This window comes from Falco rusticolus, chromosome Z (genome assembly GCF_015220075.1).
Source record: "Falco rusticolus isolate bFalRus1 chromosome Z, bFalRus1.pri, whole genome shotgun sequence".
In the NCBI taxonomy this organism is placed as follows: Eukaryota; Metazoa; Chordata; class Aves; order Falconiformes; family Falconidae; genus Falco; species Falco rusticolus.
Window position 1 is genome coordinate 41,047,677 of NC_051210.1, and position 60,948 is coordinate 41,108,624.

The window sequence follows — 60,948 nt, forward strand, 5'->3', positions numbered from 1 at the left end:
GGGCCCACCTGCCCTATCAGTAAATCATAGATAACACCTCCTCCAAGAACACATTGGATGTGTTTGTTAGTGGTAGTAATTCAGCTTGATCTCAGGCTGAGGGTGCTACCCAGATACAGCATGGCATCACAGTATTCCTTCATTGGCAATGATGCCAAACCGCCACATCACTACTCACTAGCATTAGATTTTCAGAACAGATTTACAGAACAAGGAGTTGTCACTGCAGTGAAATAGTCCCTGGCTGTGCCCCTCACCCTCCTTGTGGAAATTACTTTTGTAAACAGGAAAACAGAAAACATAGCTATTATTTACATTGACTAAAATTGTGTATATGGGCACCACAAGTCAGCCCTGTGCACATAACCCTGCCTCTTGTCTCCTGACCACAGTGTAAGACAGAGAAGGGTAGCAGTCCCAAAGGAGAAGGCATCTGAGATCACTTTTCAGGACTTCTTAATGAGGCAACTGACGCAGCCTAAATCGAGGTAGTGGTGCTCTTTCCAGGCCAAACCAGCCCATACCAAACATGTTTTTCATGCCACAGAAGAGGTACCCTGGTTGCACATGCGGTGCACAGCTATTGAAGGAACAGGGAGTTACTACTCATAATACAGTGTGTCTCAGTTGTATTATAGTTATGGAACAACTTCACTTTTAATAAGGTTTTCCTCTTATTTATGGAACTGTCTTATCACATCAGCAGTTTTCTGCTCGCCTGAATGTTCAAAAATACTAATAAAACAAAAATTCCAGATGTTTATTTTCTTTAATATTTTTCTTTTATGTACCCACACAGTATAATACATGAGTGCAGATGCTTTCCTCCTAATGTCTTCATATAATTTATGACTATCAGTCTAGATGCCACGCAGCCTTTCTAAGTGCACTAGGCAGCCATGACAAAGTTGTTTTAAAATCACCTGTCACCTAAAGCAGCCTTTTTTGTAACAGCCTTTCTCAGACTTTCCCTCAGAAAGCTTACAGGTTAGTCGTAGTAAAAGTCCTGAAAACGAAAACTAAAACAAAACAAGCTACTTTCTGAAAGCCCAAGTCGGATCCTTCGAGTTCACAGGGGCTACCAGAAACCAGTGCGTGTCTTTGGGTCCCTCGTGTGGTCTGGAAGGAACAAGCTGCTGTCATCAGCACATCCTTGCATTATCCCAAACACACCAACACACGGGAACACATGTATGTTCCCAGAGAGATACAGCCAGACCTGGCACAGACAAAGGATGGGCAAAGATGCTGGTAATCTGTGTGACAACTAGTCCAAGCCCATTCTCATTGTTACTACAACTACTGAAATTCCAGGGAAATACTGAGTAGAGCTGGATAGTGCTACTCCATTTTCATGTTGAAACATGTTTAATTCCACAGTATCAAACTTAATGAAACTACTGCAGGTTACAATCCAACATGCATAAAGTGTATCAAGGTATGACTGTGTTTCACATAACTTCCAGAAATATATGCAAGATTGTACATTCAAGACTTTTAATAGATGTATACTCAGGATGTCGTATATTCAAAATTTGTATATATTGTATATTTGTATATTCAAGATTGTGAAGGCACTCTTCTAAAGCATAGCCTTTGGGATTACTACAAAGTAAAGTTTGTTTGGGTCATTATAAATTTGGGTTTGGTGGGAACCTGGTTAATAATTGAAATACGATAAACAACCTTATCCACTCCCTCTGAGCTTCAGCTTGTTCACAAGCTAACAACCTCAGGAACAACTTCAGCCAAGTAGGCAGTAGCTTGATGTTGCAAATTTGGGGAAGAGAAGAGGAAGGTGAAAGAGTGAGAAAATATTCTTTAAAATGGGTGGTCTTGGCCAAAACAGCAACCTTCTTTTGGCACCTGTCTCCATCCAAGCACCAAGAGATGACACAAGAAAGGCATGTGCCATCAAGTCTTGTGGGCAAGGTGTTTCAGAGGAGCGTAAGCAGTGTTGTGTCCTCCTTCCAGCTGCTCCCACTACTACTGCAGATTCTCGGCAGGCACGAAAGGGTCAGAAAGCTATGAAGCAACAGGTGAGCAAAGAGACCACTGCAACATCTGAAGACATAAAGAACATGCAGGTTTGGAGGAGCATGTGGTAATGAGGGAGGCTCGCCCCAGACGAAAAGGCTGCTTGTTGCAGCCCTGCCTTCACCATCACCCAGCTGCCTGCACTGCCCACGACCATGCTCACCTTTGCTAACAACTTAATATCCTTCCTACCGCCTGAGTACCTGTCACTGCCGGCCTCCCAGATCCCCTACTTCTCCCAGACATAACTCTGGGCAGCTTTGGCCATATTCCTCAAAAAATTTTCCTGAAATGCTATTCCTCCCTCCTTCCCCCTCCAACAGGTCCCTGAAACTGCAAACCATACTTTCCTGCCCTCAAGGAACTACCTTGCTCTCACCCACAGGGAAGTAAAATTCAATTCTTCCTATGCTACACAGAAGCCTTAAACCACTCTGAGCTTACTGGTAATGTTGGCTCACTGCTACGTGTCACAAAGGAACTGTTTAAGGCAGAACTGATTTGCTCCAGACTAAGGGCAAATGTACTAGTACAAATATCAAACAAACTGTCAGTGTTGTGCGTAACAACTTGCATCTCCAATTTTGGCAACCAAACTGCCTACACACTTTCTTGGAAATTAGAAATAATTATATATATCAATATGTCCAGGCAAAACCTCACTGTTTCTTTCCAAATACCCCCCTAATCCACATATCTAATGACCCAACAACAGAAAGACAATCTTAAAGCTTTTGGCTTACGAGTGTCCGCTTTCCTAGTTTTCCCATTTCAGAAATATTTACGTCTTCCTACATTCCTCATATAAGCAAGGGGCTTGTTAAACTTGCCTAAATACAATAACTTGATGCATGTGAAAATATAATGCAACACATTTCTAATACTGGATGTTCTGTGAAGTATATTTTGATATGAATATAAAAAACACAGTGGAATTTGTTTGTCTTTTATGTATAATTGCTGTCCTGCTTCCTTTAGGAGGAAGGTAAATCTTTTCCACATAGAGATAATGTGTCTCCACTGCTTGGAAAAACACTCCATAACAACACTAACAATTTCCTAAATGCCAGCACTGTGTCGTTAAAGTTCACTGGAGCTAAAGCCGCATTTCCTCATGTCAGGTGCCCTCTTAAGAACACATAGACTTGCAAGGGAAAACTAGTCCAAAAAAAGTTACCTTATTCAGTAGTCCTCTTTATTCCTTTTTGTTACCTACAAACAGAGCTGTTCCTTGATTTTTTCAGCAATGTCCTCTTTTCCAGCCTGAAATCTTTTCTGGGGAGATTTTGAGGACTTGGAACATCTACATTAGATTTTCAGGTATCTGACAGCCTCAGCAGAGACACAGTACTTCTTCCCAATGGACACCTGAAAATCCCCCACATGCCCCTCAGGCACACAAAGGGCATCCAGCATCCAACCTCAAACATGCTTACAGCAGAAAGCCTGTCCTTTGTCCTTCCCTGTCTATCCAGAGCTGCTAGGGGCAGAAGCTGCTGCAGGGGCACAGAGGACGCGCTGTCTGTCCTGCCACAGTGTCTGGTGCCACAGGACAAAAGGCAGGTCCTCGTGTGAGCCCACAGGGACCACTTCCAACACAGTTCTGTTCACCTGTACCTAAGCTGTGCTGCTACGTGGTGCTGTTCACAGATGAATAATTTTCTGGGTCTTGTCCTGCTTTGTGTTTTTTTGAGCGAGAACATGGGAAACTCCCACCAAAATGAGCAATATTACAAAGCCTTATTCCTCTTCATCTGCCTGTAGCTTCTTACAACAACCCATAGTACAAAACCACAGCCATAACAAAATTTTACTTTAAACTGTAAGCAAACATTTTCATTTTAAACACCTAAGAGTAACACATGGATCTTACACAGCCAGCCTGATTTTTAGAGATACTAAGCACCACCACTGAATTCAGGAGGAACTGAACTGGAGGAAGATCAGTACTTCTGACTACACAGAGTAAACAACACTGAATTTTACAGGCCAGTTGTTACAGGCAATCATCTTGAGAAAATCTTGGTGTAAAAGGACCTTTGGTACATACTGTTTCCTGAATTGTGGTTATTTTCTATTTTTGAAGTCAATAGACATATGTCAGTTCAAATGAACTGAGTATCTGACCCCTCATATTTGCATAATCACATATGCACACATAAATGTACATCTACTTGTGCATACATAGGCTGTATTAAATGGAAGTATTTAATTTAATTCTTTTTACAAAGTAATGCTTCTTATAAACAGTAAATTAGGGAAGTCAATACTATCTATATACTTTTTACAACAAGAAATTCTTACAATGAGCAACTTGTCATGTTCTTTACCTCTAATTTATTATAATGTTCAAAAAATCCGTTAACCTGGGAACTCAAAAACATGTGGGGGTTGTAAAACTATCCACCACAATAAAAGACTTACAACATTTTTAGCTAGCTGAGGAACTGGGAATTAGGTTGATGGAAGGGATTATTGCTTAATATTTTCCGTAACATCAGCAATCTTGCCAAAATCCCTTGGTTGCTCTGAGAGTAGGAGACATCTGTTTTATGGGGTGAGCACATATCCTGGAATGTCTGCCATGAGGCAGCGTCACAACCAGGCTTCATTACCCCTTCACACAGTAAGCCTCGTTTACACTTCACAGTGCCATGGAAAAATCACATATTCTGCTTATGCCAGCAGAAGCCTTGTTATAAACATAGTCCTACAGGTTAGAAATTCCCTTTGTCAGTCATTTAGTTCACGTGGGGAACGTCTGCAGGCTGTACTAGCACGTGACCCATTTCGCCATCCACATTGCACCACAGGTTGGCCATGGAAGCTTCTGCTAGGCGGATTTGCCTGCATAGCTGGCTCTCACCTTCTAGCTTTCAGGTTGTGATCAGTAGCACAAAGTTCAGTTGGAGGCCAGGTCCTAGTGATGTGCCCCAAGGGCTGATACTGGGGCTGCTGCTGTTCAACATCTTCATGAATGACCTGGACACAGTGTCCAGTGTCCACAGAACACAGTGTCACAAAGTCTGCAGACAGTACCAAACTGGGAGGAGAGACTGATATGCTAGAAGACATATCGTGGACAGGCTGGAAAACTTGTCCCAGAGGAACCTCATGAAGTTCAACAAATGGAAATGCCAAGTCCTACCCCTGGGGAGGAACAAAGACAGGCACAATTACACACTGGGTGCTGAACTGGCTGAAAAGCAGCTCTGCAGAGATGGGACGTGGGGTCTGTGCACACCGAATTGACCATGAGCCAGCAGTGTGCCCTTGCAGCAAAGAAAGGCAGCAGCATTCTGGGAAGACCACTGGCAGCAGGTTAAGGGAGGTGGTCGTTCCCCTCTACTCAGCACTGGTGAGACATATCTGTCATGCTAAGCCCAGTTCTGAGCTTCCCAAAACAAAACAGACACGGGCATACTGGAGCAAGTCCTACAAAGAGTCACAAAGGTGATGAGGGGACTGCAGCATCTTTTATACAAGAAAAGGGTGAGCAATCTGGGACTGTTCAGCTGCAGAAGAGAAGGCTCCAGGCTTCATCGCATTAGCATGTATAAGTACATGAGCTTCTAGTCTCTGGATGGGTTCACCATCCCATTTTCCCATGTCCTCCCCCTGGTGATGCAGGAAGAACCACAGGGTTGCAAGTGCTGTAGGCCACCAGTACCCTCTCCCTTGGACAGAAAATGTCTGGCTTAATAGCTGAGACACTGGTTGGTGTGGGTGAGGAAGACCTATTCTTATCAGACTGCTGGGACAACTTTTGGGTCGGTTCCTTCACAGCTGAGATGCAGGCCCACAGGGAGGAAACAAGATTATCTTTGTATTCTTGGAGTTATCTGGCCAATGCATTCGTAGCTGGTGCCTCCATATCTGTCCAGATCGTCATTGTCAGGGTGCCGACATATGACATAGGTGCACCTTGTATCAAATTTTGCCACATGCACGGGGTGCACCAGATTTCATCTGGGTCTTTGGACGCCTGATTGTTACCCAGGTTGTTATAGATCTCCTCCGCCACAGCTAATTCTCTCAGATACTGGATACTTCCCTCAACAGTGGTCCATTTGCTTTGGGAATCTGCAGGTTCTTCCTTGAAGGGATACTGGTCCTTCACGCTTGACAGGAGTCACCGCCAAAGACTGAGGACTCCTGCCCTTTTTCCAATCCCTTTGTCAATGGCCTTATCTTTAGGAAGGGATCCCAGCTGCCAGGCTTCCTTACCCTCTAATTCCTGACTGTTGGCCTTGATATCCCAGCATTGGAGTCACTAGCTGAGAATTTGTTTGCCTTGTTGACTGCTAAAATCTTTTCGTGTATCTCACAGGTCACTTAGGGATAGGAATTGGGCGCTTTCTGTCTCATTTATGATCTCAGACTCTTGCTTCCTCTGTTCTGTGACTGCTCTGTGGCAGAACAGTCTACCCCTTCTGGTTCTTTCTCCTGTTCCCTGTTAGGAGAAGCGTCTTCATCCCTTACTAAATGAGTTGACTTCTGATTCCGTAGGTTTTTTTAATTGTAGGGGTGACTGGTACAGTTTCTGGTTTAGCCACAGTGTCTGTTGGTATGTTTTCAGATCCAGAGACCCTCTTTTCTTCTTGAGGGCACTGCATAATATCGAGTAGAGTTTGGTAGGTGCTGGCCAGGCCCCAGCACGCTGCAGTAAGTTGTACCTCCTTGAAATAACCAGGGATTTATTGCCCCCCCGACCCCCCCCCCCCCCTCCCCCAAGTATGCTATCACTTCATCAGAATCCTGCACTTGTTTGGGAGTGAAGTTCCAGACCACCAGAGGTGAGAAAACCAGAAGTTTTCTCGATATCTGCCCATATTTTCCCACATGCCTTGCCACCCATGACCACCCTGCCGCAGGGCCTGGGTCATATTCTCAAATAGCTTGTTAATCTTAGAAAAAGCCAGAACAGTATTCCTAAGAAGTACCAGTAGAAGTATTTTAACTGCCTAAGGATGTTCAAAATACTGATAAGCTATTGTAACGAAGGAGAAAACATCAAAGAAGAAGGTGGTGAAGGTGCCATTCTGTATTTGCTCCCCAAAAATCCCCTCAGAGCAAGAAGTGCTGTTGTTAATTGTCTCCATCAGATGGTACCTGAAGTAATGTACAGTACAGTAATGGCTTCAGCACAGTCCAAATAACCAGGCTGATCTTGAGGCCAGTGTTTTGATAATAGATCTCCCATGCAAAACACCACTAAGCACTACAGAGCACAGCAAAATGCAAAAAGCCAACACCAATCTGCAACATGGACAGCAAAAAAAAAGACCATGGCACAGATCAGATAAACTAATATAGGGAACAGATGAATCGGTATCATGATCCACAGCTGTTAACAGATATAAATCTCTTCTAACACACTCTGGTCAAATTTCTGTTATTATCTCAAACCCTTTGTGTCCCACGTTGGGTACCGAAAAGGACTGTTGTGATTTAACCCCAGCCAGCACCTAAGCACCACGCAGCTGCTCACTCACTCCTTGCCCCCAGTGGGATGGGGAGAGAATCAGAAGGGTAGAAGTGAGAAAAATCATGGGTTGAGATAAAAACAGGTTAATAATTAGAAATAAATAATGATAGTAATAGTAAGGAAAAGAGGGACAGGGACAAGGGGAATAAAGCAAGCGAGAGAAAAATAGAACCCAAGAAAAGACAAGCGATGCAAATGAAAACTGCTCACCACCAATCCACCAATGTTCAGCCCATCCCTAAGGAACGCCCCCCCCGCCCCAGTAACCTTCAGTTTTATTGCTGAGCATGACGTCACATGGTACGGAATATCCCTTTGCTCAGCTGGGGTCAGCTGTCCTGGCTGTGTCCCCTGCCAACTGCTTGTGCTCCCCCAGCCTGCTGGCTGGTGGGGAGGGGTGAGGAGCAGAACAGCCCTGGCTCTGTGTAAGCGCTGCTCAGCGACAATGGAAACGTCCCTGCGTTACTAACACTGTTCCTAGCACAAATGCAAAACATAGCCCCACACTAGCTACTATGAAGAAATTTAACTCTATTCCAGCCAAAACCAGTACACCCAGTCAAAATCCTGGATGTTCACAATTCTTTGACCGAGCTGCTCAAACATGGATTTATTAGTGGGGAGCCACCTAATGAAAATTTCCAGATGTTAAAAATGAAGTGATTCAGAACTAGCCAGAGAGGGCATAATTCGAAGGAGGCCTTATATCGGTTATACCTTTACGTCTGGGAGCCTACTGGGGAAATGCACGCAAAGCCTACCAGAAGCTGCACCTTGACACGGAGGAAGAGCAGGACGAAATCCTAAGTGTTTCAGAAGATCGAAACCCACGGTTGCTGCAAAGCTTATACATTTCAGCTTGATTTCTGCTCACTAGATGGCAGCAGATTCAAAAGAATTGTTGGAAAATCGCAACCTGCCCGTGAAAAGAGCGTTTAAAGACATGGTCATGCAGTGAAGTAAAGGTGTGATTGTAAAACGTGACACAAAATTTAGTCTGGGTAAGGAAAACCCCGGGGGGTGGGGGGCAGGGGGGCAGTACAGGCTCCAGCCTGGTCGGACAAGTAGAGTCTTCTGCCACAATTTCCACAGAGCTTGTGCTTTGCTTGCCCTCCCAGGCTGGGGGTTCTGTCGTTCCGCAGGCTCACCAGGTTAAAGCTAGCGTGCCTCCCTGTGCCACATCCGAGCGCTCATTCTCTGTGTCAGTAGCATCCAAGAGAATATGTTAGAATTAAGTTCCCACTCTGTGAAAGACTTTCTTGTTGTAACGTACTTTCACCTGAATACTTTCTTTGCCCTGAAGCACAGGGGCTGTAAAGGAGAGGCAAGTAAAATATATTTAGCTAACCATCATAATTACCTTAAAAAACTCTAGATGACCACCATACTTGATCTTTTCCTGAGGATGGATTAAATTGTCTCAGGTATGCAACATGCCTAACCTGTTACGAAATTGGTAACTTGAGAAATAAAGGGGAAAATTTCATAAATGGAAACGGTAACACCTTCTGCTGGCATGGATGGAGTTGGAAGAGATGTCTGTCCAGGGATGTGGATCTGTAAACTTCATTACAGTTCCCAAAGGTCTGTCAAAACCATTGTCACAAGAATCACAGAATGGCTGAGGCTGGGAAGGACCTCTTGAGATCACCTAGTCTCCACACCTCTCTCAAGCATGATCACCTGCAGCAAGTATCCTTGAGTATCCTGAAGGATGGAGATGCTGTAGCCTCCCAAAACAAAACAGACATGGGCATACTGGAGCAAGTCCTACAAAGAGTCACAAAGGTGATGAGGGGACTGCAGCGTCTTTCATACAAGAAAAGGGTGAGCAAGCTGGGACTGTTCAGCTGCAGAAGAGAAGGCTCCAGGCTTCATCGCATTAGCATGTATAAGTACCTCATGGGAGAGTGTAAAGAAGAGAGAGTCAGGCTCTTTTCAGTGGTGCCCACTGACAGGACAAGTGACAGTGAGCACAAATTAAAACATATTAGATTCTATCTGATCACAGAAAACACTTTTTTACTGTGAAGGTGGTCAAAGTCTGGCACAGGTGGCCCAGAGAGGCTACAGCATCTCCATCCTTCAGGATACTCAAAATCCAACTGCACTTGCTGCAGGTGATCATGCTTGAGAGAGGTGTGGAGACTAGGTGATCTCAAGAGGTCCTTCCCAGCCTCAGCCATTCTGTGATTCTTGTGACAATGGTTTTGACAGACCTTTGGGAACTGTAATGAAGTTTACAGATCCACATCCCTGGACAGACATCTCTTCCAACTCCATCCATGCCAGCAGAAGGTGTTACCGTTTCCATTTATGAAATTTTCCCCTTTATTTCTCAAGTTACCAATTTCGTAACAGGTTAGGCATGTTGCATACCTGAGACAATTTAATCCATCCTCAGGAAAAGATCAAGTATGGTGGTCATCTAGAGTTTTTTAAGGTAATTATGATGGTTAGCTAAATATATTTTACTTGCCTCTCCTTTACAGCCCCTGTGCTTCAGGGCAAAGAAAGTATTCAGGTGAAAGTACGTTACAACAAGAAAGTCTTTCACAGAGTGGGAACTTAATTCTAACATATTCTCTTAGATGCTACTGACACAGAGAATGAGCGCTCGGATGTGGCACAGGGAGGCACGCTAGCTTTAACCTGGTGAGCCTGCGGAACGACAGAACCCCCAGCCTGGGAGGGCAAGCAAAGCACAAGCTCTGTGGAAATTGTGGCAGAAGACTCTACTTGTCCGACCAGGCTGGAGCCTGTACTGCCCCCCTGCCCCCCACCCCCCGGGGTTTTCCTTACCCAGACTAAATTTTGTGTCACGTTTTACAATCACACCTTTACTTCACTGCATGACCATGTCTTTAAACGCTCTTTTCACGGGCAGGTTGCGATTTTCCAACAATTCTTTTGAATCTGCTGCCATCTAGTGAGCAGAAATCAAGCTGAAATGTATAAGCTTTGCAGCAACCGTGGGTTTCGATCTTCTGAAACACTTAGGATTTCGTCCTGCTCTTCCTCCGTGTCAAGGTGCAGCTTCTGGTAGGCTTTGCGTGCATTTCCCCAGTAGGCTCCCAGACGTAAAGGTATAACCGATATAAGGCCTCCTTCGAATTATGCCCTCTCTGGCTAGTTCTGAATCACTTCATTTTTAACATCTGGAAATTTTCATTAGGTGGCTCCCCACTAATAAATCCATGTTTGAGCAGCTCGGTCAAAGAATTGTGAACATCCAGGATTTTGACTGGGTGTACTGGTTTTGGCTGGAATAGAGTTAAATTTCTTCATAGTAGCTAGTGTGGGGCTATGTTTTGCATTTGTGCTAGGAACAGTGTTAGTAACGCAGGGACGTTTCCATTGTCGCTGAGCAGCGCTTACACAGAGCCAGGGCTGTTCTGCTCCTCACCCCTCCCCACCAGCCAGCAGGCTGGGGGAGCACAAGCAGTTGGCAGGGGACACAGCCAGGACAGCTGACCCCAGCTGAGCAAAGGGATATTCCGTACCATGTGACGTCATGCTCAGCAATAAAACTGAAGGTTACTGGGGCGGGGGGGGCGTTCCTTAGGGATGGGCTGAACATTGGTGGATTGGTGGTGAGCAGTTTTCATTTGCATCGCTTGTCTTTTCTTGGGTTCTATTTTTCTCTCGCTTGCTTTATTCCCCTTGTCCCTGTCCCTCTTTTCCTTACTATTACTATCATTATTTATTTCTAATTATTAACCTGTTTTTATCTCAACCCATGATTTTTCTCACTTCTACCCTTCTGATTCTCTCCCCATCCCACTGGGGGCAAGGAGTGAGTGAGCAGCTGCGTGGTGCTTAGGTGCTGGCTGGGGTTAAATCACAACAGTCCTTTTCGGTACCCAACGTGGGACACAAAGGGTTTGAGATAATAACAGAAATTTGACCAGAGTGTGTTAGAAGAGATTTATATCTGTTAACAGCTGTGGATCATGATACCGATTCATCTGTTCCCTATATTAGTTTATCTGATCTGTGCCATGGTCTTTTTTTTTGCTGTCCATGTTGCAGATTGGTGTTGGCTTTTTGCATTTTGCTGTGCTCTGTAGTGCTTAGTGGTGTTTTGCATGGGAGATCTATTATCAAAACACTGGCCTCAAGATCAGCCTGGTTATTTGGACTGTGCTGAAGCCATTACTGTACTGTACATTACTTCAGGTACCATCTGATGGAGACAATTAACAACAGCACTTCTTGCTCTGAGGGGATTTTTGGGGAGCAAATACAGAATGGCACCTTCACCACCTTCTTCTTTGATGTTTTCTCCTTCGTTACAATAGCTTATCAGTATTTTGAACATCCTTAGGCAGTTAAAATACTTCTACTGGTACTTCTTAGGAATACTGTTCTGGCTTTTTCTAAGATTAACAAGCTATTTGAGAATATGACCCAGGCCCTGCGGCAGGGTGGTCATGGGTGGCAAGGCATGTGGGAAAATATGGGCAGATATCGAGAAAACTTCTGGTTTTCTCACCTCTGGTGGTCTGGAACTTCACTCCCAAACAAGTGCAGGATTCTGATGAAGTGATAGCATACTTGGGGGAGGGGGGGGGGGGGGGTCGGGGGGGCAATAAATCCCTGGTTATTTCAAGGAGGTACAACTTACTGCAGCGTGCTGGGGCCTGGCCAGCACCTACCAAACTCTACTCGATATTATGCAGTGCCCCCAAGAAGAAAAGAGGGTCTCTGGATCTGAAAACATACCAACAGACACTGTGGCTAAACCAGAAACTGTACCAGTCACCCCTACAATTAAAAAAACCTACGGAATCAGAAGTCAACTCATTTAGTAAGGGATGAAGACGCTTCTCCTAACAGGGAACAGGAGAAAGAACCAGAAGGGGTAGACTGTTCTGCCACAGAGCAGTCACAGAACAGAGGAAGCAAGAGTCTGAGATCATAAATGAGACAGAAAGCGCCCAATTCCTATCCCTAAGTGACCTGTGAGATACACGAAAAGATTTTAGCAGTCAACAAGGCAAACAAATTCTCAGCTAGTGACTCCAATGCTGGGATATCAAGGCCAACAGTCAGGAATTAGAGGGTAAGGAAGCCTGGCAGCTGGGATCCCTTCCTAAAGATAAGGCCATTGACAAAGGGATTGGAAAAAGGGCAGGAGTCCTCAGTCTTTGGCGGTGACTCCTGTCAAGCGTGAAGGACCAGTATCCCTTCAAGGAAGAACCTGCAAATTCCCAAAGCAAATGGACCACTGTTGAGGGAAGTATCCAGTATCTGAGAGAATTAGCTGTGGCGGAGGAGATCTATAACAACCTGGGTAACAATCAGGCGTCCAAAGACCCAGATGAAATCTGGTGCACCCCGTGCATGTGGCAAAATTTGATACAAGGTGCACCTATGTCATATGTCGGCACCCTGACAATGACGATCTGGACAGATATGGAGGCACCAGCTACGAATGCATTGGCCAGATAACTCCAAGAATACAAAGATAATCTTGTTTCCTTCCTGTGGGCCTGCATCTCAGCTGTGAAGGAACTGACCCAAAAGTTGTCCCAGCAGTCTGATAAGAATAGGTCTTCCTCACCCACACCAACCAGTGTCTCAGCTATTAAGCCAGACATTTTCTGTCCAAGGGAGAGGGTACTGGTGGCCTACAGCACTTGCAACCCTGTGGTTCTTCCTGCATCACCAGGGGGAGGACATGGGAAAATGGGATGGTGAACCCATCCAGAGACTAGAAGCTCATGTACAGATTCTGCGAGGAAAAACAACGGCCAAAAGGCATCCAGGAAAATTACTGCTACAGTGTCTGTTGGGCAAAGCAGAAGGGCTGATCATACTTTTGACCCTGATGAAGGGACTTCTGTTTTTCAGTTACAAAAATCAAGTAATGAAGACTCCAGCCACAAATAGTAGGGCCCTGCCTTCAGCCAGGTGGAGGAAAGGGACAGCTGAGTTTTCTGGGCTGTCTGGGTTCGATGGCCTGGAACATCAGCCCCACAGGAGTATAAAGCTCCAGTGGACACTGGTGCACAGTTTACTCTAATACCATCAGATTACGAAGGGGCAGAATACACCTGCATTTCTGGAGTGATGGGGGGATTCCAAGAACTCTCTGTGTTGGAGGCTGAGGTAACCCTAACTGGGAATGAGTGGCAAAAGCATCCTCTTGTGACTGGTCTGAAGGCTCCATGTATCCTTGGCATAGGCTACCTCAGCAGAGTGTACTTCAAGGACCCAAAAAGATACCGGTGAGCTTTTGGTATAGCCAGCTTGAGTATGGAGAAGATTAAACAGCTGTCTATCTTGCCTGGTCTCTCAGAGGATCCATTTGTTGTGGGGCTGCTGCAAGTTAAAGAACAGCAAGTAGATATTGCTACCATGAGAGTGCACCAGTGACAATACCATACCAGTGGAGACTCCCTGGTTCCCATCCATAAGCTGATCAAACAACTGGAGAGCCAAGGAGTGACCAGTAAGACTCATTCGCCCTTTAATAGTCCCATATATCAGTGCAAAAATCTAACAGAGAGTGGAAGCTAACAGTGGACTACTGTGGCCTGAACAAAGCCACATTGCCACTGAGTGCTGCCATGCAAGACATGCAAGAACTCCCATATGAACTGGAGTCAAAGGCCATCAAACAGTATGCAGCCAGTGGTACCACTAATGGATTTTTCTTGACCCCTTTGACAGCAGAGTGCAGGCCATGGTTTGCTTTCACGTGGAGGGGCATCCAGTACACCTGGAATCGACTGCCCCAGGGGTAGAAACACAGCCCTACCATCTGCCGTGGACTGCTACAGACTGCACTGGAACAGGGTGGTGCTTGCCAACACCTATAGTACATTGGTGAGATCACTTGTGGGGCAATACCATGCAGAAAGCATTTGAGAAGGAGAGAAGAATAATCCAGATTCTTTTGAAAGGTGGTGTTGCTATAAAGCAAAGCAAGGTCAAAGGACATGCACAGGTGATCCAGTTTTTAGAAATAAGATGGCAAGATGGGCATCATCATCTCCCAGCAGATGTGATCAATAAAATAACTATATCTCTACTAAGACAAAGAAACATAAGCTTTCTTAGATGTGTGGTTTTGGAGAAGGTATATTCCAGGTTATAGTCTGATCATAAGCCTTCTTTATTGAGTGACCTGGAAGAAGAAGGACTTTGAATGGGTCCCTGAGCCTTTGAACAAACTAAACAGGAGACAGTTAATGCAGCATTTGGGCTAGTCCACACAGGACAAGATGTGAAAAATGTGCTTTACATCTCAGCCAGGGATAACAGCCCCACCTGGAGCCTCTGGCAGAAAGCACCTGGAGAGACTCAAAGTCAACCTCTAGGGCTTTGGAGCTGGAGATCTGAATTCCATTATCCTCCAACTGAAAAAGAAGCATTAGCAGCACATGGAGGAATTTGAGCCACTTCAGAAATAGTTGGTACTGAAGCACAATTCCTTTTGGCCCCTCAGTTGCCTGTGCTGGGGTGGATGTTCAAAGAGGGTCCCCTCTACTCATCGTGCAACTGATGCTACATGTAGTAAATGGGCTGCCCTGATAATGCAACAAGTTCAAACAGGAAACCTTGACTGTCCAGGAATCCTGCAAATGGTCATGGACCAGGCAGAGGGCTGAAACTTCAGTGTTGTCAAAGAAGGTAACACATGTTGAAGAAGCCCCACTGTAAAATAAATTACGAAAACCACAAAGCAGTATGCCCTGTTTGCAGATGGATCCTGTCATACTGTGGGAAAATGCCAAGGGTAGAAAGCTGCTGTACGGAGTCCTACAAAACAAGTTGCAGAAACTGCTGAAGGAAAACTTAAATTGAGTCAGCTTGCAGAAGTGAAAGCCATCCAGTTGGCTTTAGATACTGCTGAAGAGAAAAATGGCCAGTATTTTATCTCTAAACTGACTCACAGGTGGTGAAAAACGCTCTGGGGCAGGGGCTACAGTGACAGAAGAAGCCAGCTGGCAGAGTAGAGGCAAAACCATCTGGGCTGCTGAACTGGGGCAAGGTATTGCTGGACCAAGCTCTTTTCCAGTGTAAATGGGTCAGCTCCACTGCATTCAGGAAAATCTCACCTTAAAGTATCTGGCAGACAGGTTTTGTGACTTAGCTGCAAAGGGATGCTGTCTTCCACAGACGCAAACAGGCAGCAACATTTTCAATACTTAGCTTTTCAAGTTGTAAAGTGTTGCAACAGTGAAATGCTGAGGTGTCAAAGTCAATAGGTATGGGGTGGGGCTCCAAGAGATGGCTGAGTCATAGCAAAAACAGGCACTCCACCTCTGCTTCCTACCACGCCTATGCCTGGCAATCCCAAACCCATTAGCACCAGTATGACAGGTTTCTGTCCCCAGATTGGGCCAGTTTATCTCACAGAAAACTTCAGTCTTTTTTTTTTCTTGATGGGCAAGCTTTCCTAAAAGAAAGCAGTGTGTGTTATACAGCACACAAACCCCCACCCACCCACCCCACCCCCCAAAAAAAACCCCACCTATATAAAAGATGTACTAAATACTTGTTTGAGCTAAATAAAAGTAGCTACAGAGAAACTGGAAATGTAACAACTTGCTTTAAGATGGAGCAAGAAGTCTGGCAGATTCAAGATCCACACTCAAGACATTCCAAAGAATGCATGTCTTCAGAAATAAAATAAGATTCTGTGATTTGTTCATTAAGGTCAGCCTTATAATTTATATGGTCTCATGTTATTTGGTCTAGCGAGTTGTATTTCTTTAATATTTTTCAATTTCTCTCATTTTCTTTTTTTCACGGCAAATTTAGCAAGATCTGCTAATTCTCTTTCCCCTTTCAGTAGATTTGTATTTGGTCTGCTAAGTTTACTTTTCCTCACAAAAGCTAATCGGGTCATCATGCTAACCATTTAGAAAAAATCTCAGCTAATCAAAGTTTGGCTCTTCCAAGTATCATGGTATTTAGGACATATGACCCTTTTAGCTCACTTCCTCTTGTATTTGTCTGATCATAGAAATTGCTAGTCTTTGAGCATACAATTATCCACCTAGTTGAAATCCGAGAGTTTCACAAAAACAACAGGAATTTTAGTTTCATAAAAATAACAGGAGGCAGTCTTGCATGGGTGTGCTGGTGAGGAACTTCCATAAAACCAAACATTGTTTGACCCACCACAGTCAATACGACACGAAATGTGCAGAGCCTGCAGCCACTCAAACAGTTTTACGGAAGAAGGAGGAAGGACAGGGCTCAGAAACTTTCTGTGTTTGGCACCCAGCCACATCTGCTCACAGCAGTCGTTTTGGTAAGTTAAGCTATCCTTCCATGACAGGCCCTTGCCAGAGAGTATCTTGCCAGGAGGCTTTTCTTATTTTGAAGGGGTCACGTAGGGGAAAGCAAAAGTAATTTTGAAGTGCTCATGCTAAGCACCAGGCTACAAAACTGTAACGCCCTGTCTCTGAGAGGTAACGTAAGTAATTTTGGGAAGTCTCTGCTATTTACCTCCCTTCAAAATCCATATATTTTCACACATTTTGCTGAGGAGGTCTGGATTGGGGTGGGGAGATGAATTCTTACGAGGACCATCTCATGCAGTGGTTTAAAAGCGCCTCTTTCCCATAGTGATGGAAGCAAAGCAGCAGTAGGAAGAGACTTTCCTGAGCTGGGCAGAAATTAAGTAACTAAGAGGGCAAACAGGAACATGAGGAAGCTGTAAGTGGAAGAGGCTGAGCAGGTGCAAGCAGTATTCACAAAATACACTGGTTACTTAATCCAATAGTAAGGGGAGTACAAGCTTTTCCTCTAGAGGAAGCCAGGTCTGTGTCTGCTTCCCCACCTGCCCCGCCTTTTCCCACTTGCTGTAATTCGTGTGCTTGTCTATGGTGAATCAATTGCTCTGAACGTTAGTTAGCCGCTTCCACCGGGGCGGCTGGTGTGACACGGGGCTGGGCCCGGCACCCAGCGGCGCCCCGGCGGGCGGGGCGGGCGAGGGTCGCTCCGCAGCAGCCGCTCGCACCGCGCCGCGCCGCCTCCGCCATCGCTCACGCCGAACCCGTGCGTTCACCGCTGCGCTCCCGGGAGGGCCGCAGCGCACGAAGCAGCCTCACCAGCGTAGCCGGGCTCCACGGGACGCTGCTCGCCGCGTTCTCCCAGCTACGGCGAGGCGCTTCCCGCACCCCCCGAGGGACCCGCGCTGGCAGGGCCGGCCGCGGCATCACGCCCCCACCGCCGGCAGCCCGCCTGCCCGCCGACCCGCGCTGGGGATGGGGCTGCTGCGGGCCCCGCTCCCCGCGGGCGGACGCCGGCTCGGGCCCCTCCCGCCCGGCCAGCCCCGGCATGAGGCTTCCCCCGCCGGTCACGAAGGCCGGGCCGGGCCCACCACGCCCCGGCGGCGGGCGGGGCCGCGCTCCGGCTGCCGGAAGACCCGGGCGGATCGGCCGAGAGAAGGGATCGGAGTCGTTTCCGCCGCCGCACAATGGCCGGGTGACGGTGGCAGGCGGGCCTTCGGCAGCCGGTGAGTGCCCTTCTCTCGGCAGGTGGGGGCCAGGCGAGCCTGTCCCCGGCAGCCGGCGGCGCTCCCCGGCGTCCTCCCCCCTTCGCCTGGGCCTGGATCGCGGCCCGCCCGCTCCTGCGCCCGCGGGCTGTCGGGCTGCGCGGGGCGGGGGGCTGGTGTGCCGCAGTCCGGGCCGCGGCCCTGCAGCGGCCACCTGGCTGCCCTTCCCTAGGCCGTTCCCTAGGGATAGTGCGGGGGGAGGCGGGAGCGGGGCGGGGGCCTCCGTCAGCCGGGGCGAGCGCCGAAGGAGGGGGCCGGGCGCTGCCGCGTGGGAGCAGGGGAGCCCCGGCCCGGGCAGCGCGTTTCCTGCGCGGCGGTGACGGAGGCGGGTGCCGTCACGCCGCCGCGGGGGTCCCGCCGGCGCGTTGGCCGGCGCTGCGGGCCCTCGGGGTGCCGCGGGGCGCCGTGCGGGGTCCCGCCGCTGCCGCAGGCATTCCCCGCCAGGCAGAGCCCCCCGCCGCCGGGAGCCCCGCGGGGCGCCTGTCGCAGCCCGGGTGGTGGCGGGCCGGGGGCGCCGCGTCCGGGAGCGGCTCTGGAACGGGCTGGGCTTAGGCTGCTCTGAGACTCGGGTTTGACGAAGTTTCCCTCCTGGAATAGGAAGCAAGTTCACTCTGCGCGTTTGAAACTTCTTTCGGCTCGGCCGGAACGCTGCGGTGCCACGGCCGTGCGGCGTTCGGGCTCCTGAACTCGGTCTTCAGGACAGGAGCCCTGCCTGCTTTGTCACCCCTGCAAGAGCAGAAAACCTCTTCTCCTTAAGTGGGCCATAAACACCAAAAGCCTCAAGCCTATAGAAAGCAGCCACTGAGGTCCCCGAGGGTGCCTTTGGGGCTTGCAGAACTTTAAAAGAGATTTTAAGAAAATCAGGTAGCCTGTTTGCATATTCACGGCAACAGAAGGGCATTTCCTGCAGTTTAAGTGCTTCTTGTAAATGCCCTACAGCCTTCACTGCACCCTTAAGCTCGGATATGCCTTTTGAAAGAGATAACCTTTTTGGGTTGGTTGTATGTGGCTGTATTTAGATCATACGATATTCAGTGTTGTGACCGCTGCTGCTTACTTGTGTTTAGCTGGATTCTTCCAGCTAACCCCCCCTTTCACAGTCCACACAGGTTTATGCTAACATTGGAGTTACAGCTCCCTGGAAATGCTTTACACTACGAACATGGATGTGACTGGGGCAGGAGGGGCGCATTGGTACCCCAGATCTTTTGGAGAATAAGAGAATACTAAAATAGTTTGAAATACGAGTGCTTGATACTGAGTAACATGAGACCTCAGAATGCTGGTCTAAGTAAAACATTCGGAGTGCACTGGGAGTGCAGCATTGTTTCTTAATCATTGTATCATATTTGCCTGACAGACAGATTGCTACTCAGCTTCTACATCTCTATCTCTGATCACAATTTTCATTCTTAACAAGGTGAACGGTGTCTACTGTGCAGGAAGGGGAACATTCAGATGATGTAGAACGGTTTTGGGGCCATCCTTGTTATTGCTTCCTACATATTCTACATACTACAGAGTCCCCTCAGTCATTCTTTCAAAGCTTTCCTATACTGAGTGGAGACTCTGATGTGGACTTTGAATAGTTACTTGTCCTTATGCCCCGGTTTCAGCAGGCTCAGAGTTAATTTTCTTCTTAGTAGCAGGCACGGTGCTGTGGTTTTGATTTGGTGTGAGGACAATGTTGATGGCACACGGATGGTTTTGGTTGTTGCTGGCTGATGTCTGTACCAAGTCAAGGAGTTTTTGGTTTCTCAGGCCTTGCCAGCGAGAGGGCTGGAGGGGCACAAGAAGCTGGGAGGGGACACAGCTGACCCAAACTAGCCAAAGAGATATTCCACTCGATAGAACATAACATCATGCTAAGTATATAAACCGGGGCGAGCTGGCCAAGGCCAACCAATTGCTGCTTGAGGACTGGCTGAGCATTGACCAGCAGAAGGTGAACAAATTGTATTGTTCATCACTTGGTCTTTTCCCTTCTCCCCTTTGGATTTTTTTTTCCTCTCCCCTTCTCCCTCCTTTTCATTACAGTTGTTGTTGTTACTATTATTATTGGGGTTTATTTATTTTCTTTTATTTCAATTATTAAACTGTTCTTGTCTGAACCCTCCAGTTTTATCTTTTCTAATTATTCTTCCCATCCCTTGGCAGGGGGTTGGGGGTGGGGGGGCAGTGGTGAGTGAGTGGCTGCATGGTACTAAGTTGCCATCTGGGGTTAAACTGCGACACCTTAATGTCCAAAAAAGACATAGGCTGTGTCTGCATTTTGTGATCCACCCATAGGTGTTAGACATTTTAAGAGAAGAAACCTAGCTGAGTTTGGTTGGAGCAAATTTTGCTTTCAACCAAGACTTGCTTGCCTTTATGGTATGCTGAACTAGGGCTTTGATTGTTGAGTTTTCCATAACAAACAATAACCAGTGTTTATCACTTGATGAATTTTAAAATACAACTTTTAAAGTTTTTAGTTTCTAGGTGGAATCGCTAAATTGAACAGCAATAACTATGGGAGAAGCTGCAAAACCTTGTTTTGCCAAACAAGGTAAAGAACAGGAAATTCCACATCAAGAAGAATTAAAAGGAAGTCCCTTGCAGAAAGTCTACCAAGTCATGGATGAATACGGAAATGGACGTAGCAATAAAAAGGATACTAGCCTGCAGAAGAAAAAGGGAACACCGGTTTATTGCGGAAACAGTACCAGGCGAGGGCTACATAGTTTTTTGAATAGCCCATATTCACTCAAAAACATGACTTGCAGTCAAGGGTCAAAGTCAAATGATACCCAAAGAGACCAAATGAAGAAGTGGGTATCTGATGACCATCATGGTACTTCTGACAGTTGGAGAGAGTACAAATCTGTTGCCTGGTTTCCTGTGCATAGCAGGACAAGAAAGGACTCTTTGCATGAAGTTGAAGGTGCAGGAAACAGAAATGTAAGACGACAAGTTCAGGAAGACTTAATGAGTGAAGACGTGCCAGACACGCAGAAAGGAAACTCTGGTAAATCAACATGCTTGGTTTTACGTAGCTGTCCAGTAAAGTAGCTTTATCTGTTACTGAAAAGTGAAATGTCAAGATTCACTGTTAAAGCAAAAAAAATCATTTTTGTTCTGTCCATATTGCAAACTATTGACTATACTGTAGCACTCTACACAAGTTGTTACAGCAAATGATACAGAACTTGCTTTATAAATGTTGTTGGCTTTGTAAGTTAGTTTATGAGTGGTAGGAGTCAGTAGGTTTGCAACATCTGTGTAGTGTCCCTGTTTGCAGTTTTCTAGGTACGATTTGACTGAATATGTCAGGCTGGTAAGGGGTGTTTCAGTTAAGTTGATAACATGGTAAGATTTTTGAGTTGTGAGGTCTGTAACAACGTATCTTAATGAAGATTGAAAAGAATGCTCCATAGGTACTGCCAGAACTTAGTACTAGCAACAGTAATACAGCAGTAACACAAAACTAATTGTCCATGCATATTGAACTTCTCTATGGGCAATTGCTACTAATAATGAGACTAGAAGCCCTATGTATTGAAATGCAAGGGAGAACAGGCTAAAGGAGGATAAAGTGATCAGTGTCCTAAGATCTTCATTGCATGCGAGTACTAGAAGGAAATGTAAGTAGATCAAAGCAGAAAGAGGAAACTTTAAAGAAGAGAATAATTAGACAAACTAAGAAAGACTAAGGTGCAGATGAGGTGCTGCTAACATGGAACAACTGCCTGTTAACAAGAGGTCTGTCTTGTTTTAGTTCAGACTGAGGACCAAAGACAGTATTGCTCTGGCTACCCCCCAGCTGAGAAGTAAAGTTATTGCTGGTTGATGCCAGAAAATCCAGGAGTTAAATGTCCTTTCCCTTGATATTAGCTGTCACTAAAAAGGTAAACTGTGAGCAGGTGCCCAGTGTTTCTCACTGTTAGAAGTAAGTTGCACACTTAAGCTCAACCTCAGATGAGGAGAGAACAGAGTAGAATGCTTTTACAAGTTTTGTTCTTGAATTTGCTGGCTATAATGAACTTTTTTCTGTGAAACTTCAGGAACTCACTGAAGTAGGTTTTTTGGAACCACTGGCAAGCATACTTGTGAATTTATTCAGAAGTGAGCTACTGGCATATAGCAAAGGGCAAGTGCCTCTTAAAAATGGAATTAAAAAATGGTATGCAACTTTAATCTTGGGGAAACCATTCTCAAGCAAATAATGTAACCTGCTATAAGTATTTGAAAGGCAGCAAAGAGATAAGTAGCAGTAAACATAGTTTTATCAAGAAAAAAGTATGCCAAGTCCTTCTAAATAATTTCTTTAACATAGTGATCAATCCCCTGTAGACATGGGAGAAGCAGTTAGTAGATACTGCTAATAGTAGTACTGTAGTACTTTAGACACTGTTGTGTGACAGTTCTGTAAGTAAACTAGAGAAAAATTCTCTAGATAGAATTAATACAAGAGACTTGCAGAGATGATTAGATAATTATACTCAGAAAACGCTTACCAGAGATTTTGTCAAAATTATAGGAAGCATTGAGCAAGCATCTATGGGGATTCTGCTCTGTTCAATTCTACTGTTTGTTACACTGATGATGAGTGGACAGCATGGTTTTTAATTGTGTGCTCTTAAATTTTAAGATGCTATGGAGCTGGTAGGAATGGAATGCAGGAAAGCAGGAAGGTCAATTAATGTAACTTTGCACAATTGGAGAAATGACCTACGTATAGCATGAAATACAAAAGACACATGCAAATGCCATTGTTTAAGGAGGAATGTCAACTGTAAAAATAAAGAAGGAAAAGTTATTACAAAGTAGGATATCTGGCTTACAGCCTCATCTGTTGGAAAGATGCGTTGGGTCTGGCTAAGCCCCACAGCAGCCCTCAGTGCTGTGCTTGTGTCCATAGCTGTGAAGGCGGTGATAACACACCAGTGCTTTGGCTGCTGCTGAGCTGTGCTTGCACAGCATCAAGGCTGCCTCTCCAACCTCTACTACCACCACCAGCAGGCTGGGGGTGGGCAAGATCTTGGGGGGGGACACACAGCCAGGACAGCTGACCCAAAGTGAGCAATAGGATATTCCATACCATATGATGTCTGCTCAGATACAAAAGCTAAGAGAAAGGAGGAGGAAGGCAGGACATTCATTATTTACAATGTTTGTCTTCCAGAGCAACCGCTATATAAGTGGCTAAACATGACCTGCTGATAAGTAGAGAATAACATCTTTTGTTTTCCTTTGCTTCTGCATGCACAATTTTTGCTGTTGCTTCATTAAACTACCTTTATCTTCACCCACCAAGTTGGGTTTTTTCCCCATCTTATTTTCTCACCACCCTGTTCTGCCGAGGAAGGGACCGATAGAGTGGCTTGGTGGTCACCTGGCATCCAGCCAAGATCAACCTACCACAGAGACACAAAGCAATGGGCCTAAAATTGAGCAAGAAAGGTTCAGATGAGGATTAAAGGGAAAGTTTTTAATGGTAAAGCTAGGGAAGTACTGGAGAGGTTGTCTAGGCAGCTCACGTAGTAGGTACCTGAAGGCCTGTAAGAACAGGTTGTGTGAGCATTGCTCAGGGCTGACCAAAGTTTATTTCATCCTGCTGCAAAGCACAGGTATGGCATAGCTTGCCTTCTTGAGGTCCCTTCAAAATCTCTAATTCTATGTTAAGTAGCAAACAATTACTGAAAATGTTTCTTGTAGCATTTCCTTTTACTTGAAATCGTCTGTGCAGTTGTCCCTTTCCTTTATGCCCTTTTACTGTAGCTCATAAGGAAGTTTACGGAATCTCCGAGACACTGATTTTTCTGCAGGAGCTTAAAATTTAACTTGCCTTTATTTAGTCATTAACCTATAATTAGATTGTCAGTGCTGTAAGTACTAAATATCGGAAGTATTGATTCACTTTGTAATTTTTAAGTTACTTAGTGGTAACAGAAGTAATTGGTTAGTAGGTAGTTGTCACATGCTTTCCTGCAAAGATATTAATTTAATACACACTTTTCTCCAAGTTCTATCTACACTGACCAGTAAAAATGTAGTCAAACAACTGTGGCTGGTTTTAGGATTTTGAACAGGATAGTGTGAAACATGGAAGGGATATGTAAAGCTCAGAAACTCAGACTTGTTTCTGCTCTTCAGAGCTTCCTTTGGAGTACTGTCCCTGCAAGCTATTAAACCTTAGTGCTGTTTATTCCAGAATAAACTTGTGCTGCTGCTGAAAGAAATAGTAACATTCTTGTCCTGGTCCTGTTTATACCACCAGCACATGCAGGTTGATCATTGAACTGGTTTCAACAACTGGTTGAAAATAGACAACCAGGTTGTTTCCCTTTGCCAATTACTAGAGACAAAAATAGTGGTCATGGAAAAGAAACTTTGTAAATGTATTTGGTAAAGCAGTTTTGATTTTTTTTTTCCTAAGTGATTATTACAAATGAAAACATGCTATAATAAGGGGTTTGGAGCCTAAGGAAGTTGCATAAACTTTCTCGGAAGCAGGGAACTTTGGAAATTCTATGTATCTGGACATCCTGTATAGCTGTTCAGGTGAAAGGTAAGGTGTGACCTGAAGTAATGTGTGAAAATCTGTCCTGTGTATATTCATTCCTGAGGTGATTTTTACAGGTATTCTTTGGACCAGTAGCAATTTCTGCTTCAAAATGATGGCAGAGTAGAAGTGATATTTACATTAATTTGTTCCAGAACTGTTGCTGTAAACATACAAGCTTTCTAAGCCTGTTTATTCTGCCAGTTTTACAGTTTTATTAAGCAATGTCTGAAGATACTTAACAAGTTCGTTATTTATTGACTTGTGTAGCCAATAGGGCTGGGTCTATTTAATAATGTGAAGGCAATACTGATCTATATTCTGATTTAATTGGAAGGCAAGTGACATTAACAGACAATTACTGCTGGTGATAATAAATTGTTCTGTGTCAGTTAAGATGTGGCAGTGCTACATCATAGTGCTGTTAGCTCTTACAAATCATTAAGATTGATCTACACTCACCAATTCTGTGATATTCATAGTGGTCTGTAGATCAGTTCACTTTCTAGCTTGTTCATCTACCTAAGCCTGACCAGGCATCCTGAAATCTTTGGATGTATTCTACCTGTTCGTTATAATGACATGCAGGTATGTCTCAACTAGGCAGTAAAACCTATTGCCTTTAGTTTTAAATTTTTGCCAAAAGAATTGTTTATCAAAGCTATCTAAATAACATCAATGCCTTCAATAGGACAGATTAGTGGTTTTTTTAGTAGTTTGAAACAAAGGTATTAGGTTATGACACAAGTACATGCTTTTGCTATTTTTAGACTTGCACAGAACAGATGATGAAACCATGCAGGAAAGATGATTTGTATCTTTAGGCTCCCACATTAGTGGAATGGTAATTAAAGAAAAAAAATCAAAATGCTGTGTGGTATCCTGAAGTTACTTGACATATTTGCTCTCATGACTCTTTATAAGAAATGAAGTTTAGGAAACCAAGAAGACTGAGAAGAACTAGAAAAGATGAGTGTGATCAAGATGAAGTGGATGGTCCAGTCATAGATGAATCTGTGCTGTCGGCAAAAGAACTTCTAGGGTTGCAGCAAGCTGAAGAACGATTGAAGCGAGACAGCATTTATAGACTGAAGAAGGTGCCACTGTCTTTACTTGTATAGACCTCTCCTTTTGTCTGTGAATACAATATAGAGGGTACACTTTGAGCAATTTCTGTAAGTAAGAAGTCCAGTTATAGAATTGACTTAATGTACAAAGTGGGTGCTGCTAATTGTCAAGAGAAGGCAGGTTATCCTTTGGAGTTTTTTTACTCTGGTAAATCTTAGTTTGGCAGCAATTTAAGCACAAGAAATGGCTGCTCCTTTAGTTAGCAGTATCATCAGATCACTAGATACTGATGCAGTGAACCAAAAAAAAGTTTTATTGTATGTTTGTTCGGTTAATATATTCTTTCATGGGCACTGGGTATTTTTTACTGTAAAAGACAAGGCCTTGGGCTTGACTGACCCGATACAACCATTCTTCTGGCATTGTATTTGATATGTGAAGTTAGGAAAGCTAAAGTGAGTATTTCTAGATTTCAGAGTATTACGCATTCAACTTAGCAAAGGTATTGAATGAAATGAAGGTGATATCTTTCTGTATTTTAGAGGTTTTTTACTATCTTTATTTTAGCAGCCTCGAAGCTACCCATCAGCAAAATACACCTGCAAATTATGTGATGTTTTGATTGAGTCTGTGGCTTTTGCTCATAAGCATATTAAAGAGAAAAGACACAAGAAAAGCCTAAAGGTGAGTTAAGGACAAGAAAAAATATAAAATGCAGATTTATGAAACTGTCCTTACCCTACTAATAACAATGAAACTGCACTGCTTCTAAAATCATTACTCATTTAGTTTCTGCTGTGTTTGAATCTTATTAAAAATACCACTACTTGGTGATAGTGGTAGAAAGAGTAAACTCGTGACCAGGGCTTTGCTTCACCCTCGGCTTCGGTATTTAATTTGTACTTGTTCATGCCTATTATTATTAAAAGAAGTCCTCATTTAAAGGATAACTCAGTAATATTCGGTTACTGTTGACTGAAGTATGATAAAAAATTTGTTCCAACTGACTCTTCTGTTTTGCTGTTCTGTAATTCTTGTAGACTAGTTGTGTATTCTTCTTAGAGTATATTTCATTGGCCTATTTCAACACTGAAGAGTTTTGATCAAGTCTAGAGCAATGAGGGGGTAGCAATAAGCAAATACAGTTGGTATAGCATATTAGAAATTATAATACATATGTTAGGGTAAAGATGTAAATTCAGAAATAGTGTAAAAGTTAAGAAGCTGTGCAGTATTACAGACTTGTTTATCTGTAAGGAAAATAGGTTTGTTTTGAACAATAACATGAAAATAACTTCCAGCATAATCTCAATTTTACTTTCTTGTTTTAATTAAATATCTTCTGTACCTTCTATTTAATCACCTTGAAGTGGACATAACTATTTGTCTTCTGTAGGTGTTCTGTTTCTTCCTCTTTAAATCCTGCTGTTTCCCAGTAAACAGATGATGAAAGAATTGGTGACTTTTTTTAATGTTCCAAATACATGTATATATATACACATTACTGAAGCCTCCTGGAATATCTGATTTTTTATACCTGTCACAATGTCATACTCGGTGTTCTTGCTTCGAATGACTTCCATTATCTGGAAAACCTGTGGTGGTGTTACTTGTGTTGAGTTGCAGGCATTAATTCTAGCACATTAAGCAACTCAAGAAAATCATTAAAACATCAGTCTTACTATCTTTAAAGGAAAAGCAAGAAGAACAGCTGCTGACTGCTCTGCCTCCTGCAACACCTTCCCAGATACAAGCGATTGGTGTTGCTATTGAAAATGTAGTGCAGGAGTTTGGCTTAAATAAGGAAGATCTAGAAGAAAGGCTCAGCATTAAAACAGTGATGGAAAATTTACTGCATCAGAAATTGCCAGGTATTATTTACAATTTGTTTTGGATGCTAGATATGCCAACTTCATGAGCTGTTTGGGGTTTTTTAAAGTGAAAATCTTGGCTAGCGAAGTTCTAAAACAGTGTATTTTGTTTCTAGTTTGTTGAATGACATGTGACAGTATAACCCTGTATCAGAGAATTAAATTACAATGGTGCTCATGACCCAAATGGACCTGTCGTAAAAGGTGAAGATGAACAGGACATGGGCATTTGACCTTCATGAAAGCCTTTACAAACAACAGCATGAAAGGCAGGATTTACTAACACAGTTCTGTGCTGTCAGAATACCCTTCTTCCTTTCCTGTGGTTCTCAAAACTAGATGTAGGTTTAAGATCTAGTGACAATGGTGTGAAGTAGCTACTGCACATTTAAAATCAGGTATAGAGTAAATGCAGTATAATTCTTTTTGTTACAGAGTGCTCATTAAGATTGTATGGCTCCTCCTATAGCAGATTTGGTTTCAAAACTTCAGACATAAACATAGATATCCAGTTTCCTGCCAATGTAAGTAAGACCCTTTTATTAAGTAGGTCTAAATGGGTTTGAATGTTTGCAACTTTATGTAGATGATTGTTTAAATATAACTTGCAGTGTGGTGGTAGCACTTTTTATGAAAATGCATAAGGTAAAACAGAGCTAGCACATTAAAATGGTCTTAAAATAATATTCCTGGCTTCATACAGCAGTAGTGGTCAGGCAGTACAATACAGCTTTCTGTTTTATTGAATCTTTCTTCTGAAAAAAACACTCCAAACATCTGTATTCCTAGAAGTCCCATGAGGCAGGTCATTATTTAGCTTCTCTTATATCTGGAATAAATAGCACTTCCATGGTCTTGTTTCTGTATCGATATATGCACATTGGAGTTCGATTGCTAGGTTATTTTTCAGCCATGAACCCATCATGTCATTTCTATGTGAAGTAATTTAAAGTCTTGATTTGTATAGAAACAACTAGCATAACAACTTTGTGCTTGAACATGGAAAAGAAAGACTGTGAAGAAATTTTGATTCCGTACTCTAACTTATTCCTGCTGTAGTTGAATTGGCAGTCTTAGTTAGAATTTTGCATTTCCTCTAAGAAACAAAGATGGCAATGTTGCAGAGAAAAAAAGAATTATTCAAGTGCATATAACTTAGCAAAGCTACGATTCCAATCTTTGACATAAGGTAGATCCACTGTCAGAAGGCAGTCATATTTAAGCACAGTGAAACAGTATTTATGGTGGTGTGTTTTTCTCACAACAAAGTCTGTGATAGAGGTAAAAATAGCGTTACTTACAATTACTTCAGGATTTTATGTTTTTCTTAAAAATAAGCAGTTTGTTTCTTTTGATACAATTTAGGGATAGCCAAGGACTAAGAAGTTTTTTCTCAGATGCTGTAACTTTGTTTCCTTCTTGCTGCCTTCTCTGGAAGACAACAAAAGTGGCCTAATGGACGATGTTTTAAATTGTATTTTTTTTAATTGTGGGAAATCACCACTTTGACAGCTATGAAAACAGCTTTATTACTTGTATTGACAGATGACTCAACCAGATGTTCTCCTGCTTGTGCAAGAAAGTCTCCAGAACAGTGGTAAGAAAAAGTTGCTGCTTTCTCGATTGCATTAAACTGTTACTGCTTAGTATTGTTGAATTCCAACTCTGAACAGGTAAACCACATGCTCTTCTTTTTTTAGAAAGAAGTCAGACTTAAAAATACTGCAGGAAATAATACATTGACAGAACTATTTGATATTCAGTTTTATGATTATTGAAGTCCCATCATTTGTGTTGATATGAGAAATTCCTATTGGAAGGTTTTCTTCTACATTATAAGTGAAGATGTCATTAAACTTAAGGTAGACTGTGCTGCCTTTCTTCCCCAAGACTACTCTATTAGCTATGTATAGTACAGAAAGTAGCCTAAGTTCTTCTAACGTGATCAGAAACTTGGTAACATACTGTCAGGTTGTGGTCTCTCTTTGTATAATTATGGGCACATGCCCGTTAGTACAGTGAGACCATGTACAGATGGCTGCACACAGACACATGGGGTTTTTTTCAGGTAATGAATACAACTCTATGCATTAATACAGGCAAGTAAAGTTTAAGACCTTTAAAAAAGAATGCACTTAAACAAATTCAATCACGTGCAGGCAAAAAAAATGAAAAGATGGAAAGCAAACTCTGTCTTTTTAAATGCAGATTGCAAAAAAATAGCTTTATTACTCTCTTGCCTTGCTTTATGCCTGCAGTTGGGAAATCAGACTGTATGGTTCCAAACGTGTATATAAAACGTGCATATATTTACTGACCTACATTTTTCTCATTGCCACCCCCACACCCATTGTATGTGCTGCTTCTGCTCTGGTCAAATGACCATTATTGTCTTTGAGAATGGGGTTATTGTTCAACCAGACTAGGAGAATGAAGACCCAGATCCCATAAGAAGTTAGGATCGCTAACATGTCTTGAAAGCAAGCAATTAACATTTAATGCAAAGCCTTTTTCTGTGTGTCAGAAGATAAAGGCACAGAGCATTAGGTGTTTGAGGTACCCCAGTGGTAGAAACAAGATGTTTTTCAAAGTAGCAAAGTGTTCAGCTGGTTAGGTAACATCAAGAAGACCTTGTCATTTCAGGATTTCTGACTTGAATATCTAAAATTGTTTCATAGTTTCCTTTCTACCTGGCTGAGTGAAACAATAAGGCCTCAAAAAAAAAAAAGGCCAGTTTGGATCAGTAAACTTCGTTTGGCGAAGACTGCAGTGGCATCTCTACTTTTTAGAGTTAAGATAAAAATGTAGCTGAATTGTATTTGGAATACTATATAAAGAGTAAGAGGAAAATATAAAAAATTAAGCATCGCAAGAAGACATTACATTGTGCCAGTAAGCCTGTTCTGTGCTTACACAGAGCATTTTTAGATTGCCAGGGAAAATAAACTTCGATATTTTCTTTATGTGTAGTACTGACATAACGTTCTGTGTCTTTCATCTCTTACACTAATTTTTTTTTTATAGATGTTATTGGTCTGTCTGTATGCCTGGATTACTGAAGCCAGCACTTCAACAAAATATACCTACTTAATTATACATACAGTGTATATGAATTTTGAGAAGTTCCTTTTTTCTTGAGTATTTTCTTACCAGTGCTTATCATAGAGTATAGACCATACTCATCACATGAAAAACTTGTTTTAAAAGTGACAGGATTAATTTATCAGATGTACTGTTATTTGTCTCAAAATTAGTCATTATATTAAGAAGTTGAGGTTCTAGCTATACTTCTCTAGTTGCATCCAGTTCAACATATTTTTTGTCACCACCATGCTTAACGTGGCTTCTTCTTTTTCTTTCTCCCACCTAGAATCCTTTACGGAAGTTGATGCAGATTTCCATGCTAGAATACCAGTGGTGGTGTGCAGAGAAAAGCAAAGGTCTCGGTTGTCACTTTGTGTGTTCTAATAGTATATAGCAATGTAAATTATATGTACCAGCATCAGAAAAATGACGTTTCTGTACTAAATTATTACATATCCATGGATCTTGAAACAAACTAACTCATGGGCAAGTCATTCCTAGCCTAGAATAAGAGGGTAAGGGTTGTTCTGTCCTCAGCTGTGTATTTCTCAATCCCTTCGACCATTATGGCTTCCAGCATGTACCCTTACCCACCCTTCCATTTGGGATAACTGCTTAATGCAGAAACTTTCCTTCCTTATAGGTAGTGTAGATACCATATTAAATTATGGATTTCTGTAAGGGCAAGATCAGCTTGCTTAGCTTCACTAGTATTTTGAGAACAAATGAAAGATGTTTTATTTTGCCCATTTAATGGATATCACTTAAGATTAATGAAAAATTCTATAAGCAGCCAGTGATACAGAAAAATTACCAGTTATTTGCTGCTACCTGGATCATTCAGTATTTGAAAATATTTCTTGTGTTGTGGAAACATCATAGAAACTAGTTTTCTTATGGGAATGGTATGGGAAGATGGTTTTGATTCATGAAGGAAGTTGGTACTATAACTTTTTTAGTTCAGTGAATTAATGTGGTTAGAAACAAATACTTAAATTGTATTTGGAAACACTTTTACAGAGAATTATGATGCCTATCTTTTAAACCTAACCATAAATAAAATTGGTTTTCCACTCTTCTTTTAATGTAGATACGGTATCTTTGAGAGGCTGTTAAGTCTTTCCTTACAGCCTTCTGCTACACAGTTTTGTGAGATGTTACCTGACCTATGGCTGTTCTTACAAAACCTTCAAGATCTTTTACTTTGTTCTTTTTGGGTTTTAGTGGCCTTATTTGTAAAGTGAGTGCAAGGAATGAGAATGCTTGTCTGACAACAAACCATTTGGCTACACTTGGAAAACTGGAACCTACTGTAGTACCTTTAGTGGTTGCCTTCAGGTACTGGGCAAAGGTAAGTCTCATTTGGATTCCCCCAGCTTTAAGTAAATATTGAATCAACATTGATATTATGCTGGTAAGACTGTAGGTGTGGTTTAGGAAAAGTTGGAAAAAGGATATATATAATCTTTTTTATAACTTGTAAATTTTATAAGTGATACAACTATCATTTGTGTTTTAAAAAGTTCCACTGAACTTCAGAAGTGGAATTTTGAGCTTCAGCCAGTGTTGTGCAGACCATAACTATCCTGCTCTGTTACCAAACAAGTCAGAGGGATGTATATGAAATGGAATTACCAGTTTCCTGTAAACTTAATCAATCATGAAAAACATGAAAGGAAAAAGCTGCTTTGTTGCTATATGTAGATGAAAACTCTTGCAAATTGAAATAGCTTGCTTCAAAACTTTGTGTGCCTGCAATTAAAATAGGATTTGAGAAAAAGATTGAAAAACTTTTTACTTTTATTATAGCTATGTAAAATGAGTTGTCATTCTTTGCAAATGTGCTGTATGCTCTCTGCATCCTATGGTTCTTACACTGAAAATGCTATGGTAGTAACATCAGTCCAATAAATACACAAGCCTTCACAAAAAAGTCCATCTCATAAGAACTTAAAGATGTCTGAGTTTCTGTACTTAATGTGACAGACTTCTGAACAGTAATGAAAAGAGTATTTTTCACAGTATCACTTGAAACCTTAATGACTTATTGACCTTAATGACACATTATTTTTACAGTTGTGCTGTGTTGATCGTCCTGAAGAGGGAGGCTTGTCACCTTATGTGTTTGCTTTAATGGTTATTTTCTTCCTACAACAGAGGAAAGAGCCTTTTCTACCTGTCTATTTGGGATCATGGGTATGTATTAATACACTGAATAGTATGAATGAGAGGACCAATCACTTGTGGTGTGTAACCTGTCAGCTTCTTGCTATTCTGAGCAAGCCATAAGCCAGACATTTCTGCAGGAATTCAGAAAGAAGCAATGCAGCCACACTACACCTAATGTTTGTATGCTTGGCTGTAAGCATGTGACTCACAGTCCTAGTCCTGGAATTAAGTGCTCTGTTGCCCCTTTTGTGAGTAAGGAGAGCTGGGCATTAAGTAAGGCATTTCATAGCAATGTACTTCATCATTTCTTCAGCCTTTTTTTCAGGGTTATGAGAACTGTGAATTCACATATTACATCCTAAAACAACATCTTGGATTTTAACATCTAATTCTTCAAAATGTAGACCATAGTTGGGGAGCACACTGGTGTGATATCTGCCAGAAGTATCAGACTAGGGGTTTAGCGCATGTATTTCTTGGGTGTAGAAGCTGAAATGCATCTTAATATCAGAAACTGTATTACAGGCACAAATCCAGAACCCAGTTCTCTAGGACATCGTTCAGGTGTTATATTCATGATGCCTGTTTTTCTTCTTAGTCACCTATTATATTTAGTGTGCATGTTCCAGTTTCCATAACCAATTACATTGGCCTTGCAGTTAATAATTTCCTTCAGTATGTGACTGACTCATTCCCAAAGCCTCTCCACACTCTGCACTGAATGAGAGAAATGCCCTATACTACTATATGGCTGTATAATTAAAAAATACACATTTATGCTTGTGTTATGTGCAAAGACAAGGTTCAATACATATGAACACCCTTCGAGAAGCACTAAACTCCTGAAAGCTTTTTGTAAAGAAGAATAGGAAGAAGAGAGAAGCAGATTAGGGCATATTCTAGGCCTGGAACAGCTATTTTTGAACTCAGTAGTAATTTGGCCTACTACTATGGTGGGGGTGAGATTTAAAGTTCACATGATGTTTAGCTGTATGTTTCTTTTTCTGTTTCCTTTAGATTGGAGGATTCTCATTAAACAAATTAACTAATTTCCAGCTGAAAGAAGTTGAGAATGATTCTGTGGTTTGGGAGCATAACCCAACTGATGATCCTGATTTGCCACAAGAAACTTACCCTAGAAGGGGCAAGGTCTGAACTATTTAATTTACTTCTGTAGTAGTCTAGCAATCATTGCTGTTCTTGAAAAAAGAATCTTCTTCTACTTTAGTTTTGTGTTTGTTGCAAAACCACGAGCTGAACGGAGAGATTGCATGACCGCTTGATACAAGGTTTACTATGCTTACATCTTGATGCTAAGATGCTAGCAGGAGACATTTCCAACTTTTTTATAAGATCCTGGGTTTAAATCTGTTAGAAGAGAATATAGCTTATAGACTTGAAGCAATTTTATCTCTGAATAAAGCTAAGCATATGAGAAATATTTCCTCTTAGCTTTGAACTGTTCTTACAAATTATTTTATAACAAATTGGCAAGAAACATACTATTATATGATTGCATATTATTATGACAGTTAACAATACTTACTGGGTTCTGCTAAAAAATAGGCTATATCACCTATTCTGTCCCTTTAGATTAGATGTGATATTTTCTTGGAAATTTATAAACTATGGCACAAAGACTTAATTAAGCAGTTCTTATTAATCATTGTTTCTGTACATTACCATTGCTGCAGTCTTTCATTTTGAATTTTTATAATCTGAGTTGATACTATCTCTTCCAACTTCTTAATTGCAGTTTTTATTGCAATTGCGAGACTATAGAAGCAACTATATATTTTGTAATATTACACTACAGGTGAAATATGAGGAAGTGCAACAGCTAAACACCTGTGCATTAAATACTATTTCATCCTTTCTTCTGCAATTGACAGGTTCCCTTAGTGTTTGGTTCAGGACAGCAGTGTTCAGCACCTGCTGGTCAGCTATGGCTAGAACTACTTCGTTTCTATGCCTTGGAGTTCAATATGGCTGATTTGGTTATTAGCATACGACTCAAAGAAACAGTGTCTCGTGAATTGAAGGACTGGCCTAAAAAGCGCATTGCTGTAGAAGGTATATATATCAGCAAACTTCAAAGAACTCTTACTTCAGTTTTCTAGGGTACTGTCTTGGCTATTGGCATTGGGTGTAATAACTACTATGGAATTTTTCAATATTGGACTTGATTCCAAATAATATAGTAGAATATGTTTTGAAAAAAAATATCAATTTAAGTAATATTTCTCTTGGGTATTTTTTTAGTGTTATCAAAAGCAATTAAATGGATTTAAAAATAGTCTTCAGTGCAATTAATAGATATTATGTCCCTACACAATGTTTTAGAGTAACTAACAGTAGTATATTCAAATTTTGTAAGAATGTTAAGTGTATTTTTTTTAAAAAAAGTTAACTGCTGCACTGCTGGCTCACTTCTTCTTTCTACTAGACCCATATTCAGTCAAAAGGAATGTGGCAAGAACTCTGAACAGCCAGCTAGTGTATGAGTATATTCTTCACTGCCTGAGAGCAACTTACAAGTACTTTGCCTTGCCTCACAAAAAAAGTGCAAAATTGAGCAAGAAGTCCCCTCCAAATGCCAGTGAGGAGAAATCCCAAATGCTAGACCATGGAAAAAATGCTGTAAAGCATGAAAATTCTGAGTTGCAGAACTTGGATGGTAGAACAAACACAGCAGTAGTGGAAGACTGCATAACAGAGACCACAAGTATGACCCAGGTACATACAGCTGGTCCTTCAAAACTATGTGATGGCTCAGAAAGTCTCACAGAAGAAGAACTGGCTGTTGATATAAGTCATTTGGGAATTGCCCATGAAGATTCAGACTGTATAATTGAGGAATTTATTTCTGGAGATAATGAGGATTTTAAACCAATTTGTGAAGAGTCAGAGAGTGGAAATGAAGAGGAGGAAGAGGAGGAAGATGACCATGAACACCAAAAAAGATGGACTAGTATCTTGGCTAGTGAGCATGGAATAGGTGAAGACAGTGATAGTGGAGATCTCCCTGTCACAGTGAGTGAGCATGACATAGAGACATGTAGCACTTCAGATTTAGAAGGTTTTCAAAATTCTGCACTTACAGAGAGTGATGAGTTTGGCTTAGAGTGCAGTGGTATAATGGATGACAAGATTGACATTGATGAGGAGAGCACTGAAGGTACTGATGAACTGGATGAATCCCCAGAGAAATTCCAACGTTCAGCACAGACACAAATATCCCAGATGATTAACTGGGATAAAAAGGAGGAAGAGGAAGGAGAACCAAGTCATCTAAACCAGAGAGAATGTGGTATTATGATAAGAGCTAGAGATGAACTGGGTGACACATACACTGGATCTGGAGACGATGATGCACTGTCAGAGGAGGAAGATTTTTCCATCCTAAATAAATATGAGAACAAACATTTCAAAAAAAATGTGGACGGACCTCTGAGGATCCATCTGAGTCAAGAAGATCTTACTGAGAAGGGAAGCCTTTTTGAAGAGAACACAGTGATAGAACAGTGCTTAGAATCTGAACTTTTTTATGAATTCAGTAAATCAGCTTTTACAAAGGGCAAGGTAAGCAAGCTGTATCAGAACATAATCATACTGCTTTCATTCTGTTATCAGTTCTATGAAAGTGTTGCTCAAACTCATTTAAGTATTATAGTTTTTAAAACCAGTCTTGCTTTGTGTCCATTCAGTCTCCTACAGTTGTATGTACCTTGTGCAAACGGGAAGGTCATTTAAAGAGGGATTGTCCAGAAGACCTGAAAAAAATTGAGCTTGACCCACTGCCAGCACTGACACCCAAATTTTCAGTTATTCTAGATCAAGTTTGTGTCCAATGTTACCGTAAGTTGTTTTTTTTTTCTTTGACTATTTTGCGGTAGAAAAAGAATTGCAAAAAATAGTTAAATAAACACAGGCTTATGGTGTTAAAAAGGGGGGTGGTTTATTTGGTACACTGCATCCAACTCTTAGATACAATTCCAAGATTTATATGGGCTTTAATAGGACTGAGTAGCTTGTACCTAGAGAAGTACAAAATGCTTAGGCTTATCTTCCACATAGTGTCTGTCTGATTACTTATTTAGGCATCTTAATATACTTTCTAAGAGTTTAATTTTGGGTGGGCTTTTTGACTGATTTTCATATTTCTACCTACTTTGAATTTTGTTACTGTTCCTTACCTTGTAAACAAAGACTTCAGGGCTCTAGAAAAAATGGCGTCAAAATACTGTTTGGTAACACTTCTCCACTTTTGCTCTTTTCAGAGTGACCCTCCTTTCTTTCTCACCATTTCTGACCAGACAAAATGCATTATTTGTCTAATTAATGTTTTTCTTTGAACAGGTATTTCTCTTCTACTTCCTCCTTGCTCTCTTGCCTTCACATGTGAATCTTCTCTTGCTTTTTATCTTCTCTCCCTGCCCCCCACCCCACCCCCCTGCTGTAAACCCCTCACTTTTCTAATTTGAATCTTTGCTGTTGACTCTTTCTGCAGATCAGTTTGCCTAATTTTTTATGTCGTCTGGTTTTTTTTTAAGATGATTTTGCTACAAATATTGTAGAAGACGAGGCTCGGGAATTTATAAGGCAAAACTTGGAAAACTTCATTAGACAGTATTTCCCAGGTAACTAGGCAGTTCTGGCTTTACATTTATACTTTGGTGTGCTCATACTTGAGTATTGTCCAAGAAAATTTATCATACCAGCATAATAAACACTTGAGTTTTGAACATTTAGCATATATTGTTGCTCAGCATTGCTATACTTCATTAATTAATTTCTATTTTAAGTCTTTTAAGGCTTTGGTGTAAGTCTTTTTTTACTTATTCATATATACAGCACAGTAGGAAGGAACAGTGGCAAGTTAAGGAGAAAACAATCAAAGTAGTAGTGGAATGGGTTTTTAATTGTTATTTTAGCCTTATTCATTAGCCATACTTTTTGTTGTTGTAAATGCTCTTACAAACAACAAATTTTGCTTAGTCATTCTTACTGAAACTTAATGGGTTTGGAATATTTTAAAATACAGGCATAACATCTCATGTCTCTGCAGAACCTAGCTATTTGAATGTTTTTTTCCTGTTTCTGGAGTTCTTAGCTGTAACACCTGGACTTCAGTGCATAGGCTTTTGAAATTAGCAAAAGAGTTGTTGGGGCAGATATCCCTTATACTGAAAATCTCTGTAGAGAGCAGTCTTTTTTTTTTTTTTTAAATCAGATTTCAGCTCAGACCTGCATGCTGATGATTTATTTACTGGAAAACCCAAGTTGTATATGGATCTGTCAAACTGCTCATTTGAACCAATACAAATAGAGATTCTTTCCTTGTCAGAAAAGTTGATAAGAAAGTAAGTTTAGATGTACCATAGAAAGATAGTAATGTTTTCAAGCCTGTATTAAAAGACATGCAGTAGTTTGAAGCTACATACAATTTGAGATTCTGTGATAGTGTTATAACCCATCACATCTTTTACAGGAACCAAGCTGAATTTGTTTGGGTCTTCAAAAAATGGTTTTGGCTTCAAACAAAGTGACCTTGATATCTGTATGACGATAGATAGGCTGGAAACTGCTGAGGTAGATTGAAAAGATTTTTTTTTTTTTAAATAAATTAAAAATGTTATGGTTACATTGTGTATATAGTGTAACATCTATTATTTTATAAACACAAATAGGTGCCACAAAGGCAGATTATTTTAGGGGGTTTTGCTGTTTTAGGCATGAGTTTAAGAACTGCTCTCAGTAGCCATTTTTGTTCTGAGTTTTGCACTGCCATTACTTCTAGCATTGGCTGTGCAGATAAATAGCATGCTTTGTAGCATAAACAACTAGGAATGGGGGACAGTGGAAAAGGACACCAATCTCCTTTCATGCCTAGTATAAACTTTCTAAAAGCCTATGTTAAGATACTACCTAGTGTTGATTTTACAAGTGCTATGTGAATACCAGAAATTGTTTCAAAATAATTCTGTGTAATATGAAAACCGATTATACAGCTTTAAGCTTAATGGCAAGTCATAAAAGGTTTGCCTAAAACACTTAAGAGTAGATACAACTTTCAACTTTTTTTTTAATGTCTTAGGGACTTGACTGCATCAGAATCATTGAAGATTTAGCAAAAATTCTCAAGAAGCAGTCAGGTAACTCTCTTGAAAATTAAAAGAAGCCGTTCTGTTTATGTGACTTCACTTGCTGTAGTGAGAATGATCTAGGGCACTGTAGATGAAAATCATTAAGATTAAACTGTACTGAAGAGCTTAATGCAAGAGTGATTTATATGTTGTGAACATGTGGATTTATTTTTCTTTGCATATGTGGGTTTATGAGGTTATAATATTACAGGATCACATCTGAATTGGACAGATAGAATATTTATAACCTACATGCATAAGAACAAATCTTAAGTTAAACATTGACGCTTCAAGTTAGTAGTTATGCTGTTTTTCTATGTTCAGTGCCCAATAAATTCATATAAAAGATAGACTGATTCAAATTTGCAATGGAAAATTACAATTTTATAGTGCTTGTTTTGGTGTCTCACATGAATTTAATATAATTGGAGTGAACTATCAAAGACCTCTTAAGCTTATTTCCTGTAACATTTAGACTGATCTTTGTTTTATTGGGGGGGCTAAATGTATGTTTGTATATATTATGTTTAGCAGATTCAACATGTTTGATAAATGCCTAAAATCAATAATGAAGTACAATTTTGGTATCAACTAAGATTTTATTTTGTAGCCTTTTTACTACAGTCTGGGTTTATCTGTAGGGCATTTGATAGTCACGACTGTTTGCAGTCATTCAGTAATCAAACATTTCATCCTAGGTTTAAGAAATATCTTGCCTATAACAACTGCTAAAGTCCCAATTGTCAAATTTTTCCATGTCAGAAGTGGTCTTGAAGTAGACATCAGTTTATATAATACTCTGGTAAGGTTATCTCCTTTTTTTATTTTTTTGTTAACAGAGAAATGTGGGTCTGCTTCTTGAGATTGAAGTGATTGTTTTGTTGAGGTTCAATAATCAATTGTTTCCAATTACCTTTTTTTTAATTTGACTATGAGTGGAGTCAGTTGCACAATTGTGACTTTAGAGTTGTCACTTCCCTAAGAATATATATTGTTCCTCAGTAATAGTAAGAAATAGTGGTTTAGGTGTTTTAAGTCTCTTTGTAAATGAGAGAGACAAAATAGAACTTCAGCTTTCCCACACTCCACTTCCCATCACAGCTCTTGCTTAGCACTGAGACCTAGAATAGTGATTTTGAGCTCAGCTTGCCTGAACTGGAACATGTACAAAAAAACCCCACAAGTTCTTGGCTAAATATTTTAAAAACAAGTTTAGGTTTTTTTTTTAATGTCTCTGAACTTCAAAAGCCAGTTCCTTGGAACACCTAAGGAAAGTAAGTTTTAGAGCCAAGTAATCCTGAAGTTCTTGTATGAGCTCAATGGGAGTCTAGAAGAAGACACCTCAACCACTAAGCAAGTCTGAAAGTTTTTCTCTTCAAGTTATGCATCCGTGCGAGTCAGTTGATAGGTCTCAACATTTCTGGGCTGAAATCTCTTAGTTATATGACGAAATACTTAAAAAATGCAGTATAAGATAATGCGTCCCTTGCGGAAGTACTGTTCTGTGAAGGCTGCTTGTAACACTTCTTCACAGATTAAGGATGTTGATCAGGTTTTTAACAGAGCAGGTGATAACCAACCTCATTTGCTAAGTGCTTCCTTTCTCAGTATACATTCTACTATGCAGGACTTCACTTCTGCATTTCTAAGCACACAGCTAGAGGTTTTTGGTTTTCACGTTTTCAGATTATTCCTTCATTACTTCAGAGCTCTTGTATCTTCAGTGTGACTTCCTTATTTTTATAGGCCTTGCATAACACAAGACTCCTGTCGTCATATGCAGCCATTGATCCTAGAGTGAAATACCTGTGTTACACAATGAAAGTCTTTACGAAGGTAAGTATATCTCAGATGTTCTAGAAGTAGTAGTGCCTGCAGCAAGAGATGATAACCATAAAAGATACAAACGGAGTGTTTCTTTTTCTAGATATGTGACATTGGGGATGCATCTCGAGGTAGCCTTTCTTCTTATGCATATACTCTTATGGTGCTTTATTTTCTTCAACAGAGAAATCCACCTGTCATCCCTGTTCTTCAAGAGGTACAGTATGTTGAGAAACAAGTTATCTGTACACAGTATTGACCAGAATGTCAGTGCTGAATCTGAAGGGCTCTTGTAATGACTTTAATATTATGCTTTTAGATCTACAAAGAACCAAAGAAACCTGAAATTTTAGTTGATGGCTGGAATGTTTATTTCTTCGATAAGATAGAGGAGTTGGTGAGTAAATCAGGTTAATTTGAAATGGTGTTACCAGTAGATTTGCAAATGAAAAATAATTCCTTTTAAGAAACATTGTCCTCAGATATGGTGTCTGAATATAGAAACTGAAGTGGAGTAGCTATTGCTTTGAAAATCCTAATCCCATGCTGTAAAGCTTTAAGAATGTGGTCGGTTGTAATTAAACTGTGGGGAAAAAAAAAATCTGTAAAATCTGAAAAAATAGATTAAAAAAATTATTTTAAGATCTTAGTGAAGATTAATTGCTGTATGTGTCACATTACTGGGTGGAGATAACTCCTCCAAATACCAGCTGCATTTCTAGTTATAGCTGATTGATCCTGTTTAATGATTTTATGTTAAATAGGCACATAAAGGGAATTAATAGTTTTTTTATATAACAGGTAAAACCTGAAGGTCCAAGTTTTATTAATTCTTCACTTTGTAATATTTTTTAAAATATTACACAATTTTAAAATCAATATTGGATTATTAATACCCATTATGAATGGAAGTATTCTGGTGTAATTCAGTTGTGCTTCTTTATAAAACAGACTTACATTGTTTGAGTTTCCTAGTTATGAAAATTATTCTGTTTAATGTAAGTACTGGAAATAAAAATGTTTCTGTAATTTTCAGTCATCTGTTTGGCCAGACTGTGGCAAAAACACAGAATCTGTTGGGCAGCTGTGGCTGGGACTTCTCCGTTTCTACACAGAAGAATTTGATTTTAAAGAGCATGTTATCTGCATTAGAAGAAAAAATCTGCTTACAACTTTCAAGAAACAGTGGACCTCCAAATACATTGTAATTGAAGGTACAAGCACATGAAGTACTTGAATATGTGGCATTTCCTTAATGCCCACATGAAAAATTTGATCTTTCGACAAAACTTATTTATTTTTCTGCTACTAGATTATCAGTTATTTGCTCATGTTTTGAAATAATCGCAAAATTCCCGTTGAGTCTCAGTAGGGCTAAAAATTATTCTTGGGTTCTTTTTCTCTACTAAAAAGAAGCTGCAAAGCAGACTTCCTACTTTTCATGATGACAGTAACTGACAGAAAAATAGATTTAACCAGATCATTTGGAAAAGAAATCAGCTGTAATGCAACTGAGGTTTCTCATAAATACTAATTTTAGCTGTGTCCATATTTCCATGACCAATTTAACCCTGCATATGATTACACTGTTAAGTAATGCCATGGTCTTTAACAAGAAAATGCAGTGATGTGTTTTAGAAATGTTCCTTAAACCATTTTCTGGCCCATATGACTTCCATGGAAATGATTTCCACTCTCTTGCCTGCACATTCAACTTATTCTTTTACAATACTTCAGTCAGTTCAGAGCTGCACAGCTGTGTTCCCGCGTCCATGGTGTTAACTTATTTTCAATAAATTTGCAAAAGTTTGATTTCAGTATCTTAAATCTACATTGGGAATGGCTGCCTTGGGTTGTTCAGGGCAAAATCAGCAATGTATTCATACACATGGACTTGAGTAATGCTTGTAATGCTTTTTGTACAGACCCCTTCGATTTGAACCACAATCTTGGAGCTGGATTGTCAAGGAAAAGTAAGTCCTCTGTTAACAAAGCTGGTTACAAAGTGAAGAGCTTGTCTTAGATCTTGGTTTACTGGCTTGTCTGATGTTTGGATAATGTTTTCTCTTTTTTTTTTTTTTCTTCTCCAGTGACAAATTTTATAATGAAGGCTTTTATCAATGGTAGAAGGGTATTTGGTACTCCTGTAAAAATATTTCCCAAAGAATATCCATCAAAAATGGTAAGTTGTTTCTAGGAGCAGTATGTGCATGCTGTGGGGTGTGTATACCTTACCACTTGCAGGGGTATGGTTGCACTCTTTTTAAGCACTTCTCTCAAATTTCAACAGTATTCAAAATCCTTACAGGAGTTATTGCTTCATGTTGTTTGCATGTAATATGTGGTGGCATGCAGAATACTTGTACTGGCTTACACATTTTAGTCCCTATCAAAACTGGCTTACCATTTCTTAAAACTGCAGCTTTAAAAATCTCTTGCAGACACAGGCTGCCTGTAAAAAGAGGCCAGTGGCCAGTTAAATCTCATCAGGTCTTTCAGGAGTTCAGCTATGTGCACCAGGTTTATTCTTCTCTGTAACTCTTCTTGCTGTTTTAACACTTGCTTGATTCCCAAGTGTACGGGTTTTCACTTTTAAATGAACGATTTCTTCTTCAGGAATACTTTTTTGATCCAGAGGTATTAACAGAAGGAGAATTGGCACCAAACGATAGATGCTGCAGAAGCTGTGGTAAAATTGGCCATTTCATGAAAGATTGTCCCATGAGAAGAAAGTGAGTATAGTTTTGGCATCTGTGTGGAACTTCTTAGGTTTGTTTAGTAGAAAGATTAGGATGGTAATGCTAAAGCAAAACTAGATGCTGCAGGTTTTCTTTAAAGTGTATCACTACCAGTTTTGGCAGTGCTAGATGGTGTTAGTTTTTTACAATTTGGTCTGTGTTGAGTCATGACATAACTTTTAAGAATCATCTGTAGTGGTTTTTAACAGAATCTCTTCATAGAAGGCTGCAAAACTACTTTAAGGTAGTAATGCTGATTCTGCACTTCATTATGTAGGAAGCAACAGTCAAAGAGAATCTAAATGCAGAGCTGAATAGCTGTGTGCTGTGAAAATCACTCGTGAGAGCATTTATGTATTTTCACTTAATAGCTTCTACTTCATCAAGACACGTTTTTGGCATGAACTGTTTAGAGCGATGCAATTCATGTCAAAAATTGTTTTCTGTCAAAGATTCATTGTCAAACGACAGTGTCACAGCATTGTTTTTCTACAGCACACACATATGAGAACAATGTCCTGTTTTACATCCAAGAGATTTCCTGATCCTGAGTAACTAGATGCCCAAAATTCAGCAACTGTCATCTTGTAACAAGTGAATGCTAAGCTGATCTTTCTGCTTTTCATATTATGAATGGTTTAAACTTAAAACTGATCCACTGATTATTTTTTTCCTAGTTAAGACAAAGCTCTTGAAAGACTTCATGTCTAAAATAGTGAAAATTGGCAAATAAAACTTCAAGAGGACAAAATCTTGAAAGCCTTTGTGCTTACTTGTAAGGTGAATGGAAAAATCTAACCTTTGTTTAGAGTATGTTAAAAGCTGTAACTAAAACTCACCTGCACTATTATTTAAGTGGGTAAAAAGCTACTTACATCAGATCAGATGAAGTAGCCTTTCTACTACACAACAGAAGATGGTGAACTTACATTGTTGAGACTGAATTTGGGAATTTATTCAACTTCAGCAAATGCAAATATAGTAGCTGATGACAGTTTGAAAATAAAGAATGCTGAAGATTATGTTAGTCTACTCAATGTCTGAGCTGCTGTCTCAGATGCAATGGATTTCTAATCTTATTCTGGAGTGAAACCCCAGTTCATGTGGTCCCCATGTTACCAAAATCTTGGAATGAAGAACTTATCGACACCAATGTGATGTAGATAAGCAGACACTTCTTTATTAACGGCCGGGTGCGTGAGTGAGTCCTCTCACGATCAACGCACACCATGGTTCAAAATCATACACCTCATATAGAACTCCTTCATACATATTCATTAAATATTCCTGCATAATCATAAGATTTCCCATAAATCATTAACATACTCTCCTCCCATATCCGATTCTGCGCAGTAAAGCTTAGAAAGGTCCGGAAATGGGTCTGGGGTACGATTTGGGTAGGTGGTATATGAGTCGGTGGTCTCGATCTCCCCCTGCTGGAATTACCTTTCACTTAAGGTAACTGTTTCTTGGCCGGCAACTATGGGTTGCTTCACTCGACTCTCCCCAGTTCACATTAATGCTCATTTTGACATTTTAGTACATTCTCCTAGGTTACATATAAACAATCATCTCAAATCTTAAGTCTAAGTTCTAAACATTCCTACTAGGTGATTCTGACCAATACCTCCAGCCTTAGTACGGGGCTGTACAGAGGATTTTTATAGCAGCTTTTACTATAGAAGTTTCATTAAAATATATTTCTTATCCCTCTATATTTCTATTACATGATTGATTTTATAAAATCAAATAATCAATCAAATAAAGTCAATCAATCTTAACTTATTAGCAAATCTATAACATTTCCCCCCTTTGAAAGTGTTGAAAATTATTATTTCAATACTTTCACATTATTTACGTATCATTTGTTTCAACGTATTTTGGTGGTGGGCTATACCTTGGTGGACTAGTTGGTACTTCTCTCCTGATCATACGATTGACTGCAATTCTATTGTTAAACTGCTTCTTCAAACATGCATATACTAGCATGATCATCAAAAAGACAATCAGTAACAAAAACAAAGTTTTGATTATGGATTGTATCCAAGAGCTCAAGTTCCATCCTAATTTGTTAAAAATTTTCCCTAACCAGTCTTCTGACATACCTTCTTGAATTGATTCTGTTTCTTTTTCAATTTTATCTTATCATGTTCCACATCTTGTGTGACATTTGGAATGTGGATACAACAGTGGTCCAGTTTATCTTTGAAATATCCACATACTCCATGTTCTTTAAGTAGGAGCATATCTAATGCCATTCTATTTTGTAAAGTCATTCTGGAGATCGCCTATAATTGTATATTCAATTCCTTAAACCCCTTTTTGGTAATGTTTGCTAATTTTTCCACTTGACCAGTTAACTTATAGAGCCATGCTCTGTTTCTATAGAAAGCTATAGGATTTAAAAGTGATTCAAGTGCCCAGCCAATTTTCACTCCTGTAGATGGTTCATTCCAAATATCATCATTTGTCTCAGATCTCTTTGTTCGTTTCAGTTCTAAATTTTCTAGGGATCCTCTAAAAGGTGATTTCTTCCAAATTGGACACAATGTTGGCATGCCTAAAGTAATTTGTTTCACTTTACCATCTAATGGTAGATGAGTTGTCCAGGTTCCATCTCTCAATGCCCAAATCAGATGTCCTGGACTTTGAATAGTAGATTTTCTACAACTAAACATACTTCCTTTTCTGGGTGTATAGGCGCTAGTTAGATTAAGAATATTCTTAAGACCTCGACAAAAACAGCCATATTTTAAAACAGCGGCCAAAGGAGGGATTCTTTGAATTAAGTCTATATTGCTACAATCATACACTTTTTCACATTTCCACCATGACACTATTTTATTTTCCTTCTCTCCCAATGAAGTTGATCTATCATTGACCCAGGGTAATACTAAAAAAACTTTTCCATCCCAGGTAAAACACCAAGAAGTTTTTGCCATATACTGAAAATGGGAATATAAGGTCATAGACCAAACTGAATCCCAAACTATTTCCTTTTCCTGTAGGGTTCAATTCTTTCTCACATTTTGTCTCGGTTATCCATACACTGGTGTTTGTTGTAGCCATTTTAGGGTAGTAACACCATCCCTTGTTCCCTAAATCTCCATATAATCCCGGTTTTGCTACAAATCATCCTTTACATTCCCAAATGGTTGAATATACTGGTGATTCTTCCCCAGCTTTAGCCTTTTGCAATTCCCAAGTTTCCCTAGGTTCTTGTTTACAATTCATTGTCCCATTTTCATATTCCAATTTGGTCAGATTCATGGTTAAGATTCCCCATGGAATAGATTCACCTACTGCCCTCGGTATTGGTAAACAAGCAGTGATCTGCATAACATTTTATAAATTGGCAAATCCTTTAATCAATACTACCATCAAATTTTCCTCAGCCATTTGTTTGGGAATGTCAATCACTTGTTCTGTTTCTACTTGTCTTTTGTTCCTGTCCACCAAGTCAGCCCATGATCCCACCAACACTACCGACCAAAATAAAATCCAATATGAAAAATTAGACATGTTTCGGTGTCAATTTTAAAGTCTCTGGGTCACGATTGACAATTTTCCATGAAATAGGTGCTTTCTTCACTCGAATATAATGTATCCAAGCATCTGATTCTGCTATCTTGATAGCTGTAAAAGTGGTTAACAGTACTTGAAAAGGTCCTTTCCAATGTTCCTGTAAAGGTTCGGAGGTCCAGGTCGTCACATAGACATAATCTTCTGGTTGGAAATCATGCACTGAATTTTCCAGGGATAAAGGTCTATTCCAAATTACTGCACTCTGAATTGCAGCCAAAGTTTTTCCTAGAGAAAACAAATAGTTATATACATCCTGCTTTCCTTTTACATATATGTTTGGATTTGGTTCTGGAGACTCATATGGTTTTCCATATAATAATTCATAAAGACTGACTGAGGTTCCACTCTTTGGCTGTACTCTGATTCATAATGCCAATAAAAGTGCCTGAGGCCACTTTGGACTGGTTTCTTGACAAATTTTACTTATTTGTCGTTTCAAAGTTTGATTCATCCTTTCCACTTGCCCACTAGATTGTGGTCTCCAAGACACATGTAAATCCCAATTAATACCCAGTATTTTGCTAACACTTTGGACTACTTCAGCAACAAAGTGTGGACCTCTGTCAGAAGAAATTCCAATAGGAACTCCAAATCTCGGAATTATTTCTTGTAATAACCACTTCACCACTTCTTTTGTTTGTGTGGTGCGACAGGGAAGGGCTTCTGGCCATCCTGTAAAAATATCAACCCCTACCAGGAGGTACCGGTACCCATTTTGTCTGGGTAGCTCTGAGAAATCTACTTGCCAATAATATCCAGGTTGTGTACCAGATTTCAGTCTACCCATTTGAACCTTTTTCTTAATCATTGGATTATTCTTCAAACATACTTCACACTTTGCAGTTACCATTTTAGCTATTCCAAACATCTTAACTGATATTACTTGTTTTCGTAAAGATGTTACTAAGGCTTCTGCCCCCCAGTGACATTCTTGATGTCTCGTTTGAATTATCTCTCTCATCAAAAGAGGTGGAATTACTACCTGTCCATTAGGAGTTATCCACCATCCAGCTAAGTTTTTCTTAGCATTTAATAACTGACTCAATTTGTCATCTTCCTCTAAATATCTCGGTTTTTCCCTAGGAAGGGTTACTGTTTTAAAAGGAATTATTGCCATTTGCAATGCTTGTTTCTTTGCTACCTTTTTTGCTGTTTTATCAGCTAAATTATTCCCAGCTATTATTTTTGTATTCTCAATCTGATGTGCCTTACAGTGCATGATTGCTACTTGATCTGGCTTTTGAACTGCTTGCAATAATCGTAAAATTTCTGTTTGATATTTAATGTTTGATCCTTGAGAGGACAATAACCCCCTCTCTTTCCACAAAGCTCCATGGACATGCACTACCCCAAAGGCATATTTTGAATCAGTCCAGATATTTACTTTCTTGCCTTTACTTAATTCTAGGCTCGAATTAAAGTGGTAGGTTCCGCCTTTTGTGCTGATGTGGTACTAGCCAATGCTTCTGCTTCTATAACTGTAGTATCTGTTGTTACCACATATCCGGCGTATCGGACTCCTTGTTCCATAAAGCTGCTTCCATCAGTATACAATTCCCAGTCTGGTTGCTCCGATGGTACATCCTTCTGATCCTCACGACTGGAATAAACATACTCGATGGTAGCCAAGCAATCATGTTCCAGTTGTCCTTCTTCCTATATGGAACTTAAAAACACTGCAGGATTTACCAGGTTAGTTGTTTTTAGAATCACATCATCCTGTTCAGTCAATACCACCTGGTACTTCATCATTCGGCTGGGGGACAGCCAATGTCTCCCCTTCTGTTCTAGGACAGTTATCACCATGTGTGGAACATAGACTGTTATTGTTCTTCCCAAAGTCAGTTTCCGAGCTTCTTGTATGAGCATTACTGGTGCTGCCACTGCTCAAAGGCAGTTTGGCCACCCTTAACTCACTGTGTCCAGTTGTTTGGAGAAGTATCTGACTGGTCGTTTCCAGCTTCCTATCTTCTGAGTTAACATGCCCAGTGCAAGGTGGTGCCTTTCGTGAACAAACAACTGAAAATCTTTGGTTAAATCCGTAAGTCCCAAAGCAGGTGCAGACATTAAGGCACATTTTAACTCTACAGAAGCCTTTTGCTGTTGTGGGCCCCATACAAAGGGAGAATTCTTTTAGGCCTCATATAGTGGTTTAGCTATTAGCCCATAGTTCATGATCCAAAGGCGACACCACCCAGTCATTCCCAAAAATGCTCTGAGTTCATGAATATTTCTCGGCTCAGGTATACCACAAATAGCTTCTTTGTGATCTTTTCCTAATTGTCATTGTCCTTTTGAAACCTCAAAGCCCAGATATATCACAGTCTGGCAGGCTATTTGGGCTTTCTTCCTGGATACCTTGTACCCATTTAGTCCAGAAAATTCAAGAGGACAATAGTCACCTGTATACAAGTAAACCTTTCTTCTGTAGCAATCAGTATGTCATCCACATATTGTAAGAGTAAATGTCCAGGTCTTGATTTATCCTGTTTCCAGATTTCAAGTTCCTTTGCTAACTGATTTCCAAAAATAGTTGGACTGTTTTTAAATCCTTGGGTAATCTAGTCCATGTCAGCTGCATCTTTCACCCGGTTTGAGGATTTTCCCATTCAAAAGCAAACAGTTTTCTGCTTTCCTTTTCCAAAGGTATACAAAAGAAAGCATCTTTTAAATCAAGCACTATAAACCACTGATAAGTCTCCCTTAACACTGTTAACAGTGTATAAGGGTTTGCTACTACAAGATAAATATCCTTAACTATTTGATTTACTGTTCTCAAGTCTTGCACCAGCCTATATTCACCTGAGGGTTTTCTGACTGGTAAAATAGGAGTATTATACTCAGATTCACATTCTTCCAAAATTTTATACTCCAAAAATTTATCAATCAATTTCTTCAATTCCTGTCTCACTTCTGATTTGATTGGATATTGTTTAATTCTCACTGTTCCTGCGCCTTCCTTCAAATCTATTTTAACAGGCTCTGCTAGTTTCGATTTACCAGGAATATCTGTTTCCCATACAGTAGGGATCACTGCCAAATCCACCTCCAATGGAATTTCTTGTTCCTTTACTCTTTCTTGTATCATCAAGATTTCTCCCGTTTTTGACTCGGGTCTTTTCAAGAAAAGTTCTCCTTCGTCAAAAACAATTTGTGCATTTAATTTGGATAACAAATCTCTTCCTAACAAGGGTATCAGACATTCTGGTACATACAAAAATTCATGTATAATTATCTTATTTCCAAATTTCAAATCCAGGGGTTGCAGAAATGGCCTGTTTTTGTTCCAATTTTTCCTTTACAGGTATTTAATACAAAAAATGTTGCTCCTGTATCCACTCCCAATCTCACAGGTTGAGCAACATTTTTTTTTTTCCACTTTCTTATTATCAAAAGTTATAGCCATTACCAAATTATCTCTAATAGTTAGCTTACATTCATCCTGCCAATCCTTTCTTTGTCTTACATAAAAGAACAAATCCACATTTGGCATTTTATTCCATTTCCCTTCTCTTTTACAATACAACATTAACTGCAAAATAGTGTTATAATTCAGTGTCCCATTCATGGGCCACTTTTCCTGATCATCCAATATATACAAAGGCCACCAATTATTACAATAGTCAAATTATTACAATACTCCATCATCTGGCTCTTTTGCAGATCATCTTGTAAATTTCCCCAATGTGCCAATAAACATCCCAAGAAAAAAATTTTTGGGATTTTGTCATTTACAGCAAGATTACCCATGCTTTTACTTTTAAACAACCGAGTTAACTTAGATGCCATGGTATAATCACTCACAGTACAATACACAATTATTCAACTCTGTCACTCCGATCCGCGGATCCACACTCCACACTCGCTTTCGTGCTCAATTGCACGTCTCACCCTTACAGCCACGCTCACACTTTTCCACAATTGTTACTTTAAACAAAGACATAAAACACAATATTATACACTTCTTAATTTTCTTCTCGATACACAGACACAATAAACAATTCTGTATCAGAAGAAAAACCCCTCCTAACTTCTTGTTAGAGGCACTACCTTAGAGAACACTATAGCATATAGGTTCTCTTGTTTCCACTTTTGTCCAACCCTGCAATAGCTTTCGCTTATGTCTTACGGGCAGACGCCTAGGCTTCCACTTCCACAAGGATCCTTTTAGTCCAACCCTGCGCAGCTTTCACCGCGTCTGACAGGCAGACTTACTCAGTGGGACTCCAACCCACTGGTGGGTCTCCAACCCACTCCTTACCATACACTTATTATAGTGGGACTCCTACCCACTCCTTTAGTGCACTTGCTTTAGTGGGACTCTAACCCACTTACTACAATTACAAAAAGAAGTGTCTTACCAAAATCCAGGGAACGTCGCGAAGAGCCTTACGGATCGGGGATCGATGGGTATCCCCGAGAAATCCTCGGTGCTGGCTGGAACCGATCAGGTCCCCGACTCCTCCGGTCTCCTTCAGCGAGGTCCCATCTGGGTCGCCAAACTGTTACCGAAATCTCAGAATGAAGAACTTATCGACACCGATGTGACGTAGATAAGCAGACACTTCTTTATTAACGGCCGGGTGCGTGAGTGAGTCCTCTCACGATCAACGCACACCATGGTTCAAAATCATACACCTCATATAGAACTCCTTCATACATATTCATTAAATATTCCTGCATAATCGTAAGATTTCCCATAAATCATTAACATACTCTCCTCCCATATCCGATTCTGCGCAGTAAAGCTTAGAAAGGTCCGGAAATGGGTCTGGGGTACGATTTGGGTAGGTGGTATATGAGTCGGTGGTCTCGATCTCCCCCTGCCGGAATTACCTTTCACTTAAGGTAACTGTTTCTTGGCCGGCAACTATGGGTTGCTTCACTCGACTCTCCCCAGTTCACATTAATGCTCATTTTGACATTTTAGTGCATTCTCCTAGGTTACATATAAACAATCATCTCAAATCTTAAGTCTGTTATCTACTAGGTGATTCTGACCAATACCTCCGGCCTTAGTACGGGGCTGTACAGAGGATTTTTATAGCAGCTTTTACTATAGAAGTTTCATTAAAATATATTTCTTATCCTTCTATATTTCTGTTACATGATTGATTTTATAAAATCAAATAATCAATCAAATAAAGTCAATCAATCTTAACTTATTAGCAAATCTATAACACCCAGACCATAAATGCCTTACAGGTTAAGACTACTGATACATTTGAGTCCTTTGCCCAGCCACTGCAATAGGTGATGCTATCAGTGGAGGGCATCCATCGCCTATGCTCTGCATCATGTTAATTGTTGTCTAGACAAGCTCAAGCACATTACTTTCAGCTAACTGATTGCCACGCTATGGTCCTGATTTCCAGGCCCCCTCCTGCATCGCCCCCTTCTTGGTTTTGAGCAATCCAACATGCGTTCTCGTTGTAAGCATTGAAACAAACAAGGAACACATAATGCTAAAATCAACAATACTGTCAATACCATCAATGCGCCTTTGATTATATTTTGTAAGCAGCCCCCTAACCCAAGGCTTGAAAGCCAGTCCGTTAACCCGTTCTCAATCTTTATGGTCTGTTCATATTTTCTTAACGCGGCGAGCTGCTTATGAATAGAGTTAGAGTGATCAGTCAAATTCATGCAACGCTTTCCTTAGTGCTGTTCACTATAGGCTACTCTACTGTTCATGCTGCTTCCTTCTAGAGGCGAGAACACGTTCCTCCTTTGTTTCTGTCTCATCCTAGTTTCTTCTCATACTCCCTCAAAATTATTTACCTCTTTGCTGCAGGATCTCAGCTGCACTTCATCAAAGCAAGCCAAAACTGCACATCAATGTCAAAACAACCCACTGTCTCTGTTCTGTACAATTTTACAATTTCCCCTTTCTGTTTTTGAACAGCTAGTACCCGGTTTGCCATGTTCTGCAGGGCCCTTGCAAACGTGACAGCAACTAAGGTAACAGCAAACATACAATACTGCTGATTGAGTGAATGGATGCCAAAAAGGTTGAAATTTTCTCAGATTTTCGTAACATGTTGCTGCAATGGGGCGCCTAAAATCCACATAGCACATACCATCAAAATCCTCACAGCCATGTCCTTGAACCAACAACAAAAAGCAGTGGCAATTTTGACTCACATTCTTAACTGCCTACCAAACAAGGTGATTTAACTCTTTAATGCTTTCCCTGCTGTTACTCCGGATAAGAGAAGAAGCGCTGCAATACGTTCCCATCATAGCCTCCTACTACATTAGCATCTACAGAAAGACAATTATCGACATTCAAAGTGTAAACAATATCATCTTCTTTTGGATTAACATTATACATAGGTGGAAGGGCACACCAAACAAGAACTGCTTCAGTCAAAAAGTTGGAAACATAGCATGCCTTCTCTGAACATACCTCTGGGGTCATTCCCTTCATTCCCTCTTTTTTTATGCAAAGAGAAACACTTTTACCATAACAGAGAAGCCCCTATTTACCGCAGCTGTATGCGCCACCAGGCTCAGGACAGGAATCATTCATGCAGTTACATAGCTATATATCACTACAAGCATGCAGACACCTATTAAACACTAGATAACCATGTTTATCTTTCCTATTCTCCTGCACGATACCTAGTTGTTCTCTCATTATGAATCCTCCCTTCCTGCACTGCTTTGCTTAACTCTTTAACAGCCTCGTATTGCACAGGCTGCCACTCTTGAGGTTCATCTGTCTGACAAAATACTGAACATGCCATAGCGACTCCCAAAACCCCTCACTTAAGTGCTTCACACTTGCATTCCTGCCACCAATCCCTCAGACCCCCTTTCACCCTCCCCAAAAATACAATCAATGCATCGGGAGAGACGAGGGGGTGGGGGAAAGGTCTAGCTCCTTTTCCAGATCTATAGGACCTGGATCAAAAGGTTTATCGGTGTCAATGAAATCATTTTCCGAGTTGTCCTGTTCCCGTGCTTGGTCCTGTGTTGCGAGGATCGCTGCAATCAGGGGCAGAAGCTTTGGGGGCAGAGGAGGTGTGGACAGAATCGCCATCGTTGACAGTGTGTTGAGTAGAGTCGCGCTGTCGGTGGAATTTACAGCCTCCTCTGGTTTTGCACCGTTAGTAGAATGAGTCCACCCTTGGCAAAGAGTAGTCAGAATTTGCCACCAAGATCTTAAGTGTATTCCCGACACGGAGTTCCCCTCCGCGGCAGCATCATACAACTTTCTATTGACCACTTTCATTTCTTTCAAAGTCTCTATAAAGTTTCTTGACTGCTCGCCTGTCTCAATGAATACAGGTTTCTAAAGCTTCTTAAAACTTCTTCAGATATTTAAAATCTCTAAAGTTTCTTGGCTGCTCACCAGTCTTGATGAATACAGGTGTTATCCTCAGGGTTTAGGTTGTCCGCCTGGTCCAGCCAGCCAGACGATCATTCAGCCAAGACGTCTCCTCTGGAACGCAGCCCTCTTCCACGAGCTGTCTTTTTTATCGACCAGTTCCGTCCTTATTCTTCCAAGGCTTTGGGACACCACCATAGGGGTCACCATTTGAGGAGACTGAGGCACGGACTCCCGGATCTGACTAGAAGACCCTTTATGAGTCCATAAACGTCTCTTTCTGGGGACGAAGCCAGATTCCCCATTACGGATTTCCCACAGCTCACCTCTCAACTCCGGAGGGATTTCAGGCCGGCCGGCTCCCGCCCCCTTTCAGCAGTTCATTCAAAGTTCTGTGGGACTCGCTGCATGTCGCTCAGTTAGGCGATTCGAGAGCGCTTCACGTTAGATCCTTAAACGCATCACGTCGGGGTCACCAATTTGCGGCGATGGAAAGACGGGACGCAGCTTGATGCAAGCAAATGTCAATTTACTGTGCAGAAGCACGAGTTTATATGCACTTTCAGAAGCTGCGCATTTTAAACAGATTGGTTCTTGAAGCTAAGCATTGCATACTAGGCAACCCCTGATTGGTGGTTAACTACCACCAATTAACAGCAAGGTGTTACCTTTCCTTGGCGCCATCCGTCCCCCACTTCCCTATGCTCTGTATCATGTTAATTGTTGTCTAGACAAGCTCGAGCACATTCCTTTCAGCTAACTGATTGCCACGCTATGGTCCTGATTTCCAGGCCCCCTCCTGCATGAGTCGTTTTCATTGCTATCAGCGCTGCATCTGACTGACCGAAGGAACCTTAGTATCATCTTCAGACTTGGAGGTTTTACTGATGTCTCCTCCTCTAGGTCATGTATAAAGAGAAGTTAGATAAAACCAGTCCAGCAGTGGTAGCCGTTTCTCCACTGCTAGATCATGTAGAACGTTAGAAGCTTTTCGCAGTAGAAGAGACTTTTAGAAATACTGTGAATATACACAGTTTCAGAAGGAAGAGACTGAGTTCTGACTGAATTGTACAAGTAGAAAAAAACCCCAGAACTATAGCCCTATTTTTTATTATTATTTTATTAGCATTTTGCTTGGGTTTTCTTTTCTTCCACTGTCTTTGCAACTCTAGCACCCAGAGTTTCTGTTGTGTTTCTATTTTTTGAGATATAATTATTAGAATTTAGGGCTCTATTGTGATCTTATCATGAAGTTAAATTGTTAGGTATGTTACATCAGTGTAGCAGTGTTTGGTAGGAGAGTCAAAGTACATTAATTCACTTTAACTCATTGAAGAAATACATGAAATGCATGTATTGTCTGTAGACAACACTGGTTTTGCCTGGGTTTTTTTTCCACTGTGCATGTATGTAAAACCTATCAATTCTGTAGCATTTTTCTGCTCCTGCAGACTAAGACAGAATCATGATTATGAAGACAGCAAAAACCAGAGGTACACAGAAAACAAGGAGAAAAGAAGCAAAGAGGACAAAGAAACACAAAATAAAACAACAGAAAAGGAAAGCTCAATCAAGGAGGGAAAGTTGCATCTATGTACACCTCAGAAGAAGAAACTAGCAAGGGTGATAGCAGAAACTGGAAGAGAAAAGACTCCCAGGCATTCAGCAGAGAAGTGGAAGCACCTGGAAGACAGAGACTTAAAAGAAAAACGTTGTTTTATCTGTGGAAGAGAAGGTCATATTAAAAAGGAATGCCCACAGTATAAAGGAGCTACAGGTATGAAAGTGGTTAAGCTGAGTAGCTTAAACAGAGCTTATGTTTTCTGGTATTTTTAAGAGAGCTGACTGATGGGTAAGGGTTTTGCTTTGAATGGCACCACGTAAATGCTGTCTTTGTTTTTACATGTAGTTGCATTTAGCCAGTTTTCCCTTCATCCTCACCTATCTTTCAGAACTTTGCTGTATCCCAAGATACTAGAGATGGTTTCTCTTAGCAGATAAAATGCCTGTAATAGAAAGACTATGAGTGTCTAATACTTTGAAATTGCTTCCATTGTCCTCACTATATAAGAGTTTGCTAACGTTTCAAACTACAGCTTCTCTTTCAGGACATCATAACTGCAACAAAAGCTAGCCTTGTAGCTCTTCACAACACGTAAACCAGAATTATTCCATAATAATCAAGTCACTATGAAAGTGAACAGATTGCTCGCATATAATATTATGAAGGAAATAAAACAATGTTCCTGCCAGCTCAGCAGTCAGAGATATACAATAATTTGTCTTACTTTGCATGAAGTCAGTTTGCAACTTTGACTTTAAAAAAAAAACCAAACCTACCACAATGCCCCCAAATTCAGATCCTGACTAACAGATCTGAACAGAATAATGAAGTAGTTGCTTAGCAGTATCTAAGTCATTCTTCACATAAGACAGATCTCATCATCTGTGTTGTAAAGGAAAATTATTCTAAGATAAAACTGAGACTCTTTAAGACAGTCAATAGTACTTTTATTTGGCATCCAAAGGAACAAAGTATTATTGTTTCTCTGTAGGTAAACCTAGGAGCATTTAAATTCATGCTGGGAAAATTTGCTTTACAGGTTACTCATAACTTGACCTCTTAAAAGTAACAAATACAAATCCTTTTTATAAATGTAATTTCAAGCCAGCTCTTCTCTACTAGTAAAAATGTTCTGTCCAGTTAGATCAGGAGACTCTTCTTAATCAGATGTAATAAGTGGAAGACTGTGCTTACAAAGACTCCCACAAAGGAAGTGGAAGGACAATGGTGTAAATGTATTTGGAAGTGTTCTTAGTTTGTCAGACAACTAGAATTGTTGGGTGGACAGAAAAGGTGTTTAAAAAGTGAAGCCACATTTTATTCAGCTTCTGACCTTTTGAAGGTGTGTGTCAAGTCTAAATTTAACCTTTGATCTTTGACTTTGTCTCTTTGAGGTTTTCTAGCATTCCATTTGCCATGATACTGAGTTGGCTAAGGTGGAGTATGCCTGACTTTTGTAGTCAGTGACGTTATAACATTCATCATACGAGAGCTATGCTGAGGCTGTACAGTACATATGTCTAAAATCATGATTTCTGGAGTAGGTATTTTTGTCTATTATCTGTATTTTGGGAATTACGGTATTTTAATTCAAAGAGTATTGGTGTTGCTAGGGCTTTGTCTCGTTTTTTTGCTTGCTCAGTGCCTGGTGTTCTCTCTAGTTGAATAGAGGATAATGAACAACTGGATCTAAGAGATCAGACTTTGTTCTTTGGCGTGCTACATCTGGTGAGACTATGGACAATTCACTTATCACCATACCTTCATTCATCCTCTGAAGATCCCTGTCTCCCCCTGATTCTGGAGGAGGATACACAGCTTTATTGTAGGTTCCTAACTTCCATGCTTAACTATGGATGCATCACACCTCATTGTGACAGTTTTCCACATTATAAAATTGAGGAAAATAAGTGTCCTACTTTCTATGTATTCCTAAGGTAGATTGCAAATATTTTGTTATTTTTATACCTTATGATACCTGAAGTGGAAACTAGTTTCAAATTAGAAAAATCTTTGTTATATTATGATCTTTATAGGTGGTTCAAAACCGGAAGTGTTGTGTGGATCCCCTTCTTTACCCAGTGCTGCCAAACATGCTGTTAGATTAAATCAGGTAAACACCAAGTGTCCCTTTCCTTTGATCTTTTTGTTTTAAAATATTCTAAAGTCCAATTAAAGTAATTAAAAATAGCTTTACTTAAGCTTTCAAGGACAACCTTTTTATTTTATTGTGGAATGACATAATTAAATTCTGTTGGTTCATCAGTGTTTGTGTTGTTTATAGGGAGTGATTTTACATGAAGAAAAAAATAAACAAAAAGGAAAAGTATTTTTGAGTCCCCAGTCAGGTTTGTATATCTTTGTTTCAATTCAGAAATTCTGTGTAAAAGCATGGATTTTTCACTTGCTTTCTTCGTCAGTCCTTATAGAAAATCTACTTAATTTGGTGACCACAGCAGGAGTCTGGACAGGTTGCTAGATAATTCTGAAGTGCAGCCACATTGGTGGGTTTTCTTACTGTAAAAGCATGCAATTTTTCAGTTTTGTTTTGGATGCAAAACCTAGGCATGTCAGTTCTGGGCATTTTTTCTTTACTCCGGTAGGTTTATTTTGCAGAAGGATACGGTAGGTTTCTATCACTTTCTCTCCTGTTTGGGCATACATGGGGTTTGTTTCTTCAGGGACAACATGTTGCTCAGAGTGGCTGTCCAGAACTTTCCACATGATCAACTGAGGGGAGACTATCAAAACACATCCTTGGTCTGAGCTGCCAAAATGCAAGGAAGTTAAAATTACACTTACAAATAATAGTCAGATGATAATACAAAGGACTTCATGTACTTTTTCTGGATCAGAGATGTTTTGTGAGAGATACGTGGTTACAAATACAGGTTCCTTACAGTAATTTCACACACCTATTAACGGATATGATGAAGGTTTTAAAATAACCTGGTTTTTTAATTACTTTGAGTTTCTAGTGCCACTCTGCAAACCTTGTAGCAGCTTGGGTTTTTTCAGTATGTGTGTGTATCTATCTATCTATCTATCTATCTATCTATCTATCTATCTATCTATCTATCTATCTATCTATCTATCTATCTATCTATCTCTTACAGGACACCAGAAGGGGGACTTAAGTAGCCTTTACAAACTTTGGAAGACTATCTCAAATTAATTTCTGTTTTCACTGTAAGGCTTTTCCAAATCTAAATTTGGGGATTTTAAACACAAAGTCATTTGTTATCAGGCGTTCAGTTGAAAAAAAATGCCACTTCTCAATTTTGTGTTTTAATATTGCCTACTGTCCTTCAGTTTTTAATGATCTAAAGTTGATCTTGTGTGTGCCGCCTTTATAGTTTGACTGAACAGTAATTTTCTTCTGGGCAATTGTTTCAGTTGTTTTGTATCTTGTCTTTTGTGTGTTGCTTTGTTTTTTAAACCTTTATTAAAGTGCAATGCTTTCTTTCTCCCAGTCTTAGGCAGCCTTTCCAATAAATACATGACTCAGGGAAAAGCCTCACAGAAGAGGACCCAACAAGAATCTTGAGGAATATTAAGCACTGTTAAATTGCAATACAGGCACTTCATTCATTTTAAAAAAATTATTTAGCTAAAGCATCTGGATTCACAGGACAGCAGCATAGACAACCTTCGACTTAACTACGTTGTGTTTTATTTTAGATTGCTAGTACAAGTAACTGTGTCTTTTTCTTACGAACAGAAAAGGGCAGGTACTGAAAATGAACTGTTTTCACGGTTTTGTTGTTCCAGCTGACCATTCTAAAATGCACTAAAATTGTGTGCAAGCCAAATACATTATATTTTCTTCAAACATTGATTTTTTGAAGGCGCAAATAATATTTATTTATGTAGATTGTTTACCTTAATCCTTGTGTAAACGTGTTCTAAATGTTTGTAGACTGCCACATTATTTTTTTTATGTAGAGAACTGAAAACTTAGACACTAGTAAACATATGTAAAACAATCTTTGGACAAGCAGTGCCATTGATTTCTTGGGGTTTTTTCTGTTTTGTGATTTTATGGGAGTTCATTTGCTGCTGTGCTTGTGTACAAGAAGAAAGACTAAAAAACAGGTCAGTCCTGTTTGCTGCTGCTAAGAATTTTTTTCAAGGCCTTTGGGGATACAAACAAAAATGCTTTAAGGAGTAGAGGTATTATATTTGGCAACTAGGAAAATATATGTCGATTTTCATAAAATGTGCATAGGATCCTTGTACCAGCCAAGAATTTACTTAGTACTATTAATTTGAGCTTCACCTGAAGTCCTTCTGGCGCTGGTAATGTACTGTCTTATTTTGTTCAGGAAAGAATTAGTTACATGGTAAAGCTGAAACCACTGTTATTTATGACTTTGAAATAAATTGTAAAAATAAATAAATCGGACTTAAGTGTCTCTATTTCTTCTTAGGTTGTAATTTCAGGATTCTGGACTTAAATGTAAAATTAATGGTAACCTATTAGAATTACCTGGTTATAGACATGTCAGGTTTAATTTTTTCCTTACCCATCTATTTTTCTTAAAGTTGAAAGCTAGAATTGCCAAAGTGGTCTTAAGGAACTGGGATTCCGACTCCTGTTTTTGGTTTTCATCCATCTGTAGCCATCCATTTGTAAACTTTTAGATCAGCAACTTTCACAAATAATTTCTTTTGTATTCTTTCCTCAACATTTTCAAAGTAGTAGCAAGCAACAAACAGAAAATAATTCCAGCGTTGTCTTTATAGCATATTTCATCATATGAAACAAAGTCAGTTTTTCCCTCAGAAATAATTTAATTATTGTAGTTTTTCATATCGCAAAAGAAAAGTCTGGCTGACATGTCTTCTGTATGCCTTATTTGGCCCTCTCTTCAGTTACTTTTCAGTTTTGCCGATAGGAATGAAGAGTGTTAGCCTCTAAGGGACTTTGGCATAATCTCAAAGACTGAAGCTATTTTTTAAAAAAAAAAAAAATCAG

The 60,948-nt window shown here is 40.3% G+C and overlaps 1 protein-coding gene across 8 annotated transcripts; it reads left to right on the forward strand.

The window, feature by feature from the left end:
- The first annotated feature begins 17,900 nt into the window (after positions 1 to 17,900).
- Positions 17,901 to 60,370, forward strand: TUT7 (terminal uridylyl transferase 7). Of its 8 annotated transcripts, XM_037372727.1 has the most exons (29): positions 17,901 to 18,005; positions 20,519 to 21,051; positions 25,513 to 25,685; positions 26,224 to 26,340; positions 27,350 to 27,527; positions 27,963 to 28,051; positions 29,073 to 29,124; positions 30,898 to 30,967; positions 31,836 to 31,962; positions 32,688 to 32,807; positions 33,798 to 33,929; positions 34,673 to 34,853; positions 35,227 to 36,362; positions 36,488 to 36,638; positions 37,334 to 37,420; positions 38,272 to 38,372; positions 38,878 to 38,935; positions 39,625 to 39,728; positions 40,673 to 40,762; positions 40,854 to 40,967; positions 41,070 to 41,147; positions 41,787 to 41,964; positions 42,676 to 42,723; positions 42,841 to 42,932; positions 43,367 to 43,482; positions 55,858 to 56,183; positions 58,007 to 58,083; positions 58,255 to 58,318; positions 59,444 to 60,370. In XM_037372727.1, the coding sequence occupies exons 2-29, from the start codon at positions 20,556 to 20,558 to the stop codon at positions 59,515 to 59,517; spliced, it is 4,629 nt and encodes a 1,542-aa protein (XP_037228624.1). In that variant the 5' UTR covers positions 17,901 to 18,005; positions 20,519 to 20,555; the 3' UTR covers positions 59,518 to 60,370. The 8 variants fall into 8 exon arrangements, 7 of the variants coding, with proteins under 7 accessions (XP_037228624.1, XP_037228621.1, XP_037228623.1 ...); XM_037372724.1 differs by having other exon boundaries at positions 58,255 to 60,370; XM_037372726.1 differs by having other exon boundaries at positions 26,227 to 26,340; positions 58,255 to 60,370.
- The last annotated feature ends 578 nt before the right edge of the window (positions 60,371 to 60,948 follow it).

Excerpts from the sequence above, each read along its gene's own strand:
- TUT7 (XM_037372724.1), top strand. The coding sequence starts at position 20,556 with ATGGGAGAAGCTGCAAAACCTTGTTTTGCCAAACAAGGTAAAGAACAG. Across the intron at positions 27,528-27,962 it reads ACTGCATCAGAAATTGCCAG|AGTGCTCATTAAGATTGTAT; the intron begins GTATTATTTACA and ends TTTTTGTTACAG. Across the intron at positions 42,724-42,840 it reads AGCTGGATTGTCAAGGAAAA|TGACAAATTTTATAATGAAG; the intron begins GTAAGTCCTCTG and ends TTTCTTCTCCAG.